The sequence below is a fragment of the Dendrobium catenatum genome, unplaced genomic scaffold (genome assembly GCF_001605985.2).
Source record: "Dendrobium catenatum unplaced genomic scaffold, ASM160598v2 fragScaff_scaffold_133, whole genome shotgun sequence".
Classification (NCBI taxonomy): domain Eukaryota; kingdom Viridiplantae; phylum Streptophyta; class Magnoliopsida; order Asparagales; family Orchidaceae; genus Dendrobium; species Dendrobium catenatum.
Window position 1 is genome coordinate 11,794,793 of NW_021318595.1, and position 72,089 is coordinate 11,866,881.

The 72,089-nt window shown below is 33.5% G+C and overlaps 1 protein-coding gene and 1 long non-coding RNA gene across 3 annotated transcripts; both read right to left on the reverse strand.

The window, feature by feature from the left end:
- Window positions 1-4,721: 4,721 nt before the first annotated feature.
- On the reverse strand, window positions 4,722-36,155 carry LOC110109656. 2 transcript variants are annotated; one of them, XM_020840840.2, is made up of 8 exons: window positions 35,909-36,154; window positions 25,215-25,288; window positions 24,372-24,413; window positions 23,554-23,595; window positions 17,302-17,385; window positions 6,466-6,553; window positions 5,322-5,419; window positions 4,722-5,039 (listed from the first exon to the last, which is right to left on the reverse strand). In XM_020840840.2, the coding sequence occupies exons 1-8, from the start codon at window positions 36,081-36,083 to the stop codon at window positions 5,019-5,021; spliced, it is 624 nt and encodes a 207-aa protein (XP_020696499.1). In that variant the 5' UTR covers window positions 36,084-36,154; the 3' UTR covers window positions 4,722-5,018. The 2 variants fall into 2 exon arrangements, with proteins under 2 accessions (XP_020696499.1, XP_020696500.1); XM_020840841.2 differs by lacking the exon at window positions 24,372-24,413 and having other exon boundaries at window positions 35,909-36,155.
- LOC110109657 lies at window positions 11,112-14,301 on the reverse strand. Its single transcript, XR_002304604.2, has 3 exons — window positions 14,143-14,301; window positions 13,838-13,956; window positions 11,112-11,249 (listed from the first exon to the last, which is right to left on the reverse strand). It is a non-coding gene; the product is annotated as an uncharacterized LOC110109657 (long non-coding RNA).
- Window positions 36,156-72,089: the final 35,934 nt, after the last annotated feature.

The following is a 72,089-nucleotide window of genomic DNA, read 5'->3' on the forward strand; positions in this document are numbered from 1 at the left end:
CTTCAACACAAATTAACCATTCGGCCTCCGAATGCTCAATTTGAGGGGGTCTCTTAAAGCACCGTGACATGTCAGCTCATTTATGATTTCTTTGTAATTATGGGAACTTCTTTCTATAGCTTAGTCTATAAATATGTATCTCTGTAACTCATCTAATAATATATACATTTTCCTTTTCTTTCCTTTTCTGTGTCACGTCTGCATCGGCTCTTTTCTTCCTTCAATTCTTTCAATAGGTAGCTATGTTGCAAAAATTCTATAATTAAAACAATAATTAGAAGGTTATGAAATTAAGTTAAAATATATGCCAATTAAATGTAATAACACTAGTACAATTAGTTTAACTAAAAATCCAATAAAACACCTATGAACTAAGAACATAGAGATTATACACTATTTTATTAGAAATCGTGTTAGTAAGGGTGATGTAGATATAGATTTTGTAAACAGGAATTTATTAATAGCAGATATTTTTATAAAATCATTAGCATAAAAGAGATTTTGCACATTAATACATATTTGGGAGGTTAGAGCCTAATATTTAAACTTATAATAGAATTCTATTTTGTTTTTTGACATTGTTAAATGGGGACGAAGAATTATATATTGATCATAAGTTAAGGAAAGAATTACTATTTATTTTATGCACTAATTATATTTGAAAAGCGTATGATACTTTTTAAATTATCATATATATACCCTTATGAATGTGTAAAATTATGATGAAAAGTTAATTTGTGCATTTATTATAGTTATACCCAACATAAGTTATCATCTTAAAAAAAGACAGATTATTGACATTATGATCTTCATGACCTATTCTATTGATTTTGATGATAGCAAATATATGCATGAATCTTCTAATTTATATGCTAAGTATTTCAAGTGCTCTGATTTGATTGATGTGCTAGATAACTACTTATATGGGATATACATTGTATAACACAAATTCGATCAAAATGTAATCATAAAAGAACCCAATATTGATCAAAATGAATAGCTTGGAGTTTTAGCAATAATATTTCATGTTAAAATTGTTTTAAAATATCTTAGACGTCCATTGAAGTTTATTTGCATGGTTTTATTTGCTCAAAATGTTAATTTGCTTTATATTTATTATTAATTAAGGATGATAAACTCAAATTGGATATTAATAGGATTTCTTAATTAATTAAATTTTAAGTTAATTATAATATTTTTAGATGCTTTATATATAGCATAAAATTTACCAAAATTATATAAATATAATTAATTAGGGTAATTAAAAATATATGCCTATATGCTTAGAATTTTAGTATATTTAATGTATCCATTCTAAATTAAAATTCTTATAAATAGTTACTAATATAACTGATTTTATCTAAAATAAATCATATTTTTCTATCAAAATAGATTTAAATATATATAAATTTTCATATTAATTAATATTATATAATAATCACTCAATTTTAGCATATTTTTTATTTCATTGGATTCAATAGTTTTTGTAGATGCAAGTTGATAGGTTATATGACCAAACTTTGATTTAAATTAAATTTATAATGATTTTTCAAGCATTACCTAATTTAATATTGCAAGTTTTAACTAGCCGTTTTTTTTATCATTTTTTTAGATGTATTTGGAGACTTTTGACTTACCCATATAACTAGCTATTTGAATCATTATTTATTTAATATAAATTAATTTTTAGTTAAATATTATATTATTAGTTAATAAAATATTATTAGATTGATAATTTTTTAAAATTAGCTTAACTTATACTTTCGCTATAAATACCCTCATTCTCTTGATGTTGATTTGAGGACTACTCTTAACTTAAAATATTCAAAATTTTATTTCCTTTATTAATTTTTTTTTTTTCATGTTAAATTTTAAGAGAACTTTATATTTTCATTCTAAATGCTCTATATCCTTGCAAAATCAAAGCCTTTATTCGAAGCTTCAGCGCACTCAATCTAGCAATTTCTCTTAAAATTTCTGAGTTCTTTCTTTCACTAATTTTTTTTGCTGATATTTTATTTATCATCTTGATATTTTCTTAAAAATCTTTATTTTAAGGTGAAAACTATTCCAAAATTTTATATTAAGTTTTCTATGTGCTAAATGTCATCTATATAATTACCAAGAAAAACTTTTTTCTTTTGCTATAGTTTTTATATTATAAATCTAATGCACATTTGAGAGTACTATATGTCAATATTTTAATTTAATATATTCATTTTATATAAATAAGTTTTACTTATTAAAACAAAGAAAAAAAGTATTATTTTTAATCATAATAACAATATTATTCATATAAATCAAAATATACTTTATTGTGAGCAAATTTTATATTCCATTTACAAATGATGAGGTAATTAATAATATTTTATAAAATCATTTCAAATATTTATCCTTTTATTGCAACCTTATTTGAGCTTATATTATTTATAACAACTTATATTTTTCTTTTTCTTAATATAAATAATTTGACTTAGTGAAGTTCATATTATAATTAAATCTTTTCTTTTTCTTAATATAAATAATTTGACTTAGTGAAGTTCATATTATAATTAAATCCGATTGTACTTTCTCATATAGAAGAATACTTAGGTTATATGTATCTTTTGGGATTTACAGAAGTGAGGCTTACAAGACAAACCTATAATTTGATGGATTATTGCCCAAGAGTTGACAAGCATAAACGTAGACCAAATTGGTATCGAAGCCAAACCACAAAAATATTATGTATGTTACATGCACTTGTGTTACTTTATCATTTACTTTACATCAAAAGTTTTTAAAATTATGCGTTTGTTTTTACTTTTCTCAATTAACATTAAAATTAAATTAATTATTTTATTTAATAAAAAAATTTTAAGATCCTAATTCACCCATCTCTTGGGGTATTATAGTCATCCAATAAAGTTTCCTAATTCAACCATATGACATGAGCCCAACATGATAAATTAAACCAATTTTTGAAGTCAGAAGCAGAAGACTTTAAGCGTAGCAAAAAATTGTGCACCAAGCTGTGATCTTGGGCTCATCATATGTCTCATCAAGACACTTGTTTAAATAGCAATCACACAAAAATTTGAGATTGTTTGGTTCCTCAAGCCATATTATAAAATTTCTAATTATAACTTCGATTGTCAGATTTAGGTTCAATTGGAATTTGATTAATGTGTTCTTGATATAATTGGATTCATCTCAACGAGACACTCATTTTGATAATAAATTTGCTAGAAATGGAATTCGGATAATCTCTATGTTAATTCCGCAATTTTTTTTAGTTTTAAGATTTAAAATTTTGATTCAGAATTTGTGCTTAATCACATGATTTTTATGAATGACGCATCAAAGAGAATTTTAAATTTTACTATAAACACAAGAATTCTTTTTTTTTTTTTCCTTTTTGTTACAAGGATGTTGATTTGTTCTATAAATTCATTCATATTTCATTTAAATAAATGATCAAGATGACGCAAAATTCTTTACATGTTAATTTTAGAAAATATTAAAAACAATATTTCTTTATTAGACTTAAACGAAAATTTAATTTTTAATAGAACATAATAGAGAAAACTGATTCATGTAACTTACCCCACCTAATGGGACAAAGGTTTAATGTTATTGTTGTTAATTTAATAATTGACTTTTCCAAGTGTTTAATTTTTGTCAAGACATCAAATATAAATCAATTTTATTCCTCCTGTAAACGATTGTTTCTTTAGACGGAAGCTTTAAAGTTAATCTCACTAGTTAATACCATCTCAAATTAAAGAAATTGAATGATCATTAAAAACATCCCTCAGTACAAAGAAATGATAAAGTTGGTGACAGGACTAAGGCTTCGTTTGGGACGACTTTCTTACTATTTTTTAAAGCAGCTTTCTAGTGCAACAGATAAAATTTTTATACATAAAAACTGCTTTAAGAAGCAGTAAGAAAGCCGTCCCAAGTGAAGCCTAAGACTTCATTTGAGATGGCTTTCATACTACTTCTTAAAACAACTTTTTAGTTAAAAATTTTAATTTATGTGCTAAAAATTTACTTTTAAAAAAAGATAAGAAAGCTGTCCCAAACAAAATCTAAATTGGTTTAAATTTAGTGTGTTGTGAGATTAACTGGTCACTAAAAAAAATTGGGACTAAAATGAATACACCTAAGAAATCCAACCACCATTTTGATCATACTCCTTTCTTAATAAATGCCTAATACTTACGATTCCATCAGCGGCATTTCAAGCTAATTTGGTTCATACTTTCGTTCACTTTCACTCCTACTGATACACCATTAGCTAATTAAATGTTGCTATTTAATTTAAGTAATATAAAATATATTTTTGCAGCTGTGCTAATTTACTGTTATTACATAACAAAATTTGCTGATCTGTTGAATCATTCTGAACTTTTAGACATATTATGGCCGATTTTAATATAGTTTAGTTAATTAGATGTAATTAATAATTGCTATGAAATTCATTAACATTAAAAATTCCCTAACAATTAGCATCCAATCAACAATAAGAATCTAATAACTATATCTAACCAAGAAGTAAATCAACAAAAAAGTAATTAGTCATTCAGTCGAATAACATAAAATAATTAAGTTCGAATTAACTTCTATGACAATCGACTCAGATTGCAAAAATTTCTAGTTACTGCAATTAGACTCTATGATGGTAGAACTTATTTTCTTTTAATTCGATCCTTTTTTTTTTTTTTTTGGAAAGCAAAGATTCTAAAGGATACTTGCATTGCAGGCAAATCACCTTCATAAACTTATATAAGGAAGAGTCACATAATGCCCAGGCTAGGACTATAGATAAATCATGAAGGACGGTAAATCTCTGGGTAATTTAATATGAATCCATATTTTTTGTATTATATTATCTGCATCCTAATAGTGAAAGAAAGAAAATTCATTAAAGAAGTTGTACCCTGATAATGTCATCTTCGTAGTCCTTTTCGTGGCTATGCAGATTAATCTGAGGTTAAGCTTGTTGCCACTTCAAATTGTTTCATGATAGGAGATCAGCTTATCTGCTTTGCTGACTGCAAATATAAGAGGAAAAAAGAGTGTTACAAGAAATGAACTAAGAATACATCAAAGAGAAAAATTGGGTATGGATCTCTTAATTCAAATTCGATGAGGATGAATCTTCTAGCCATTAGAATAAGTGCTATACGTATAGCTATTCAATCAAAACTAATTATATAACACTCATCTCAGAGCAAATTTAACTGTTTTAAAGATTTATTGATCAAATTTGTATTAGAATATCCTCACTCAAATTTGTTTTCTGACATCAAGCTTTAATAGAAATAGAAATATACCAGCATTTCATGATCTCCCATAATCTCTTCAGCAACATCCTTCAAAAGCTTATTTGCACTGTTGGGTACCAAAGCAGCGAAAACAGCTGGCCGTAGTCCTGCATAAAGTCTCAAGAGTGTCATTCATGGGAAATGAACAACAATGGAAGGCAAATAATTGAAGTGATAAAATTAGTTTTATAAAGATACAAATAACTAGTACGAATAATGATAATCAAACGTGCTTTATAACCGAAAAGTAGCTAACTTTCAACTATAAGCATTCCTGTGAAAGAAAAAGTTACTTATGTATACTTTGGTCATAAGTTGATTAAACTTTGGCCTAATTTATGAACAAGAAACCCTACAAATGTGATGTTTTCATGCCTAATAAATTAGATGTTATAATCCACAAAATATATGTATTCTAATTTCTAAATAGATGTTAATACTTCCATCTATTTGTAATTTATTTAATTTTCATGGTTTTTCATCAATGTACACAAGGCGTACTTCTCAAAAACAGGAAAGAACTTTTCTTGGACTTCGAATTAATTTGCTTCATTATAACAGACTTGGTGCGTTTATTCACCAAAATCTTTCAGAATTAATGATAAAATATATGCATCAAGAATGAAAAATATATCAGTGGATCTTGGACAACATGGATTCACTGGCATTAAATTTGAATGCCATTATTATACCTAATTAGCATTATTTATTAATCAGAATAGAGTAATATTTAGTCTTGAATATCAGGTAACTTGGAAGGTTCTCAACATTCAACAATAAATGAATATTTATAACTAAGGATATCTACTTTATTCTAAACCAAATTATGATTTTTTGTCATTTTTGTGCCATATATATCTCACGACCTATACCAACCGGCATTTTACTTAATTCCTAAAAATATAAATAAAACTAATTTATATATGACTAACAGTCATGCTTAACATATGAACTTGGGGTTCTTCCCCTAGTTGATAGTTTGTTTTACAGGCTATGGAACTAGTATTACAGTCACAATATAAGATTAAGCTCTGCTTTCTGATGATTTCAAATTAAGTAAGAAAATTTGAAATACAAATCACTAAATCACACAAATATTAAAAATTAAGACGGTAAACTAAGCAACAGAGGGGTAGGTGCTGCAAATTTGTACCAATTTCTGGAAATGCATCAATAAACATCATCATCTCTTCCCCAGTTAAACCAGACATAAAGCAAATTCTTGGCAAAGATTTTGCAATCTGCGAATTCCGAAGAAGCCTATTATTGATAAGAAAACGTAACTATTTCCAACTGGATATTAAAGTAAAATGAAAAAGACTTTAGAGCTTGATGCGCAGATTTTATCCATGCAATAGTTTGTTATAATACTAAAACTAAATTTAGAAAAGATTTTTTGAAAAAAAGCACATAACATGTATTATCCTAACCATGAGAAACTCAAACTCAAACTCATAACATGTTACAAAACCATGAACCAAGCTCAGATTAAAACAATGATATTAAAGATAAATAGATTGACAAACGAACATAGAGATGCAAAGGATATGTTAACATAGGTTAATTTGATGACTTTGAACACTTGAGACTTAAGTAGAATAATCTAATTCATACGTGAAATTGTGCGTAGGGATAAGCAAGCAAAGTAATAAAGGAAAATAGGGATTCATAAAACTTGAATAAAGAAGATAAGTTGGAAAAATATATATATCAAGATAGATCAATAAAATTTCCACAAGCCTAAAGAGGCAAATAAAAGCATCATCAAGCACTTGGGCCATTATGTAAACGGTCAAAGGTCTTGCCAAATTCACTCTAGAAGCAGTGGAATATGCAGAACCTTTTACATGAAAATCCACCAAGCCTCAAGCTTTATATTCCATTTTGATGGTTTTTTTCTTTTTAAATATTAGTAAGTTTTTAGGAATGAAAAGAGGCATTGGCAAAATTTATCAGCAACCAACCATATTTGCCGAATAAGATAGGCCACCATCCATACAACTGATTGCGTTTTGTTCTTAGGTGGGCTAGACAAATTCCCTGCTGTGGAGACATAACAGAACTTTTCCCAGTCATGCGAGGCCTGATTCAAACAGATTGGTGGTTTTTATATGAACCAAAATAATCAAAATATAAGTGGTTAGGCTATGAGACCGGATCTAGGGCAGAAATGGATTGTTCAAGCACCACGTGGAATTGGCCAACAAATTGCTTAAGTATAATTAGACAACTCCACTTACTTTATCAATTTTCTGGAAACTTTGTTAGAGGGGATGAGTTCAATTAATATCTAACATGGTGGAATCAACCGCAATGTCAAAATCATAAGAACCAAGTTAAACTTCAATTTTTAACGCACCTAGCCTAACTCTGTATATTCAGAATCCTTCCTCGTTTATCAAAAAGAGCAGTGGCCAAGCAAAGTGTCACAAGTCTTTCCAAAGCTTTCACAAGGCTCCCTAGAATCCAAATCAGGCTGGAGCTACATGAAATGGGTTTTCATTCCAACTTCTGAATTTTCCATTTTTTTATTTATTTCATTGCCGTTGCCAGGTCCCAAGTCCTGGATGAGAAAAGTGGAGGGTTGCGTTAGGTAGTCGACAGCCAGCGTAAAACTTGTCGAACAAAAATGACATGAATCCTTTAAGAAATTGTGTTAATGCTAGGGCGTCCCCTGGAAGCGACGCGCTGTATGGCCTGAATACAGTGACAAGTGTGCAAGGGCCGCTGCACCGACGCCCGGGTGCAGTGTTAAATAGGCAAGGGTTCCCACATCAAGGACGGATGTGGGCAAAGAAGCTAGTCCATAATACTAAAATTAGGATAGGAACTTGGAATATAGGTTCCCTTACTGGTAAATTAATGGAGTTAATAGATATTATGATTCATAGGAAATTAAATATTTTGTGCATTCAGGAAACTAAGTGGGTTGGAGAGAAGGCTAAGGAAATCGATAGTTTAGGTTTTAAACTTTGGTATTCGGGTAGGAGTCGTACTAGAAATGGTGTAGGTGTCATTATAGATAATAGTTTAAAGGATAATGTTATAAAAATTAATAGGATTGGTGATAGAATTATAGCTTTAAAGATTGTTATTGAGGATAAGATTGTTAATATTATAAGTGCTTATGCTCCTCAGGTAGGTTTGGATATAAGTTCTAAATTAAATTTTTGGAATGACTTAGAAGAATTAATACAAAAGATACCTCTTGAAGAAAGAGTTTTTATTGGAGGAGATTTAAATGGACATGTTGGTAGAGAGGTAGATGATTTTAAAAGCATTCATGGTGGCCATGGATTTGGAACGACGAATGAAGGTGGCAAGACCATATTAGATTTTTGTTTAGCTTATGATTTTTCAATTGCTAATACCTTATTTAAGAAAAGGAATGAGCATCTCATCACTTATAAAAATGGATGTAGTACAACCCAGATTGACTATTTTCTTATTAGAAAATTAAACCGTTTAGATTGCAAAGATTGTAAAGTTATTCCGAGTGAAAGTTTATGTACCCAACATCGATTATTAGTTTTGGACTTTAAGATAAAGGGGCATAAAATAAAAAATAAAGTAAAACGTTTTTCGAGGATTAGATGGGGGCATTTAAAGAATATTAACCAAAATATTTTTGTGAGTAAGATTTTAGATCTTAAGATTTTGTCTGTGCATGAGGATGCTAATGTTATGTGGGAAAAAGTGGCTAGTGATATTAAGAATACTGCAAAAGATGTGCTTGGAGTATCAAAGGGAAAAGCTCCCAATAGTAAAAATAGTTGGTGGTGAAATCCAATTGTGCAAGAAAAGATTAAAAATAAGAAGATTTGTTATAAAAATTGGTTTAATTTTAAAAATTCTGATAATTGGGAATTATATAAAGTGGCTCGTAAGGATTCTAAGAAAGCAATATGCGATGCAAAGACATTAGCTTTTAGCGATTTATATAATAGATTAAATACTAAGGAGGGAGAAAGATATATGTATAAGTTAGCCAAACAAAGAGATAGGAGTAGTAAGGATTTAGTTCAAGTGAAGTGTATTAAGGATGAAGATCAAAAAATACTTTTCTTAGAAGATGATATTCAACAAAGATGGATGAGATATTTTGCTAAACTTTTTAATGAAGAGTGTGAAAATAAGATTGACTATAGTGACCTTAGCACCCTAAATGAAAGTAAAGATTTCTGTTTTTATCGGCGTATTAGTAAAACTGAAGTTAGAGAGGCTTTAAATAGAATGAAGGGTGGAAAAGCTGTTGGACCTGATGATATCCCAATAGAGGTGTGGAAATGCTTAGGAGATGAAGGGATTTCTTGGCTTACTAAACTTTTTAATACTATTTTGAAGACTAAAAAGATGCCAGATGAGTGGAGAATGAGTGTATTAATTCCTATTTTTAAGAATAAAGGCGATGCACAGGATTGCACGAATTATAGAGGTATTAAGTTAATGTGTCATACTTTAAAATTATGGGAGCGAGTTATAGAGCATAGGTTGCGGCGTGATACTAATGTTTCTCAAAATCAATTTGGATTCATGCCGGGTAGGTCGACTATGGAAGCCATACATTTATTAAGAGGTTTGATGGAGAAATATAGAGAAAATAAGGAGGATCTACATATGATATTTATTGATTTAGAAAAAGCATATGATAAAGTTCCAAGAGAAGTGCTATGGAGAGTTCTTGAAAAGAAAGGAGTCAATAATGCTTATATTCAAATCATTAAAGATATGTATGCAGGAGCTATTACTTGTGTTCAAACACAAGGTGGATTGACCAAGTATTTCCCTATTTCGGTTGGGTTACATCAAGGATCAGCCTTAAGCCCATATCTATTTGCTTTAGTCATGGATGTTCTCACTAGACATTTGCAAGATGATGTACCTTGGTGTATGCTTTTTGCTGATGATATTCTTCTTGTTGATAAGACTAGAGAGGGAGTTGAAGGTAAACTTGAATTATGGAGGTCAACCTTAGAGTCTAAAGATTTTCGCTTGAGTAGATCTAAAACGGAATATATGGAGTGTAATTTTAGCAGTAATAGTCCTAGTGAGGGGATTGTGACTTTGGGCGATCAAGTCATTAATAAGAGTACACGTTTTAGATATCTTGGATCTATTGTTCAGAGTGATGGTGAAATAGATGGGGATATTATCAGCAGAATTCAAGTTGGATGGTTGAAGTGGAGGAATGCATCGGGCTTGTTATGTGATAGAAATGTACCCCTCAAACTTAAGGGAAAATTCTATAAGATGATAGTGAGGCCTGCAATGCTTTATGGTGCCGAATGTTGGCCATTAAAAGAGAAGCATAATACTAAGTTAAGTGTGACAGAGATGAGGATGCTCAGGTGGATGAGTGGCTTTACCCTTAGAGATAAGATACGAAATGAACATATACATGAAAAGGTTGGAGTAGCTCCAGTAGAAGATAAAATTAGAGAGAGTCGCCTTAGATGGTTTGGCCACATAAAACGACGGCCTTTCGATGACCCGGTTAGGAGAGTAGAGGTATTAGATTTGACTTATATTAAGAAAGGTAGGGGTAGACCTAAAAAGACTTGGTTAGAAAATATTAGGAATGACCTTTCTTTATTAGATTTAAACGAAAATTTGACTTTTAATAGGACACAATGAAGAAAAAGGATTCATGTAGCCGACCCCACATAGTGGGATAAAGACTTGATGTTGTTGTTGTATTTTTCCAGTCCTTAATTTAAGAAGAAATAAAAACAACGAGGATTTGACTATCAATTCTTAAAAGTAATGCCCTTTTATTATAAAGAGGGTAATTTATAAGGATAGAAATTTCTCTAATATTCTTCTTGACAGGAAATGGCATGAGCTCACAAACCTTGTAGTGGATCTGCTCTAGAGGATGGTATCTGGCTGCAGCTTGAACCATCGGAGCTCAAAACCTCAATGATCTTTGGTGTATTCCTTCAAGATGCCAAAATAATAACTTTTATTAATGATTTGTACCTCTAAATACAAATATTTCGATAAAGAAAGCAACTGAACTCCTCAACAGAGAATAAGGACTATACTGAGAACACCATTCCTCCGTGCAACAAGCCTTTTCCCAGCACCGAAGGGATTCACCATAATATTATGCATCCCATGTACTATGCACTTTACATACCTTCTGAACATCTTAAAGAAGATTTTCAGGCATGCAAGAAAAGATATATAAGAAAAGCGAATATTATATATATATATAGAGAGAGAGAGAGAGAGAGAGACTTTTCTCCTCCTAGAAGGAGAATCATTGTTCTCCGCCCAATTGGATTTCCATATTTAGATCATCAAATGCAAGATCAAAACTAGAAATTATATTTAACATCATTAAAACAAGTATGAGAAAAAGATTGAATTAGTCATAATATAGTTGAGGATTATTTTATTCCTTCATAAAGAGTCAAGGAATCATTTTGATCTTTTTCTCAAACAAATCTCAATGGATAATTCTGCATGTATTACATTATTTAATGAACCATTGACTTGAACGGATCAGTGGCCAGATAGTTTGAGGAGATTGTTGCTTTTCAAGGTCATTGATTAAAACTTTGATCTTCATCCTTAATACACTTCACTTGAATTAAATTCTTACTACTCATATCTCTTTGTTTAGCTAACTTATACATATATCTTTCGCCCTCCTTAGTATCTAATCTATTTTATAAATCATTAAAAGCTAAAATCTTTGCATTACAAATTGTTTTCTTAGACTCCTTACGAGCCACTTTATATATTTTATAATTATCAGAATTTTTACAACTAAACCAATTCATATAACAAATCTTCTTATTTTTTATCTTTTCTTACATATTTTGATTCCACCACCAACTATTTTTACTATTAATTATTTTTTCCTTTGATACTTCAAATATATCTTTTGCAATATTCTTAATATCACTAGCTACTTTTTCCTACATAACATTAGCTTTCTCATGCACAAACAAAATCTTAAGATTTAGAATCTTACTCTCAAAAATATTTTTGTTAATATTCTTTAAATGCCCCCATCTAATCCTAGAATAATGATTTACTTTATTTTTTATTTTCTACCCCTTCATTTTAAAGTCCAAAACTAACAAGCGATGTTGGACATATAAAAAGTAAACTTCTAGATATTGTATACATGTTGATGGAAATAATGTGAGGTAGAGAGGAAAGAAGCAAATAGTCGTAGCTAGATCTAAAGTTTAAGAATATTACAAGGTATAGCTCACACCGACTATGAAATGATATAAGCAAAAGCTCTTCTTCAGGATTTTGGTTTACAATTACACAACATATAATTTTATACTATAATGATTATGTCACCATCAATATCGCTAGCAATCTAATATTGTACTCATTCTCCTATTATATATAAGGGGTTCTCTACTGAAAAAACACCAAAATATCCTTTTTCCTCTAACAATTATATAAGAATAATGGATGTAGTGATATTTATATAAGATAATTGAAAATAGATATGATTTGGATAAGAATAAAGAAGAATTAAAAATGCATCAACTAAATGATACATAAAATTATCTTTTAAGGGCCAAGAACGAGAATAATTAGAACTAAAATTGCATGGATTGAAGTTATTCAAAATGTTAAACTAAAAAAAGATCAAAATGATCCATGACTCTTTATGAAAGACTAAAATGATCTCCAATTATATTAAATAACCATTTTGGTCTCTCAATTCCTCAAAAAAGAACAAAAAAAAAAGTCCTACCATAAGACAATTCGGATTCCTTTTTAAAGCCTTAAGGGACCAAAAAAATATTTTAATATAGTTGGGAACCATTTTGGTCCTTCATAAAGAGTCAAATGGCCATTTTGATCCTTTTGTTAAAAAATAAATAAAATTAACACCTAGTGCACCAATTAACATGGATGAATGAAAAATAAGGATTCATAACCTACAGAACTTAACAGATGTTCTACACAATTCAGAAACTAGGAAAATAAACAATGTTATTGAAAGTTTCGTACTTTTATATGCCATTTAACTCTTGTTGACAACAGTCAGTTAATTATCTTCTTCTAATTTTATGGATCAATCTACCCATGGATACGAAAGAACGCAAAAGAATTTGGATTAGTAAAGAATAAGTACTACACCTCGAACATCAATAAACAGAGTTGAATAGAAAATAAGGATTTGTAACAAATATATCCTTAAAAATTTTCTACAGAATTCAAAATAAACAATTTTACCGAACATAATCAACCAAAATTTCCTATTTCATATACAGTTAGACATCTTTCATTTTTCAAACTGAAGGTTGTCGCATTGGATACAAAACAGATTAGAAAATTAGCTACTCTATAGGCTGAAAAAATTACGCAAATAAAATTGAGTTTCGGATGTCCATTTCTTTTAATTGTTTTTTAATAAGGTAAGGTTATATGGTTAGATATATAACCTGAACCATATTGGAAAAAAAAAAAAAAAAAACAGATATGGACATCTAAAACTCAGTTCTAAGATTGTATTGAACCATTAAAATAGCTCTTAATTAAAGTACCTGTCAAGAGTATCCCCATGTCCAAGCTGACCATTAGTACCTCTGCCCCATGAAAACACATTTTTACTCTCTGTCAAAGCAAGAGTATGCCTCCATCCACAAGACGTCTGGATAACCTTCTGTAAAATGTAAAAGAAAAAAATGAACCAAGATAACAGATTTAACTAATAGAAAAAATGCTTAAAGAGCTATCGGGACTGCATCAAACTCTCCAACCTCTAATTTCTAAGGGTAATAACGACACTATGTCACAATCAAATATTTCTCTGCAACAGAAGAATGAATTTAAAGTAATAAGATCATACCTGGTCCTGAGGGAATTTTACTTGAACTGGAGAGCAGTGATCAACATTATCACCAACGCCAAGTTGTCCAAACTATTCAAGAAAGATTACCAAGTGACAATTAGCACATCAAGCAAAATTCAAAATCTGTGCAAGTGAGGGTCAAGCTGTTCGAACAATTCTACCTAACGGGTCTAATTGCATCATTATAAAATTTACCTTAAGGTTTGAATAATAACTTACTAGAAGTTAAAATCTCATCCTTTAAATAATTCTTCTATATGAAAGATCCACGAGGAATCAAATTTTTGTATCATTTCTTTTCTAATTATTAATTATTAATATCGCATTTATTAAATTATAGATATGGTAAATGTATTAGCATTTATAACTGAATCAATTAATACTTATAAGGTATGGCAAGAAATATGTATAATTAATCAGTATAACTGTAAATATCAATATATTAGGAAAAGAAATATTTTGTCTTATTACGAAAAATCAAAAAGTAAATCACTCGATCACAGCCATATATTTCTCCTATTTTCTTCTATATAATGAGAAGAACGCTCTAGAGGATGGAAAGTAATTTGTGCATAGCTTTATTTGTTTTGGTTTTCGAGTCAACATTCAAACTTCTATCTTGTCTTTCACTCGTAAGCCTTGTGAAGATCCCTTTGAGGATCTTGTGTAAGGATCCATCAGGATCCTGTTGTTTGTCAACCTCCAATTCTATGAAGATCACTTAGGGATCCCAGTAAAGATTTTAGAGTAACCGACTTGTCGAAGCCTTGCTTACCTTGTGGCCTATCGTTCACTCACTAACATACCACATTGCCTCATCAAACCCCTGATCGTGCACGAGTTAAAGGCGTGTATAGGCGGTTTTCCGGTGCGCCACGAACACCGAAGTAGAGTTTAGGCGATTGCTCGCTTCGTCGTAAGCATCAGACCGGCGTCCCATCCTACCACGCGCAAGAAAGGCATGCATAGGAGTTTTTCCGGTCTGCTGCAAACAACTACGCAAGAATCTGAGTTTAGAGAATTCGTACCTTCGCGGGCTTCGAATGTGGCGGTTTAAAGATGCACAGTTTGCTTTCCCCCGCTCGAGGGTACTTATGAGTGACCCGGCCTCGCTGTAGGTGCCGCACCGGGGTCTCTTCCCACCACGCGCAATAAAGTCGTGTATAGGCGGTTTTCCGGTGCGCCACGAACACCGAAGTAGAGTTTAGGCGATTGCTCGCCTTATCGTAGGCGTCGGACCGGGGTCCCATCCCACCACGCGCAATAAAGGCGTGTATAGGCGGTTTTCCAGTTCGCCGCATACAACAAAACGACAATCTGAGTTTAGAAAATTCATACCTTCGTGAGGAATGTCGGTGTCGGCCCGAGGATCGAGAGAGAGAGATATCATTTTTTTTGTTTAGTAATAATCATAACATATAATCATTAATAATTAATAGTAATTATAATTATTTAATGATTAGGAGTGATTATGATTATTACTAATTACAATTAACATATATATTATAATTATCAAATATTATAAATATTAATAATTATAATTATTAACAAGTATAATCAATAATAATTATAATATCATAATTATTGTAATTAAGAATCAAATAAACAGGATTTATATAGGGTTTGAACAAGATTTTATGTCGGATTTGAGCAAGGTTCTATGCTAAAACTTGCCAAACCCGTAAATCTCATAAAGGAATAAATCCTCCATTCCCTCTCTTTACTGTAAATCCTAGAGTTTGGCGGATTTACAGGTTTCGGCCGAAGAAGCTCGTTCAAAGGGGATAAGTTACCTTCACAGGGAGCTCCAGTCGCTACTCCCGATCGGAGGAGATGGAGTCGGCTTCGGGTAGGAGAAGACCTCCCTCTTTCTCTATCTCTCTCTCTCTGTGGATCGGAGGAGGCAGGAAGGAGGAAGCTTGGCTCGGGGAGGAGATTGGAGCTCGGACAAAGAGGAAGGGAGATCAGGATTTGGTCGGAGCAGTGGGGTTCGTCAGAAGAAGCCGTGAAAGGGAGAAGGTTGTCTCCGCAGCAAGCGAGCTCCGGTTCTTTGCTTCCGATCGGAGGGGAAGATTGTCGGATAGGGAGGAGAGGGAGCTCGGTCGATTGGAGCGGAAGCAGTGAGTGTGGAGTCGGACAGAGAGCGGGAGAGCGAATGGAAGAAGTAGCGAATGGGAGTGGTTGTCGAAGCAGAGATCTCGTCTCTTATAGGCGCAAATGGGAGTGGGATCGAGTCCCTCGTCGCTGGTTTTACGCAAAAATCCCGGGATGAGACGCGAGCACAGCGGGATTTGCGGGATTTGATCGTAGATCAGAGCAGCTCGCAGGATTTCATGCATGATTTCGGGGATCCTTCGACAGTCCGAGGAATGCAGATTTTTTTGTTCTTTTGGTTATTACATATAGGTCAACAGTCTGTCATATTTCTAACACCATTCTCCAACATTATTACGAGTATGTTATACTTTCCAAAGTCTAGAAAAAAATCTCAAAGCGTTATAATCCATCGTTCAATTTAAAAAATCATTGATTGACTGAAGTAAAAATGGTCGGACAACTACTTGTCTTATTTAGTGAAAAGAAAAGTGTACGTTCTTGAGCCTCACTAGATCTAGATAAGCCTAAATCATGAAGAAGTTTCAAAGAAACATGGCGTTTGAAGGGAATATTGAGCAACCATAACAAGATAACTATTGTGCACTTATCTCTTTCTCGATCCATTCTCTACCTCACTCTATTCTCATCATAATATCTAAACGTCGTGCACTGCAGGTTCCATTCTACTCCCATATAATTGACCTTTTGAAAGAGTTATATTGGTTCACTAAAGTGGGAATTCTTATGTTGTTTTTTTACTTTTATTCAGTGAAAACACTCAATGTGCCATCCCACATAATTTCAAGGGCAAATATGGCAGAGTATCAAAAAGGTGTGATTGTTGTTGATAATAATAAAAACTTCTTTGGAGGAGGCACCATAAAGGGACTTCTTTATAATTAAAATAAGTTGTGGCACAACCAAGATGATCCCAAGGTAAATGAAAACAAGAATAGTAAAAAAAACAGCAATTAGAAATCAAGACGCAAATATTTGTTTATCATCATGCAAGAATAAATTGAGCATGGAGTAAATATAAAGCTAAGTATCTTGGTATACCTCTACATCTTTTAAATTCGGCTGTTCACTATGTACTGCATCCCAGATTGACTGATTCAGCATATCCTCAGTGCAAAGAATAATCTGACAAACTTAGAACAAAAAGAGGTCAGCATAGATATAATTTTCGATAAATGTGCATAAATGCATAGTTACATTCTAGCGCAATCATAGATGCATAGACAAGCACCTTCACATGCACTGTGCGTACACAACACAGGTGTTCTCTTTCATAATTTTGAATAAATTATTTGAACATCAGTGCTCTTAGATATTTGATTCATTTGAACATCGTGGATAAATTATTTGAACATCAGTGCTCTTAGGTGTAAAATCACACCTACCCCAAGTTGGGCCTGTAAAGTCATCATGGATAGTTGGGCTTGTCTGTTGTTCCTTACTATCCACGATGACTTTACAGTTCTTATCCTTGATTTTGGTATAGTTGTGAAAAATTGCAATCCTATGCCAGTTATCGGTGGTAGTAGGGTGTGACAGCGCACTTCTCACCACGCAGATGGGAGAAGTGTCCAGTTTCTAAAGACAATGGAGAACAGCAATGTCATCATCCTTCTCGAAGAATTCACCCTCATCTTCCACTTGGTAGATTTGATTGACCTCGGGCTCAAAATCTTCCTCAGCTATTTCCTCGATAATCAAGACTTTATAGGGACTGGAGCACTGAGAAGCGATATGCCCATATCCCTGGCATGGAAAGCACTTAGTATCAGGACTGGACCGAGGGGTATCCGGGGTGGGGTGGGAGGCTTACTCCTGAAATCAGATTGGGGTGTAGGAGGACCAGTGGGTGGTCGGGTAGTGCTCCCTGGGGTAGGTCAGGAAGTGGAGGTGTAAGGAGTGGAACTACCGGAAAGTATGTAGGAAGGCCTAGAGTCATGGTGTCGGCTAGGGTGCTGGGAACGGATTTCCTCCGGATCTAACACTAAGCTGTAGGCGTTTTCAAGTGTAGTAACATTCCGGGAAAACAGTTCGTTGCGAAGGTCCTCTCGCAACCCAGTACGAAACATAAACATGATCTACACGGGGGTGGTAGAGGTCTCCCCTTTGCAGTGAATCAGATAGTCATCAAAAGATGCAATGTACTCCTTGACTAGTTTTTTGCCCTAAGTTAACCTATTCCACCTATCTAACAACCTAGGGAAGTAAGAGGGATGTTAGTACTTTTGCTTAAGTTCACGCTTCATGGAAGGCCAATCAGTGATGGGATACTCATTTTGGGCTTCTCTAAGGCTTTCTAAATTGGACCAAAATTGACTCGCACTGCCTGTGAGTTTCATCTTGTCAAAACTAACCTTCCTAGCCTCGGAGATATTGTACCACTTGAAGAAGCTATCCTTACCTTTGATCCAGTCTAAGAAGAGCTGGGGATCGAGGGTCCCATCAAAGGTTGGAGCATCGACTTTAATGCTCTTCATCAGTGGTATGTCAGGGTCGTGGTTATGGTTGTGTCCATACTGGAGAGCTCGATGAGTGGCACGATGTAACCTCTCATCTTGAAAGGTATCATCCCCATACAAGGAAAGAGGTCTAGATGGGGTGTAGGGGGTCAGATGATCCCTAGAGCGCTCAAGTGTATCGAATAATTCAGTTGTGTCTCTACAAAGTTCGGCTAGGTTGGCTTGATTTTCTTTGAGTTGCTGATTGATTGTATTCATTTGACCTACTATTAAGTCTAGAGTCCTGCCAAGTTGTTCCGGGTCCATTGGGATACACTACAGGATACTTACGATGACTATGATGTAAAGGACAATAATTAACTTGAATGATAACACACCTATGGCTTGCAAAATGATGTAGGAAATGTATGTACAGCAAACAAATAATGTGTTAAATGAAATAAATGTAATGTTGGAACAACTAGCTAAGCTTAACGATGGTAATTAAAACTCTACGATGGATCCTAGCACATACAATAAGAGCAAACCATGCTCTAATACCAGATGATGCAGGACATATGAGATTGCAATTAAGATAAGTATTTCACACGCTTAATGATTAAGAGCATGTTAATTAAATCGTTATGGTGACTTAAACAATGAAAAAAAATACTAAGAAAGGTAAACACAAGCTTAGGCCAAGTTACTTGCAAGAAGAAAAATCACAAAATAACCAATTACTCTTAACATTGCATACGAGATAGGTTTCAACAAGAAATCTCTAATCTAACAATAAGAATAGTTACTATGAAGCAAGCCCACTCACTCACTCTTTAAAATACTAGGCTCTAGCGGATAGGACTAATAGGATCTCAGTGAATCAATTAATTCTACAATTGAAAGTGATTAGAAAAATAAAAGAATGAGGGGAAGAGTTCACCGAATCCTGGGTTTGAGACTTGGGATAGCAATCAGGTCTTCCCGGGCAGTACAGTCGCCCCCTTTTACTGAATTTTCTCTAGACAATAATCTTGATCCTGTTTGGAGAATTGGGGCGGCAGCTGGAGGACTTCTGATCAGCAGAACAGTTGTTTCTATTGCTGAAATTCTTCTGGACAGCAACCATATAACTTAGAAAATCTGAAAAGCAGCAATAGGAAGGCTTTAGACAGCAGTCTGCGAAACTGTTGATTTCCCTTTGTTGGAGTTGATGGACAGCAAGCTGAAAATCTGGAAGTTCCTAGACAGCTTACAAATTGTGCCTAGAAATCAGGACAACACTTAGAAATCCAGGAGAGGAAGAAAACCAAGAGGTGGGAGGCTTGGGGAAGACGGCTAGGGATGCGGGGAATTATGGGATTGATTGGGGAATTAATTTTAGGGAAATTAATGGGATAGGAGAGAGGTAGAGGCTGGCCATGTAAGGGGATTAATTGGGGTTTGATTGAGGGAGCTTTAGTGGAAGGATTTTATTAAGGGAGAGAGAGAGGATGGGGCGGCCAAAGAAGGAGAGGAGAGAGGGTGTTTAGTTCGATGTATGAGTAATTGGAATTAGATCCAATTAAATTCAGATTGAGGTAGAACTGAAGGGTGTTTCCTAAAAGGGTTTATTAATTTGGAGAAGCTTTTGAATTTCAAATATTATTTGAATTCAAATTCAAAGACTTTCCAAATTAACAAGAAGTTATTTTAGGAAAATAATTAATGAAATTATGAATTTTGAAATTCAAATTCATGGAGCCAAATGGAGGGGAGGCTGGCGGCTAGGGAAGCCTAGGGGAAGCCGGCGGTTAGGGAGCTTTGAGTGGCCGACTGATTTTGGGTGGTGGAAGGATGGTGGGCGGCGGTATGGGGGTTGGAAAACTAGGTTTAGGAAGAGTGGGGGGAAGGGGGGGGAACAGGTGAGGTGGCAGCTTAAGGAGGAGAAGGGCAGAAAGAAAAGAAGACAACCACGAGCTCGGACTCCTCCGACGACTGGTGGGTATTGCGCAACCTTCTCCTAGGGATTTCACCAAAGAACTCTCAAGATCCACAAGAGAACAAGAAAAACTGAAATTTCATATCATTCATCATTAACCCTCAAAGGAGGCGAAGGCTTTAAATAGCCAAGACAAAGTGACAAATAAAAATTCCTAATATGCCCCTAGGGCTTACACATGTCTAAACCCTTAAGGCAAAAGTGAAAAAGACATAATAAAATTCATAAATAAAACTAATGCATCAATAATAAAAATGAACATCAAAAGTAGAGCGGCACGATCGTAGCCATAGATCGACGATCACGCCTCTGATAGACTTTCCAAGGCCGGATGTCCTCATCAAGATGTTGTTATATGTTGTAGTTCTTATTTGCTCGTAGATGACACTTTGAGTATATAACGGGTCACCTACGATGATTCCTAGGAGCTTGCATGATGCGAGCAAAAAATATAAAGGACCCTATATTTTTTTATCACAAAAACAACAACCTTTCTAGATACAAAATAAAGACATAAAATGCTTAAAACAAACTTTAATATTATAAAAATGAAAGACTTACAAACTTTGACTCAAACAAACTTGAACTCTTACAAGACACCCTAAAGTTGCTGCACTTGGAAGAAAAATACAGGTGGAGTGGCACTTGCGGAGAGACGAAAGAGGTTAGAAGCCAAGACGAAAGGTTGGAAAGAGCTCGCAAGATTTCCGGAGGGGATGAGAAGAAGAAGAATGAAACCCGCAGGTTTACATTTTCAAAAATCACATCACATAACATACTAAAACATAACATAACCCTTCATATTTATAGGTATGAAAGGGGGAATACAAATAACCATATAACATTAATTTAAGCTTATTTAAATAGGAAATATGAAAAGTCAACAGTCAACTCCAAGAAACGAAGCATCAAATCCATGGAAAAGCCCACCAAACAGCCATGGGAACCAGCCCAGCCAGGAACCGAAGAGGCAGCCGCGGAAACCCAAGAGACCCGCACGGAACCGAAGCACCAAGGCACGGGAAAGGCCACCCAGCACCGGAAACCGAAGAGGCAACCGCAAGAACCAAGTAGGTAGCCGTGGGAACCAAGGAGCCAAGGCACGGGAACCCAAGAGGCCAAGCACAGAATTTTAAAAGATAAAGCTACATAAATAAGTTAATAAATGAACTAAAACCTAGCTAATAATGAGATAACATTTAGTTCAATAAATGAACTAAAAACCAGCTCATAAATGAGTTAAATTCAAGCTCAAAATTTATTGAGCTTGTAGACTCAAGGGAGGCCAAAATTGATTTGTTTTAGACATGAGTTGACCCCCCCCCCCTTTGTCTACATCATTGCAGCTGTTACGCGTCGTATGTCTTCATTTGCATGGGTGTGGTGTATTTACTTGCCATTGTATAGTTGTTGACAGTGAAGGCCTCGCATCATTCACTTCTTATTATTGATCACCACCAGCATATGTATCATTATGGTTACGACACATCTCCTATCGTTGTTAGTAGACGCTAGTATTTACCACATGCTCTGTTGTATATGTTTACAAGGAGTTCTGTCGTGCTGGTTGCATACTACTAGCTACCGCTCGTAGTTAGTCTATTGTATGAAGGAGGAATATTCTACATCCATCTGTGGAGAAACTGTAGCGTCTTCTGTCATCTTCATATATCATTCATAGATGGGTTATTATGTGTACAACAAGTCTCTTACAATGTCTTGTGGGAGCTCACTATCGTTGCAGACTTCTTGGCCTTTCTCATAACATGCTGTGTGCACTCTCATGATTACAAAAGACTCATTATGTTTGCATCTTGTCTTTTGTCACTGCTTGCAAATCATGTTAATGTATTCGCCACAATCTTCATGAATGTTGGTTATGAAGACGTTGCAATGCTCAATTAATGTTGGTTATGAAGACGTTGCAATGTTCATTGCCTCTTACTATAAAAGCTTGTACATGCCTTATGTGTGTTGCAAATGAGTCACCTTTGCTCACCTATGGTACATTATGCATATATCTGTATTCATTGAGGACCAACCATTCTTGTAATATGTCTATTGTAGATGGTTGTAGGGGCTTCTATGTTTTCTCTGCATAACTCACATGAACATCACACGTTGATTGCCGGCATTTATGTGTGTTCTGTTTAGAGGGCTTTGTACATTTGTGTTCGTGGTTAAATTATACATCCCCTTTCCATTCCCTTGCTTGCACGTAGATTATAGCCAACTGTATGGATGTCACTACATTCAGTGTACATCAACTATTTGATCTTTGCTTGCTAGCAAGCAGTGTTTAGATTTAAATGATATTGATTGTGCGTAGGCTTCATTTACTTTGAATTTATTAATGGATAAATCAAAACTATTCAACCTGTCCCATAATAAGAATAGTGATATAATTCATAAAGTTTTTTTTTTTTTTTAATTTCCCATGCATTAAGTATGTTAAGTGAACACAATAATGGATGAGTTACCTATTAAGATAAATTATTCATATATTTCACATTGTAAAAGTAAAAAATACAAACTTTATTGGCATGTATCTTCTAACGCTCAATAATTGTTCAACGATTCTGATTCCCAAAATAGTGAATAAAAGTATGATTTTGGAAAGAGGCATAGAGGCCATCGGCATCTTCCATGTCTGCAATATTCAATCATAAATTATGATGAAATTAGATTCGGGAGTTTCTACTACATCTATGGTGAGGTAGATCAATATCATTGGACTTGAACTAACATATGAATGTATTATCAAGAAAATTAAGTTATTTGAAGATGAATGTGTGTGTGTGTGTGTGTGTGTATATATATATATATATATATAGTCTTTCTTACTTCCATAGAAAAGTTAGTAACTGACTGTGTTACCTTCAAAAATTCACCATCCAGCTCTTTTAAGAATTTTTGCATCTGTAATTGTAAGAAGTTCATAGTTAAAATCGATTTTTGTTAACCAGACAACAAGTCGTGCATCAAAACAGGAACACATTATTTTATTCTGTAACAAGGGAATGCTATTAAGTTAAGGATTGTACATTGACAATATAACAACTATGGTCTTATAATAGAAAATAAAGAGTGAAAAAATGTAATGAAGGAAAACTAATTAGGACAACAACAACAACGGCAACAATATCAAGCCTTTATTCAATTAAGTGAGGTCATCTACATGAATCCTTTTTCTCAATTATGTCTTGTTAAGAGTCAAATTCTCATTTAAATCTACCAAAAATGTCATTTCTGATATTTTCTAACTGTCTTTTTAGGTCTACCTCTACCACTCTTAACATAGGCCAAATTTAAACATCTACTCGCATAATCAGGTCATCAGAAAGCTAACATTTTATGTGAACAAACCATCTAAGATGACTCTCTCTAATCTTATCTACCACTGGAGCTACTCCAACCTTGTCACGTATATGCTTATTTCACAATCTGTTTCTAAGAGTAAAGCGACTCATCCAACTGAGCATCCTCATCTCTGCAACAACTTAATTGTATTTTTCTCATTTAATGGCCAACATTCTATTCCATAAAGTATTGCAGGTCTCACGACCATCTTATAGAATTTTCCCTTAAGTTTGAGAGGCACTTTTCTATCACACATCAGACCCATGGTTAAATAATGCTATGTAAATATAATAGATTTCAAGGTAACTGAAAAAAAAAATCAGAAGCATAAATACCTTACTTGTTTCAGCCGAGTCAAAACCCATCAGAAATAAGGCCTATCACAAGAAACGTTTGTTTAACAATTCAAGATGTAAGTTATCAAAAGTATAAAATGAGAAAATATGCCTAGGATGTATTACATATTCAAAGGAGGAACTCTCAGTAATACAATGATAATCAACATGCTAAATGCAGATAAAAAATAATCCAACCTTAATTTTGCTACAAGCTAAGTGTTACATTGTTTTTTTAAGACACAAGAAAAAGGGCTCACTTTTGATAGGGAAACAAAGCTAGCTCAGGATAAAAAAATTAAAACAACTAAAAAAAAGGACAATTTTGGGAATCCTTGATAACTGCGTAAATATAATATGTAATCTGTTTGTTTCTTTGTTTACAAACTGAATCTAAAGCAAGAATACCCCCTATCATCATGGTTGTTTGGACTGGACTGAGTTTTTAGAATTGACCCTACAAGCTACAAAAGTGCAAGGAAAATCTTCCTAGTCCTAATGTTTAGATTTTATTATTATTTTAAGTGAGATGAAAGAACTACCAGTCTCCTACAACTAGAGATACTAAGAGAACGCTTTCTTCCACTTTTTCAGGCATAATAGAACAAAGAAATCATGATTTATGCACCAAAAGGAAGTTATCCAACAAATCTTCCATTTTGCAACTGGCCCATAGTCATAAAAGGAACCACATTCTAAGAATTTGACTTCACAAGAAAGATTCTCCTTTAATAGAGTAATGTTCCCTAAGAATGAATTGCTAAATACCATTCATGCATAAAAGAGTATCATGTAGTTTGATGATCATAAAATTAAACCATAACAGCTACAGGTATAGCTTACCGGCGGACCAAATACTGGATCATCAGCATTTAATGGAACAAACTTTGGGTCTTCAACCAATTCAATTGGAGCCCCTAGAACAAGAAAAATACAATACTTCATATTAAAATAAACAACAAAAATAAAACGGACATAATATTTGGAACAAATCCTCTACAAGAAATTTAAAAAAGCTAAAATTATTTGTAGAATTCAATCATACATAATGCAATTTTATGTAACTCAAGCACTCGGATATGAAAAGATTTTAATACATCATATATTCCAATAGAGATGTAGAAATGCTTAGGAGATGAAGGAATTTTTTGGCTTACTAAACTTTTTAATACTGTTTTGAAGACTAAAAAGATATCAGATTAGTGGAGAACGAGTGTGCTAATTCTTATTTTTAAGAATAAAAGTGATGCACATTAGTGTGCAAATTATAAAGGAATTAAATTAATGTGTCATAATTTAAAACTATGGGAGCGAGCTATGGAGTGTAGATTGCGGCGTGTACTAATGTTTCTCAAAATCAATTTGGATTCATGCCTGGTAGGTCTACCATGGAAGTCATACATTTATTGAGAGGTTTGATGGAAAAATATAGAGAGAATAAGGAGAATCTACATATGATATTTATTGATTTAGAGAAAGTAAATGATAAAGTTTCAAGAGAAGTGCGGTGGAGAGTTCTTGAAAAGAAAGGAGTTAATAACACTTATATTCAAATCATTAAAGATATGTATGCAAGAGCTATTACTTTTATTCAAACAGAAGGTGGTTTGACCAAGTATTTTCCTATTTTGGTTGGATTACATCAAGGATCAGCCTTAAGTCCATATGTTTTTGCTTTAGTTATGGATGTTCTCACTAGACATTTGCAAGATGATGTACCTTGGTGTATGCTTTTTGCTGATGATATTCTTCTTATTGATAAAACTAGAGAGGGAGTTGAAGGTAAACTTGATCGTGGAGGTCAACCTTAGAGTCTAAAGGTTTTCGCTTGAGTAGATCTAAAACTGAATATATAGAGTATAATTTTAGTAGCAATAGATCTAGTGAGGGGATTGTGACTTTGAGCGATCAAGTCATTAATAAGAGTGCACATTTAGATATGTTGGATCTATTGTTCAAAGTGATGATGAAATAGATGGGGATATTATTAGCAAAATTCAAGTTGGATGGTTGAAGTGGATGAAAACATCGGGCTTGTTGTGCGATAGAAAAGACCCCCTCAAATTTAAGGAAAAATTCTATAAGATGGTGGTGAGACTTGCAATGCTTTATGGTGTCGAATGTTGGTCATTAAAAGAGAAGCATAATACTAAAATAAGTGTTGCAGAGATGAGGATGCTTAGGTGGATGAGTGGCTTTACCCTTAGAGATAGGATACAAAATGTCACGACCCGGCCCGGGGGCTCGAATTAATGAGAGAATAGACGATTGGACGATAAAATCATAATCTAAATATATTTTCAATTCATTGAAAGAGCCACTAAATATCAAAAATATAAACTGATATAAAAATAACTTAAATACCTTTCTTATGGTGCCTCACGCCTACGGTACACATTTTCGTCTCTTCTACTCATTAGATTATCTTAAACTTACATAAAATAAAAAGTTAGAACAACAACAACAATAAGTCAAAGCTTAGTGAGTAACACATGCTTCTAAACTACAATAATTCAAGGCAGTAGAAGTAATATATTTAATTTCACTTTTCATTACACATCTTAAATTTTATTTCCTATAAATATATCATTTAAACATATGCATAAATCATGAATACATATAATATCATATTCAGTTTATATTCATCATATATGTATTCGTAACTTTCTTATTTTCATATATAGTACAACTTTTACATGAGCCACCATCTAGTACCAATGAAGGTACTCATTTATCATATCCTTTTCCATAACCTTTACTATTTTAACATGCACGGGTATGGCATCCCCAACTAGCACCATAAGAGGATAAGCTACATCATTTCAATATACATATGTAGTCATTCTATATATCAATCATATCATACTCATATATTATAATACTATGCTTTATCTTATACGAGAGATGAATCATTGAAACATTTGGAATGCAGGAAAGTAAATAACTTGCAATAACAATTAAATGAAAATTTGAAACGATACAATTACCATAACATAGAAACATGTTTACTCACTTTGAAATTTGGATGTATGAAATTTGCCGCTTCCCCTTCTTCAATGCATTTCCTCTCCCATTATGAAATCCTAAGAAAGATAAAGTAACTATGATTGTCAAATTTTTTTTAAGTCTTACTCCAATCCTTACTAATCTAATCTTCATTGTCATTATCCTCTTTAACATTAGGATTCTTTTCCTTAATTAACATCCATATTATCTTAACCTAAATCTTTACTTTTCTATTTTACTACTCTCTTTCTTCCTATGAAAATTTAATTTTTATTTTCAAATTTAAGTATATTTTAATTTATAAATCCTAATTTTAGGAAAATCATAATTTTAGCCCTCATTAAACTTCATTAAAAGCTTAATAATCATAAAATACTTTTTATTTTCAAATTTATCTAAAAGCCCTAATTTTTAGAAATATGAATTCCATTAATCTCTTATTTTAGCATGTCAAATCTTCCCTATTATTTAATTACATAATTAGAACTTTCAAATTTTCGGATTTAAATTAATTAGAAATTAGGAAAAGTAATATTTTGAGAAAAATCCCAAAATTTCGCCATTAGAATTTTCTTAAGACCCTTAGGAATAAACTTTGTTAAGATATTTCATAAAAATCAACATTTGGATAAACCGTAATTTTAAAATCTCTAAGAAAAATTTGGAGAAAATTATGTTTTCATGATTAGGAATCATTCTTAAATATTTCCCAATATTTTCTTTGAAAGATTTTGAGTTTTGGACATAACCCTAAATTTTAATCATGAAAAATCTAAGTGAAAAGAGAGGGTTTTAGGGATAGAAACTTACCTTAAGCCTTTCTAAAACTCTCCCTACAATTTTCTCAAAGTTTGGCCGCCAGAAACCGCCGCCGGAGCTGCCCACGAAATCCCCCGTCGCCCCTTCTCCCTTCAGTTCGGCCGCGTGAAACAAATAGGGACCGAATAAGTTTCAGTCCCCTTAAGAGGGAATTGTTAAATTAATTTACTTAATGTTCTAAATATCCTCTCAAGACTTATTTTCGCTTTAATATTATTAAGGACATTTTAGTCATATTGAAACTTCTATGATTTTTAACTTCCAAATTAAGTGAAATTCACTATAAGTCATTTATATCGTTTTGCTCGAAATTTTATATACAATTTTATAAAATTAATTTCGTCGTAATCCGACGACTTTAAAAAATTCACTTAAATTTTGTCGCGAAGCATTGAAAAGCATGCAATGTCTAAAATTGACATTTTCAGGTTTTACACGAAATGAGCATATACGTGAGAAGGTTGAAGTAACTCCAATGGAAGATAAGATTAGAGAGAGTCGCCTTAGATGGTTTGGTCACATTAAACGGGGGTCTTCCGATGACTTGGTTACGAAAGTTGAGGTATTAGATTTGACTTATGTTAAGAAAGGTAGAGGTAGACCTAAAAAGACTTAGTTAGAAAATATTAGAAATGGTCTTTCTTTACAACAACAACAACAACAACATCAAGCCTTTATCCCACTACGTGGGGTCGGCTACATGAATCCTTTTTTTCCATTGTGTTCTATTAAAAGTCAAATTCTCATTTAAACCTAATAAAGAAAGGTCATTCCTAATATTTTCTAACCAAGTCTTTTTAGGTCTACCCCTACCTTTCTTAACATAAGTCAAATCTAATACCTCTACTCTCCTAACCGGGTCATCGAAAGGCCGTCGTTTTATGTGACCAAACCATCTAAGGCGACTCTCTCTAATTTTATCTTCTACTGGAGCTACTCCAACCTTTTCACGTATATGCTCATTTCGTATCCTATCTCTAAGGGTAAAGCCACTCATCCACCTGAGCATTCTCATCTCTGCCACACTTAACTTAGTATTATGCTTCTCTTTTAATGGCCAACATTCGGCACCATAAAGCATTGCAGGCCTCACTACCATCTTATAGAATTTTCCCTTAAGTTTGAGGGGTACATTTCTATCACATAACAAGCCCGATGCATTCCTCCACTTCAACCATCCAACTTGAATTCTGCTGATAATATCCCCATCTATTTCACCATCACTTTGAACAATTGATCCAAGATATCTAAAACGTGATTCATGTAGCCGACCCCAAGTAGTGGGACAAAGGCTTGATGTTGCTGTTATTGTTGTTGTTGTTGTATATAATAGCATCTCAATCAGCACTGGTATACAGTCAACCAAAGTTGTATTCCTAATAAACTTGAAAAAGTGGAATGATTCGCAACAATTGAATATGATTTAACTCATTTTACTTGTATGTGTTCCATGCCATTCACTAAAAAAATCAATATGAACTCCTATTTGGCAATTATTGGGAAAAAAACTAAGTGCCAATCATGTAGCATGCGGCTGAATCTGTCCAACAAATCTGCAGCATCCTTGTAGTAAATCCACCTATATAGAGTATGATGGCATAATTTAGTAACTCCCCAGCTTGCACACATAAAACCCTGTGACATCCTGGCTGTGCGCTCACATTTAATGAAGCACGGTACGAATGACAAAACATGTGACATATGGATAGAACAGCAGGTAAAAGTTAAAAAAATTGCATATCTAATTCATTCTATATGAACAACACATGGATATTATCATTGATAGTTCCTTTCTGCATATTCTATATGAACAACACATGGATATTATCATTGATAGTTCCTTTCTGAATAAATATATGCAAAGTCAGCCGGCTTTTCATGATGATCTGTAGATAGATTTGCCACCTCTGTTTTCCATGAAAAAGCAAAAAAGGGACTGATTTCCTTCTTGTAGTTTTGCAGCAGAAATGGAATCCAGAACAACAGAACAGCAAAGCAGCAGCAGCAGCAAACGACAACGGACATGGCACTAGCAACAAATGCATGTACGGAGGCCAAACAGTGACAGGACAATAAAAAGCAAAAAAAGGCAAGCTACAGGAAATCAACGACTGAGAAAATTTCTTAGGTCTTGACTTCTGCTGCGGTGCTCAGAAACCTTCATTTTCCTGCTTGCGGGCTGGAGTTTGGCTGGGGGAAGAAAGGGTAACAAGAGAAAGGAATTTTCTGAAAACTTTCAGATTGAATTCTCTCAAGAAATCAAGCCTTCAATAGACAATTACAACAGTAATAAGATTCAATCCACTTTTAAATAAACTACACAAAGAAGGAAATCCTCTCTACAATAACAAACTAGATAATTTCAGTTGGAATTATCATAATCCTGAATTACAAATTAAAAAAATAAGCTTAAACAAATAAAATTTAACTCATCGTTATCCTAGATTTTAATCCAATGGTTCAAATTCTAGAGTCTTAATCTCCCTCTCATCATATATGATTGATGATTCAATCATGCCAATGGACTCTTAGCTACATGCTCTTCTATCTTAAAATTGTGATTTGAGAATCACCACCGTTGATAATTTTCATAAAAAATTTGAATCGTTAAAACTTGAAAAAACATGATATATTTGACCTTCATAGAATATAATGCTCAAATCATGATCATAGACAATATTATTGATCATCTATTAAATCTAATTCCTAGATTATGGGTCCCCTATTTAAGAGGATTTTTCTCTTTTATAATTAAGAACTCCATATGAGGGATAATTTGTCACGACCTGGCCCAGAGGTTCGAATTAACGAGACAGAAACAGACGATCATATGGTTTATACACTTTCTACCATTACACATAACGGTAAAAACTAACATTCCTCAAATACTAAAGAGCCACTAACAGCACTTATACATTTGAATATAACACATTTTACCTGCTTTCATTTATTCGCCGTCTTCTGTAGACGTATTCCTCTCTTTCAGTCATTTCTACTTATTAGGAGACTTACATTGAAAATTAAATTGACAATTTGAGTTTACATGATAAACTAAATGGATAATTACAATTTCATATACAACAGTTAAGCATATAAAAAAAAATGCATATTCCTTTGTCTTTCTTTCACAGTTAATATATGTATAATTTATATATATAGTTATATAACTTATTTTTTATTATGTTTCATTTATCTATTTTTCATTTAACATTTATTCATTTTACAGTTTAGTTAGTACAGGAGTGTCGTCTACATATACTAATAAAGGTAAAACCATTTCCATTTAACATTCACGGGTAAGTAGCTTCCCTAGCTAGTACCATACAGGGATGAACTCCTATAATTTACATGCATATACATTTTACCTTTCATTTTTATTGTTCCATTTCAGTCATATATTTGTCTTTATATGACTTTGGCTTTATATAATTTTAAATGAATATATGTATACATTTTCAAATTTGCTTTTTTTTCATGTATTTAAATCCACTTACACACATTTCACATACCATATATATATATATATATACACACACACACTAATATTACTTTATCACTTTAATGGCTAACTTTCATCATTATAAACATAATAACTTTTAATCATAACATCCAATTAATTAAACAAAATACTGTATTTAAGATTTAAAATAAAATAAAATAATGTAAATAATAGTAATTACCCACTTTATTCTCTTTCGCGTTCAAATCCTTCCAAATCTTCAATTATCTGAAATATACCTCCAATACTCGTCTCAGTATGAAAATCTTTCACGATTCAAAAAAAATATAAATTACTTCAATCATTTCTAAAGAGGACTTTTGGCTATTGATAAATATTACATAATATTGAATGACTTAATTTCTTCCACCATGTCAATTACACTTTCTACCTTTATCTTCTAACATAATATGCAATTAAATTATTCTCAATTAAATAATTACCTTAATAAATCCTTCCTTCTTCGAGATAAAACTTTCCTTCCTACATTGATTGAATTAAGGCATGCCGCTTGAATTCTTCCTAACAACAATAATATATTATTCTTTCAATTAGAGAAATAAAGTTTTATATAAATTTCAATAAACTAAATTGCTTACTCCTTTATCTGTCGTTATATATAGAAGGAACTCCAAAACCCTCAATTTCCTTCTCTTCCTCTTCCAAACTTTCTTCCTCTGTGCTCAATTTAGATACCAACCCTTCCTTACGTTTAAATCATGGAAGAAATTTCCAAATAAAATAAATGAACTTACTTTCTTTCTCCTTCTCCTTCCTCTCAGTTAGGTTTTCTCTCGTCCACTGAATTCAGTCTGTTTCATTCCATTGGATTGAGTGAAATGGATATATCTCTCACGAGGAGTCGCTCTTATTCCTTCCCTCACGTGATTTCCCACTCAATAGCGTGATTCGACTCCATCTGAAGAGTTCACGCACGCAGTGGCTCCACTCGGTTTGTCCGTCTGGATCTGTTATTTGCTAATTGCCCACCCATTGAATTAATAGGCCGATTCACTTGAATCTAGGGCTGCAAGCGAACCAAACGTTCGACGAGCTACTCGTTGTTTGGTTTGATTAAAGCTCGTTTGTGATCATTTAATTAACTAAACAAACAAACTTGAACAATATTTTAAATACTCGATTCTTAAATAAACAAACTTGAACACTAATGCATTCAGCTCATTTATGTTCGCGAACAACATCATTTGAAGTTCGTGAACAAGCTCGACATTAAGCTCGATAAAAGCTCGATTCGTGTTCGATTTTGAACTCGTGAATAAGCTCGATAAAAATAATTAATATTTGACTATAAAATTAATAAATATAAATAATCATTGCCTTTGTTACACAGACAATTGCTTTTATTATAAATATATTTATTCATAGATATGTTCATGAACGTGTTTGTTTGATAGTTAAAAAAAATTCGTTAAATATGTTCGCGAACAAGCTCGATAAGCACTAAGCGAACGAACATGAACTGAACATGAACCGAACATGAACACTCATAAATTTAAATGAACCAAATATGAACACAAACAATAAAGCTCGAACAAAAATGAACCAAACTTGAACAAACTTATATTAAATGAACACAAACATGAACACTCACATACTCGGCTCGGCTCGGTTCGTTTGCAGCCCTAGTTGAATCGGCCATGTCCGATTCTCACATAGTTGGTGGCCCAGCTTCTCTGGTGTACCATTTAACTTTGCTTGATAACTAACATCACCCACTAGGTGGAATGTTTGACAAGATAGGTTTCTACTCCAATTGTAGATCATCGAAACAATGTAGGATCCTTGAGTTGCAAATTTGCAATCAATCACAGAAGTTTCAAAAGGCTATAAATTTTTGGTATTTATTATCGAAGACATTGTTGATGTACGCATATAATCCACAACCTGACCAAGATAAACACAATGATGACAATGACTGATAAACAAGATTTCACAAAAGCCAATCTCAAAACATCTTGAAAATGTATTGGACATGAATCCCGATTCCTGAAAGAAAATTTGAGAAAACAGAAGAATTCTAGATATTAGTTTTAAGTTTATTTTATAAAGTCAAATCATATATATTTAAAAATGAACTAATACCAAAATTTTTAGGAATTCTAGCCTATAAGTATTAATCCCAATGTATTTTAAGATTTTACATGATCACGATCTCATAGGAATCAATTTCTTCAAGATTCCTATAAAAATTTTTTAGGGTTTAAATAAACCATTACTTTATCACCTGCTTTGAATCTGTATCTCTGATTCATATTTGTAATATACTTATAGTTTCCACAATTAAAAGCCTATTTTTTATAATTATTTTCAAGTAATTCATGTGTATGCTATACAAATAATTATATGAATTCATTAATTCAACAGTAAGTTTGATGAGATATATAAGTTTTCTAGTTTGATGTCAAATGACCATTTCAAATGGGCACATGCTTATAAATTTATTAATAGATGAATTGTATTCAAACTCAGTCATAAATAATATCAAACCTTAATAGATGCGTGATCTTTCATTATTCATCATATAATAGATCAACTAAAATTTATTAACCCTTTAAGTTTGTGGGAGACAAGATGTTGAAAATTTTAATCGATCACCCTTTTTTCACAAGATTTTTAAGAAATAACTTAAGAAATTTCACATCCCTATCAAACACAATATTTTTAGGTAAATCATGCAATTATGAACACATCATTAATGTTCAAATTGACTACAGAAAAGTGATTCACCACAACTAAGTAAAAATCATGTTTACAACATGTTTGCGGTAGTATTAACATAGAATATATAAAAACAACTTCTCAAAGCTTATGAGGAATAGGCAAAGAAGTGCATAACCCATTATTATTTCATGTTTCCTTTGCCGTTCGACAAGTTTTGCATTGTGAAAATATCTGTGCTGCATAGCTTTTTGAATTGGGCCATAAATCTATATCCTCAATTATAACTATAATATTATCTTGACCAAAATGAATTGCAACACCACCAATAGTGTTACTTCCCTTAAATGCGATAGGTGCAATAGTTTGAGATAAATTATATAAAAAAATTAACCTAGACAAGTATTATGAGAAGATGAATGGGCCTTCAACATTGCAGTTTTTAAAGTCATCTTTACGCTTCATGGTCATGCTGCAACAAACTCTTTAAATTCATGATTGCGTCATTGCCTGTCTTCTTTGCTTCCATCACCATTGTAGACTTAGGGCATCTCCAACCGAAAACTTCATTTTTCACGGCAAAGTAACGCAAAAACTCCAAAATGGCGCGGGATGCTCCAATCGAACGCCATTTTAGGTGTTTTTGAGAAGGTAACGATCGCTCTCCCTTTCGCGCGTTTTTCGGGTTGAGAGAAAAAATGGCGTGAGTGAACAGTGCGACGCCAATATTGGCGTCGCACTGTTCACCTGCGATTAAATGGCGAAAATTTTGGAGTTTGGTTGGAGCGAGGGAACGACTCCATACAGTCGTTTAGCGTTCGGTTGGAGATGCCCTTAGCAGCCAAACCACCAATTTGTTATTATAAATGTTGAGCTACAAATTTTTGAAATATGTGGCTCAAACAGATAAACACCAATTTTGCACATCACGAAGAAAACCCTCATGTTAGAGCCCATATCCTATCTAAAAGGCTTGCTTATTCCCAGGGTTTATTCTCTCAAGAAGTGAACTTTATTATCAAGCAATATTTAGTGAATTAGTCCACCAGCTTAATTAGCTTACTTGCCTACCAATTAACAGTCAACTGAATTAACTCATCTAACTAACAACATATAAGGACGAAACCACAATTAAAACTTCAAGGAAACGATCATGCAAAAATGTGAGCTAAAAATTAGTTCCTATCAAGGAGAACTATGATTGTAAGTTAGAGAACCAACTTTGATACAGAGCAAACATATTCCTTGAAAGTCAAACCATGCTTCACGAAGGAAGTTAAATCAACTAGAAGATAAAACCAGAAACAATCATTTTTAACACTTCAATTGCAAAACAACACTTCACTAAAATTTTAGGTCGAGCAGAAACCATACAGGACTAAAATAAACTGAACAGCTAAACCACGACAAGAACCAATAGCATCAGGAACAAAGGGATTCTTCTGAACCCTACAATCTAAACCACTGAAGATAAACCAAATTACGAAATGATATAATTAGACATAAACATAGGACTTGGTTAGGATATGAACACCTTCAGACGATGCTCTTGGTCTGTCTTGCAAGAGAGCTCCTCTACTATTCAGCCAGACAGGGTGAATGCGAAGCTTCGAAGAGGGGGCGGAGACAAGGGAAATTCGGAGCTCTCGGGGTGAAAAAATCATGGAAGGGAAGCAAGTCCTGAAAAACCGTAACGGATGGAGAGCCATCGAACCCACGATCGCTCTGCTCCGATGACTATCGACTTGGTGGGTAAAGGTTGGGGATAGCGAGTTCGTTTTAAGGAATTGCTATTTATAAATTTTAAAAATATTAATCGTAATGGGTTTAACTTTCTAAAGCCTCTAAAATTTTTATTATACTAATTTGATCAAAATTAATAAAAATAAAAAATAATTTATATTCAATTTTGACGGCTCATAAAAAATCTGATGATTGAATTGCTGGTTGGAAGTGATTTTTGTGCTTAAAGCACTTGGTTGAACCAATTAGTTTTTGTCGGGCGAAACTTTTTTCGCTCTGTTGGGGTTTGCTCGAGTCGCACCGCCTACTTCATCTCCTTCGCCTCCCACTGGAGGATCGATCCCTCCCTCTCCACTGCCTTTTTTCCGCCTCTCCCCACTGCTAATCACTCTTCCCCTTGCATGCAACCCGCTCCGCCGCAGCCTCCACCAACAAACCCTCTTCCATGGACTCGTGTTCTGGCTGATAACCATAGACCTAATAAGTTTACTATCTCAGATCTTCCGACGCCGGAGGAAATTATTCCTTTTCCACATGTTGACATGGTTGAAGATTCTCTGGAATGGAATCAAGCTTTGGTAGGTTACTCTCTTAGTAAGAGGCCATATTATGGCTCATTACTAGCTGCTGTTAACAAGGTATGGAAGATCAAAGGAAGTCTTAAAATGATCTCTCTCAGCGAAGGTTTATTTCTCTTTAAATTTTCTTCTGCTGAGGATTTTGATTATGTTTGGAATAAAGGGGCCTGGTTTTTACTGGGAAAACCTTTTATATTGCAAAAATGGTCTCCTCTCATTAGTCCAAAGAAGGAGGAGTTCACCTCTGTCCCGATTTGGTGTAAAATTCATGATCTCCCCTTATGTTGTTGGGCTCCTACTGGAATACCTAAAATAACTACCAAAATAGGCACTCCGGTGGCGGTGGAAGATCTTACTACTGCAAAATCGCGTTTAACGTATGCAAGGGTATGTGTGCAAGTGGATTCATCTGCTACATACTCGGATTTTGTACCTATCCTGGTAGAAGGAAAAAATTTCAATCTAAAAATTCAATATGAGTGGAAGCATATTCCTTGCGAATGCTGCTCTTCGTTGATTCACTCGACTTCTGATTGTCCCACTAACCCAAATTCCATAGCCCAGCCAGAAATTCTGTATAATCATCAGCGGGGGCGCAGCACAAGTCGCAAACCAAGGAAAGCACCAATAGTCCAAAAGGGGATTCTTCCTAGTTCTGGTGTGGCTATTGGTATTTATGGAACACCACAAGTTGAATCTCAGTTGGAAGCTCAAATCAAGCCCAAAATCCCCAATCTTAACTCCCCCAATGAAGAGCTGTCGTCCACTAAATCTTCTAAACCATCCCCACAACCTCCTCAATCTAAACCCAAATCCCCAACGGTGATGTCTACTAACAAATTTTTTGTGTTGCAAGACAACACAGAATTGGACATTGTTTCCAATCCCATAGATACGTCCCTCTCTGCTCAGAAAGTGGCAATGCCGTCACAACAGATGACTTCTGATCCCTCTCTATCTCTAGAAATTCCTACCATATCTAATACTTCATCTAAATCTCAAGGCCCTTTAGATAAGGGAGCTTCAAACCAAGTCAATACTAGAGGAAAAGGCTCCAAAAGGAGCAACAACTCTAAATCTTGATGATTTTTCCACCTTTTGCAGTGTGGAATATCAAAGGCTTTAACAGCCCTAATAAAGTTTCCCGTGTTAAAAAAATAGTAAAAGACCATATGCTTGACATGGTCTGTCTTTTGGAGAATAGAATCCTCCTACACAACTTAGATGACCCCGGGTTTTGCTCTCAGCATGTGATTTTTTCTAGAGAGCAAGGCTGTAACAATTTTCATCTAGCTAATCCGGGTAGAATCTGGATTAAGTGGAATTCTGACAAATTAAGTTTTGATCCCAATTTCTTCTCCAATCAAGTGATTTCTGGCAAGCTTGTTATTGCTTCACAACATACTGTTACCCTCACTATTGTCTATGCCTCTAACTCTCATGAGGAGAAAAATAGATTATGGGATGAGATTAAATGTCTTAACCCTTACAATCAACACCCGTGGATTGTAACAGGCGATTTTAATTGCTGCTGATTTACCTCAGAAAAAGCAGGTGGAAATTCGATTCCTGAAGCCAGATTGGGGCAATTCAATTCTATGATTTTTGATACAGGACTCTCAGACCTTACCTCTTCAGGTTTATTTTACACCTGGCATAACCAAAGATGTGATAGCCCTATTAGTATTAAGCTTGATAGAGCTTTAATCAATGAGAATTGGATTTCTTTTTTTCCCAACTCATCTTACAAAGTTCTTAATGCCTCTATCTCTGACCACTCACCACTTATCTTCTCTTCTGGTGAACATAGAAAAAATTCTCACCGGTTCATGTACAAGAACCACTGGATTCACTACAAGGATTTCTGGGACATTCTTATCGATGTTTTTGCAGCACCAATTGACGACAATCCCATCTGTAGCTTTTACACTAAACTCAGAACACTTAAACTAAAGATCAAGAACTATAATTGGAATTCCTCCAATAATATCATGTCTGCAATTGATTCTCTCTCTAAACAGCAAATGGACTTCCAAATGCTTATTGACATGGGTCCGCTTAATTTAGAGCATCACAATAACCTCAAAAGCATTAGTAGTAATCTCATTCAATACAATTCTATTTGGTCCACTTGGGCCATCCAAAGAGGTAAAGTCAAATAGTTGTTAAAGGGGGAGGAAGATCTTAATTTCCTTTTCTCTAGGATTCATAGGAGAAAAGTAGCAAACAATAGTGCCATTGAGAATGCTATTTTGGGCTCTCATAACGATTATGACTCCAAAATTCAAGAGCTTATTCAGCACTTCGAGGAGCTTCTTAATCATCCTAATTCTGACAATTCAGATATGAGTCATTTTCCGAAAGGCTCCTGCCTGTCCACACACATAGCTAATAGCCTGATCCTTCCTAACACTTTTGAAGAAGTTAGGAAAGCTGTTTTCTCTTGTCATTCGGACTCGGCTCCTGGACTAGACGGATTCATTTTTGATTTTTATAAGAAATGTTGGTCTGTCATTGGCACTCATGTCTTCAAAGCTTTCCAATCTTTCTTTGCTAAAAGATATTTGCCCAAAGGGGCTAAGGCCACTGCCCTTGTTCTTATTCCTAAAAAATCACATGCCAGTAACATTGGAGACTTCAGACCTATTACTTTTTGCAATGTTTTTTATAAAATCATAGCAAAAGTCCTTGCTAAACATATGAAATTAATTATGCCCCTTATTATACATAAAAGTCAAGTAACTTTTATTCCTAATCATCTGGCTACGAATAATCCCCTTTTGGTTGGGGAAATTATGAAGCTCTTCATAAATTCTAATAGAAGGAATTTTTTTTGTGCAAAATATGACATCAGGAAGGCATTTGACACTGTTTCTAGAGATTTTCTCATTGCTAGAATGCTTCAAAAGGGTTTTCCTATTATTTTCACTGATTGGGTTAAGGCCTGTATCTTCAACATCAATTACTCTATTTGTGTAAATGGAGCTCTAGAGGGTTTTTTCTTGTCTAATACTGGACTAAGGCAGGGCTGTCCACTCAATCCGCATCTTTTTTGCATTATAATGGACAGTTTCTCTTATTTACTTGATAATCAAACCACGGCTGAAGGCTTTAAAGGAATTTCTGTGAATGAGTTCCACCTCTCTCACTTACTCTATGTGGACGATCTTATTGTTTTTGGGGAAGCTAATGACTCTAATTGCATTAAGCTTAATAATGTTATGAAGTCTTTTACTTATAGTACTGGTCTTCAGCTTAATAGTCAAAAGAGCCAAGTTATGTTTTCCCCCCACACTGCTAATGTCACTAGGATTACCCATCATCTTAATGTCTCCAATATTACTTATAATTTTACTTAACTGGGCATCCCCATTTCAGTAGGGAGATTAAAAATTGTTGATTTTAGCCCATTACTTGACAAGATTATCAGTCTCCTTGCGGGATGGAAAGCCAACTCCCTCTCTTTAGCAGGTAGAATGCAATATATCAAGTATACTATTAGCAACACGGTGGCTTATTGGGTAAGAGCTTCTTATATCCCTAAAACTATTATTAAAAGCATCAATAAACTATGTGCTAGATTTCTGTTTTCTGGAGACATCAAAGACAATCATATTCACCTAATTTCTTGGGTGAACACTTGTAAACCTTACAGCAAAGGTGGTATTCGTATTCCTTATATCCCAGCTATGAGATTTGCCTTTAACTATGGCATAATTAGTAGAATGTACAACATGGGAAATCCTCTTTCTGAATTTCTGTTGGCAAGGTATATTTCTCCTTGGAAAAAATACACTTCCCAACCCTCAAAATTCTGGAAAAGTGTTAGAGAAACGGCTGCTATGGTGAGAAATAATTTTAGTTTTATTCCACAAAGTTCTAGAAAGGCTTCTATATTATGGGATCACTGGTGCTCTGGAGACAATTTAACTAATAAATTCCCTATTTCTATCTCACAAATTCTAGATATGGATAATTTTACTATTGGTAAGTGGATAAAAAATGGTATCTGGTGCATTCCAATGGCAATTAGTGAGGATATTAGGAAATTCATTTTGAACATCCCTATAGAATCGGGTCAGTTAAATTGTATTACATGGGATGACAAATCTAATGCAACTTATAAAGACTTCTATATGGAGTTTTTTATGAATGAAAACTCAGTGAACTGGTCTAATCTTATTTGGCACAAGAAGCACTCTCCGAAATACTCTATATATACTTGGATGGCCATTTTAGATAGGCTCAAAACTGCTGAAGTTCTTATCTATAGAGGAATTAATATAGTAAATCCTTCTTGTTACTTCTGTCATAATAACACTGAGACTATAAACCATATATTTTTTTTAATGTGAATACTCGTTCAAAGTCTTAGTGAGATTGATTCCCAAAATGCAAGATTTTCTCTTAAGGCCAAATGTCTCACAGGCTATTGATTTCATTGGAGGATTACCGGGGGAAAAGAAAGAAAAATTTAGCAATCTCTTAATGTTTAACGCCACTATTTATCATTTATGGGGTGAAAGGAATAACCTAAGGTTTTCTCACTCATCTAAATGTTATCTCACATTATGTGCTGTCATTTTAAAAGCTGTGAAAATAAAGACCTCTACATGGAAATAAGGGCTTTTCCTATTTTAGTCCCCTCCATGCTTATTGTTTGGTTGGAAACATTTTTGAGCATTTTTTAGTACAGATATGATCTATGCAGCTTTCGAGCTTTTTCTACTGACAGTTTCACAAAGCTTGCCGGTAATTCAATTGCTCAAATTATTTGTCAGGCCAATGTTGGAGGGTTTGCTATTGCCTGAACGATGATGATAGCCTGACCTCGAATCCTCTTGGATGTTCTTCGGGCAACCAAAGTATATGTGTTATCAGATTCTCTTCCGGACTTCCTAAGTTCAGATCTTATTAATATCTTTGTGATGCTGCTACGTGGTCAAATAATGTTCTTTTTATTTATTTGATTGTATCTCTTTGGATTCTTTGCATTTTTATTTTCTCTAGTATTCTAGCTACTTTGTTTTATTTTTCAATCATCTGTAACCAAGTTTTCTTTTTCTTTGCTTTGATTTAATAAAATGGCATAATCCAAATTTTCCCCAAAAAAACCAATTAGTTTGAGGGTTCAACCGCATACTCTAAGCCTAAAAATTATTTCTAAATGTCAGTTCAACAATCATATGCTTTTTATGAGTCGGCCATTTTGAATATAAATTATTATTTTTTATTTTTTTCTTTTAATCAAATTAGTATAATAAGTTAATCCCTTTTTTATTTACATTTTTAAATTAATAAATAAAATTTTATTATTATTTATAATTAATATTTTATAAATAATTAAAATATCATATCTTAATTTTTTTTAATCATATTCAATAATTGAATGTCTCGATTTAAAATATTATATTAAATTTGTGAAAATATTATTATTATTATTATATCTAATACGTCATAAAAAATCACTTTGATCAAGTACTAATCTCGAGACATATTTGAATATGAAACTTTTAAGATTAATTTTGGGACCAAACTCTGATCTCAACAACCTTATAGACAAACTAAACGTCTTGACAAAATGAACACAATGACAGCAAAATCGGCCAAAACTTAGTCTAAATGGGCTCAAACCAGGGGATTAAAACATATTTTGAAACTTAAAAGCATTATTCGGTAATCAAATCATCTCGAAATATGACATGCTTATAGTCGAATTGAGCGGCTCGATGAGATGAATCTAACAAGCCTGAGATCACTAAATTCTAGCATCATTAAGGCATTTAAATGTTATGAAATCTCTATGATTGAAGGAATCAATACAAAATGTTTAATGAAGCACTCCGACTTAGTTGTAGATTTTTTTTTATATTTACAGAGCATGCTACTCACAAAAACATATAAATAGGCCTTCTTTTTTCACATAAGAGGGGGAAGAAGGAGGAGAAAGAGAGTTATAGAGAGAACTCTCTTGCATTTTTAAACCATCATCATTGACGATTTCCACCAGCTATCGCTACAGGCCCCACCATCGTCACGGACAACCGACATCAGAAATCATCAGCATCTATATAATACTAACAAGTTTTGACCCTATTATTGGGTATATTTGTCCGTAATCCCTACTGAAAAATTAAGCCTTCTTGTTGGGTGTATATTATCCCTATGCGGATGCATAATATTAATACTCTCTCTCTCTCTCTATCTCTCTCTCTCTCTCTCTCTCTCTCTCTCCTTCTTCTTCTTCTTCTTCTTCTTCAAAAGTGAGAAAGGAGGATCTTTGCATCACTTGCTACATAGTGAATTTTACAATTAGATGAGTTCACGTGATTTTTCTCTTTTTGAGTTTTTCATGTAAAAACTTCTCTAGTCGTACTACTATCATCTGTATGTATTGAATCTTTGTACAATATTGAGACATAAAACACCCATTATACCAACTCAAAATTTCTAGCATGAAATAAATTGGCACTGTCTATGGGAACATTCCCAACATATTTTTCAATGGCTAACAATCAATCCCTCAATCAAGAATAATAAAATATGGATAATTATGTCCCCCCATGCCTCACTTTAAAGGATCGTATATATAGGATGGAGGAGCTTCAAAGTCAAGTCCTTTAATTATTAGAGGAGGTTGGATAATAAAGGTCTTCATCACAATATGATGGAGTTCTCCCCCCATAATATCAAATGATCATCCTGTATGATATTGTGATCATTATGTATGATTAGTTCAAGAGATTGAACTAATCAGTCAGTACTATAGCTGGCGATTAAATATTATCCCATATAACGATCTGTATATACCATACAAAGTTTGAGGATTATCCTATACGATCAGTGAAAAATTATAGTTTTTAATCTTGGATGATGGGCGGCCTTTAATTATCATCCCATGTAAGAATTAATTTGTACAGTACGATTATCTCTAATCATCCTATACATAATGATTGAATAATTTTACCATAATTAAACACCCAATCACATGATCAATTTAGGCATGGTTGTCATCAATTGCACAATACGATAAAGATCCTACAATATGATTTGACATAGATTTTGAATATTAAAATATTACCTAAATTGTGGTTAGCAGCTGTTTTGCTGATTATAACATATCATCCTATTACGATCTAGATTGTATAATATGATAAGTTTAATCACTATTTTTTTAGGAATACCCACAGAGTGGCCTACGTATTAATTCAGGAAAAATATTACACAGTCCTTAAAGGGACCTCAAGCTCACTAATTCTCAAAAGAGCTACAAAAAGAAAGCCAAAAAAACCTAAGAGCTTGAGGTCCCTACTAAGCAAAAATATAATATATCCTAGATACAATCTATGGTGCACAAGAATGAGCACCCATAAAGTAGGAATGAAATAAAAAGCAGCAACTAGATCCAGCTTCCCTTCCAGAATGATACCATAATGAACACCTGCACTAAGAAAATTATGTAAAAAAAGGTGATGCCCAAGATAGAAATAGCATAAATAAAAATAAAGGCTAGCAAGTAGATGATCCCAGCAGTTATCAGCAAAATAAATTTTAAGAAGGCACGACCAGTATTACCAAACACCAAAAAATTATCCACTAAACGACAAGGACAACCAACATCATCCCCAAAACCCACAATGACATAATCACATGACATGATGGACAGAATAATTAACCCGTGAATCCTCAACATAGGATACAAAGCTAAATCATCAAGATAAAACATGGACCACATATATAATCCCCAACCACACCAACAACAGGCATATATTATTAAAATAAGTAAAATAACAAGTATACCATAGCATGTACTGGAATAGAGGAGGCCAAACCATAAAAAATATATAGAAGTGCAATAAAAAGTTAAAGAACTCCCCAACTAGTAAGGATACCACCTATCCAAAGAACTAGAAAACACAACCAGATGATAAAACACAACACCATGGAATAAACAAAACCCCCAAAAACATGGAGGCCGGAGCTACAAAAATTATAGCCACCACACCCAGCATAATCAAAAATAGAGAGGCTCTAGGAAACACCCACCAATAAAAATCCAAAACCATACAGGACAAGCCTATTGAGGATCACTGAGCAATACATAGGGGAACTGCCAAACCAAAAAATATAGATCGAAAAATAATTGATATTTATAGAATCCCCCAAGTGGAAAACACCAACAACAAAAATACCACAACTCAAAAGATCCAGATTATACAGCCCAACAACAAAGCATAAAACCAAGTAAAAAATAAGACCCCCAAACACATGGAGGCCAAGGCTAATAAAATTAGAGCCACAAATCCCCACAAAATTAGTAACAAAAAGGCTCCAGTAAATATCCACTAGCAAAACCCCAAAAATAACTATTCTGGGGCACACCAAGCAACACGTAGGGAAATGCTGAGACCTAAATAGAAACAAAGTAGCATAAGGAAATGACTTGACAGGCAAAACCTCAAGAACACCAAATAAGAGTCAACCTCAAGCTAAAAAAGAAAAAGAATCTCAAGCTCTAGCCACCCAACCACATTAATTTCTAGGGATTTTTACATACATAACACTTGAAACTATTAAAAATACATATTCAACACCCAAATTATCATATTTACTGATATACCATCTAAAACAATATTTTCCTTCAATTCTACCACTCCGTTTAAGCACCCGTACCGCCTCACGTCGTCTTTGTAAGGAGGAGCAGAGGTTTGCGTGAGTTGCAGTGTATATAGTTCAGATGGAGAAGGAGAGAAGAAGAGGGAAAGTAGAAGTCTAATGGCTTGTTTTGGCTTGGATTTAAAACACAAGAGGGTACTCACTCAAGCACCTGCAACCTCCCCTTTTCTCTCATTCCACCTATGGCCATGATTTTTTGCTTGTTATACTCTACTTGAAATCTATTGGAAGATAGACAAAGTCATAAGCAGAAAAGGGTTCCTCTCTCTCTCTCTCTCTCTCTCTCTCTCTCTCTCTCCATATACTTGTTTGGGATGTTTTTAATCATGAAAGTTGTTCTTGAATACATAATACAAGTTGGAGAAGATCCTTCCTCCATCGTCATTGTCTCCTTGAATTGAAACCTCAAATCCCTACCATTCCTTGAATGATAATCAAGACGATGAACATGATGCTGCTATGGCTGTTAATGTTGTTTGTTCCTACCTTACCTTTCCCCTTTTATCCTCTTGCCCGCTACACAGGAGAATTTAACAACTAGTCCAGTTAAGCTCATTCCCAACTTGGATGCGATCAAGGAGATGTTCCAATAGCCTGCTCCAAATCGATTATCTGAGACATCTCCATGGCCGCGGAAGACATCTCCAAGACCCCAGACGGGACTGCTCCAAATCGATTATCGGAGGCATCTCCATGGCCGCGGAAGACATCTCCAAGACCCTAGACGGGATTTATGATGGAGCTTAAACGGAGTGGTTGAATTGATGGAAAGAAATGTTTTAGGTGGTATATCAGTAAATACAATAACTTGGGTGTTGAATATGTATTTTTAATAGTTTCAAGTGTTATGTATGTAAAAATCCCTTAATTTCTAATATAGGGAAGACCAATTTTATCTAATCTTAAAAGCCCTTTTAAGGGGATAGGTAAGTTAGGAGTAGAAATATCAGTGAAACAATCCAAATCACACCCCAAATTTTCCAGTCACTCGGCACAAGCATTCCCCTCCCTATATACATGAGAGGAGTAGTTAATAAAGATTAACAACTGTTTAATATCCCTCATAAGATAAAATAGAGCAGGACTGCACACAAAATCATCAATATTATTTAAACATTGGATACTATAAGTAGAATCAACTTAAATCCCAATGGTAGAACTATCAAAAGAAATGCATAATCTAATCCCATAAAGAATGACCGAGGGCTCACCAAAATTCTATAAGGGACCTACAAAAGCCATAACAAAACTCCCTTGACTGTCCCTGATAATCCCACCACACCTCAAGGTGGAACCTTTAACAGAATCATCCAAATTTACCTTATACGATTTATATAGGGGTTTGATTTAGTAAATAAACCTAGGTTCAGAAGGAAGATGCTCATCCTCCAACATGAGACCTAAATCAGAATCCACAAAATAATAATTTTTAAAGTTCTTGACAGATAGCAGATTAACAGAAAAAAGTCTCTGAACCTTGTCTTTCACATTTTTAATAATCCTATGATGATTCATACCAACATCATAAAAATGATATTTTTTCTATACAACCATAAATACCACAAAATGAGAGAAGGAATAACATTTATGATATGGCCCTTAAACTTGATAAAATAAGAGTTAAGCATAGCATTAATAGACAATGCAGCACTAAAATAATTTAATTTGAAAATATCATCAAAATAAGTCCAAGTTTTAACAACTAAAGGACCAAAGAGAAAAACATAATGCATATTATCCACATGATAACAACATTAGCATACAACATTAGCATTTGGATGATAAAATAAAATCTCTTTTAATTAAGTTATGATAAGTAGGAATGAACTTATGCAAAATTCTACAGATGAAAATAGCCACAGTGGAAGGAATACTTTTATGTCAAATCATAGAAAATATATTAGTAACATCATTCTTGGTTCTAAAAGCATGCAAAGCATCCTTTAATCTCATCTTTGGAAAAATTGCATAATAATAAATCATTCGAGTCAGTGTTTAGGGGGAGGTTCAAAATTTGTTGGATTATAGAGTCAGGATTCACATTAGCAAGTTTATTATAATTTCAACAATTATCAGTAATGAAATAGTTCACCTTAACCGTAATAGTGGAAGAGCTATTAGTAATGGAATCAATAGAATGAGCACCCAACTAATGATTTTACAAAGGAAAATGTTCCCACTACCCAACCCCTAAGAAATATGGGGCTCCATAACCCATTTAACCTTGTAAAGTCTCTGCCAAACTTTAGAATCACCTTTTTTAAAAAAAGAAAATAGTTTGGTGCTTACCCACATAATACTTAACAAATATAAACTTAGTCCATACGCTCACTTTAGCATGAAGGGTGCACCACAACTTAAAAGAAAAAGCATAGGCCAAATCGAACATACTCTTACACTCCAAAGCACCCTCATCCAACACTCCATAACACTTATCCCAAGAGGACCAAAAATTTTAGAATTGATATTAGTCCCTTTCCAAAAAAATTTATTGAAAAGTTTGTCAATTCTGGTTCAAATCATATGAGTAGGTTGAAGAGTTTGGAAAATATAAACATGGAGAGAACAAAGAACACTTTTGTGAGAACAAGCCTACCCCTAGAACTCAAAAAATTAGAATCCCAGGATAAAAGCTTATTCTGCACCGAAGTATTCAAATCATTAAAAAGAAAAGTTATCTTTCTATCTGTAAAAAGAGGAACCCCAAGGTACTTAATAGGCAAGTGAGCATGCATAAAACCATTGAGCATTTTGACAGCCAAAACACGATCATTAGGCACTTTGTTGGAGGCAATAAAATAACACTTATACTTATTCAGAGAAAGTCCACTAACCATTTCAAACTTATGAAAGAAAACCCAAAATCTACTTATCATATTAAAGAAGCATTCATGAAAATAATAAAGTTATTGGGAAAACATAAATGAGAAATAAGAAATCCACCCAAGGTTTTAAATTCGAGACTAGGGTGATTCTCAAAGAGGTTGGCAACGCCTCTAGATAAATACTCAATAGAAATAATGAAAAGGGCAGGGGAGATAGAATCACCTTATCTTAGGCCATGAGAGGATTTAAAACAACTAGTGTTTTTGTCATTAACAATAATAGAAAAATAGGATCCTTCAATGCAGTTTCTAATTAGACTAATAAAAATTGAATTAAAACTAAATAAATGCATAATATTAAAAAAAGTTCCAATCAATATTGCCATAAGCCTTAGAAATACCAAGTTTCAAGATAATGATGCAACCTTTAAGCACCCTAACATCTATGTCATGACAAAATTCTTGGGCCAAAAGAATATTATCAGCAATAGCCCGCCCCTTAACAAAACCCATTTGATAGGGAGAGATAATTTTAGGAAGAATAAAGTCAAATGACTCATAAGAATTTTATAAATCAACTTACTAAAAAAGGTAAAAAGACTAATAGATCTAAAATCATTCCAATTACTAATAGAGTTGCTTTTGGGGATGAGAAATATAGAAGTAGAGGTAAAAAATTTAGGCATAATACGACAAACAAAAAATCTATAATAGCAGAATAAAGATCAGTACTAATAATATGCCAAGCTTTCTGGAAAAACATAGTGGTAAAACCATCTGGCCCAGCCGTAGAGTCACCATTCCTGCTATGAACAATCTCTTTAATTTCCTCTAAGGAAGGGGGTTTAGAGAGGAACTCACATCATCTTGAGAGACGAGATTAGGGATAATTGAGGGGTTATCAATATGTCCAGGAGTAAAATCCTTATTGAGACTATTTTGAAAATGCTGAACTGTCAAATTAGTAATTTCCTCAACATCCTTAATAATAGAACCATCATCACGATTGATTTTATTAATAGAGTTTTTAGCATGTTTCCTCTTAACCAAAGCGTGAAAATATTTGGTGTTATTGTCACCTTCAACAAGATGCTTTGTAACCGCTTTTTGTTTCCAAAAAGCTTCCTCCTTAGATTGTAATTTAAAGAGACAATCTTTAGCATCCCTAAGCAAACTGAAATTCTCATCAGAAGGAACCAATTGATAGTTAAGCTCAATTGAATTCACTTTGTCTTTAGCATTCAAGAAAATGATGAAAATATTTTTAAAAACATTGCATTTAATAATTTGTTTACGTCTTTCCATTTTAAACCAAAGTCTCTTCATGCCAAGGATAGAGTTATCAGGATACAAGGGGGCATGCCAATTTTCCTAAACCACATCCAAAAAAGAATCATGAAGTAACCACATATTTTGAAATCTAAATTGAGGCAACGAATTCATATGCCTAGTCTTAAGGCTAATTAACATAGGAGAGTGGTCAGAAAGAGTTCTACTAAGATGCTCAAAAGAAATATAATTAAAAGAATTAAATCAAATATTATTAAACAAAACCCAATCTAGCCGTTGCCACAAATGACTATGGTTCCAAGTGAATTTATTACCAGAGAAGCCAATGTCAACTAAATTACAATCCATAATCATATTATTAAAATCCTCCATAGAGTGATAGATAGTTATAGAGCCCCTAATACACTTAGAGGAATTAGAAATAATGTTAAAATCACCACCCACAAGCTAGGGCAAGTTACAAATACTATGAAATTTAGTGAGTTGCTCCCATAAAACTTTTTTAGTATTACGAGAAGAGGATACATAGATAAAAGAACCATAATAGTTCAAATTAACAAATTTAATATTGTAATGCAGAACTTAAGTAAAATCACCAATAATATCAATCCGAACAGGATCCTTCCATAACACCCAAATCTTATTGGCAAAATTCGAAATAGAATGCTTAAAGCCCAAAATTCTAGCAATGTAACTTAGTAGAAGTAATGAGAGGTTCAAGCAAAAAAAGAATATAAATATTACAAATACAACATAAGTTCTTAACCCTCAACCTAGAGGAGGGGCATCTAATTCCCCTAACATTTCAAATAATAGATTTAAACATAAAAAATATGATAATGACTAGTTTGCAAACAGGTAGTCCTAGGAGATTATAAAATGTTCTTGTTTTTCCTACCTCTCATATTTTGAAACTTGGTGTAGTTAGTGCCATTATCATATTTGAAAAACATTTAGCAATAATATCCATATCCTCTATCTATGTAAAAGCATCACTATGATAATGAGAATTAGAGGGAAGCTTACTATCATTTTGCATGCCCATCTGCCTTACTTCCTGAGGTAATTCACCCTCCTTAAAGGTATAACCATCCTCCATACTCTCTTTACTACTCATGACAATACCAGCATTACCTTCCATAACCATGAGCTGGCCATCCTCCCAATCATTCACAATAGATTGAGAAGTTATAGTATTAGTACAAGTATTATTGATCATAAAAAATCCATATCAGGCAAAATTTTCTTAAGCACACAAGGACTAGTAGAAGTTGATGTAACATTATTAGTAGTGATAAACAACATTTTCTCATCCACATTTTCATAACCAAAAGATAATAAAGAGGTAGAGTTAATATTATATCCCTGAACACGATTAGGGTCAATGATATTGGTGGAAGACAGTTCCTTATGATCAATGGAAAAATATATTGGTTCCTCAATATTATCCTATGGTTTAGGAACGTTTCCCTCAACCACTCCAAGATTAGGAATCTCATTATCATGAGAAGCCAGAGGAACAACATTTCCTTGCAATTGTTTGGAAGAATCCTTCTCCATATGAAGATGAGGTTGTAACCTATAACACTTATTTAAACCATGTCCATGCATTTTACAGTGAGAACAATAAATGGGCAGGTTTTCAAAATCAACTTTTTTTTGAAATAGCCATTTAACTATGAGCTGATCAAAATATCATTAGGATGTTTCTTAGATATATCCAACTCAGTTAAAACCTGAGCCACAGATGGACGAGAGATAGACGCAGTAGCTTGGTCTGTCTGCAAGGCCTACCAAAAATTGATGCCAAACCAAATAAAATATATGAATTAAAGAAATGAAGTCTTATATTCATGAAGGAAATTCACACATGAGTGATAGGGGATTCCTCACAAACATCAAAATTTGGGGTCCATTTAAGCAAGCGCATCTAACAAGCTTGAATATAGTAAGATCTCCTTGAGAAATATGGCTATAATAAAGATCATTAGAGAGTTGAATTGCAATGTGTCTCTGATCAAGAAAACTTATATGAAACGAACTTGAAAGTTTTAGATTAACAAAAAAATTTATATAGCATCCAGATTTGGTCGCCATCAAAGAAACTTGCCAACCAAGGTTAAAGCAAAAGGAGCAGCCAACTGAGAAACCACAGAGTCATCGAATATCAAATCAGGGCTACCCTTAAATGAGGAATAAACAAAATGGAGCTTAGATGCCAAAGAAGAAGAGTCGACCAAACATCTTTAAAAGAGCGAGATTTGCCATCAGGAAACAAATTAGTTAAAGGGATTGATGATGACGAAGTTGTCATCTCCCGGAGCAAAAAAAACCAAAAGAAAGCTCAAAATAATCCATAAAATGAGAAGAGGAGAAAGATAGGAAACAAATTACAAAGAAAAAATCGACAAAACCAAGCAAAGAGATGGGAACAAAGAGCACGTGCAAGGAAGCCCTAAATCTCCAGAGAGCATGCACATGACTTTTCTTAATAAGTTTTGATGAGTTTAATCACTCTTAATTAATTGAGGTGCCATAATTAGGATTTTCTATTTTAACGAATCATCCAATATGATTCAAATCATATTGTATGATTAGTTCAAAAAATAGAAAGTTTTCTAACTTACCAACTTACTCCCTTGAGTGTGTGTTGAAATTACTAAACGACAAGAGGGGGGTGAATTGTAAAAGTCTTTTTAATAATAAAATTAACCCTAAATAAGAGTTCTAATTTTTTTGTTGTTTTTGAAACTTTAAAACAAAGATTTATGCAATTTTTCTTTCACAAAATTTCACATGCAATAGATATGACAAATTTAAAATGCAAGCAAAAAGTAAACAACGATAAGGAAAGAACACACCAAGAATTTTATAGTGGTTCGGTCAAAATATGACCTACGTCCACTCCTCGGAGTCCTCCACTCCGGGATTTTCACTATCGAAATAGTTCTCCTTTTGCCCCCCTCGGCAAGGCGGAGAAGCCTGTACAAACCTCCCTTTCACCAACCCGACGTGGCGGAATACCAAACTCTATTTTCGCCCTCCTGGCGACGGCAGAGAACCTTCTCATTTTTCTCCCTCCTGGAGAAGGCAGAGAACCTCGAGGTAACAGATGTAGACGAGCCTTTCCCTTGGAGATCCTTCTCAAATCCTTCCGGGCGCCACAGGAGGAAAGATGCAGCAAAGCTTGGAGTACGCGATAGATACGTCGTAATCTACCCTCGACACCTGCTTCCTCCTCACAACGCTCACACTCCTCTTCCTCTCTCAACCCTCAAGAATTTCTCTAATGTTTCTCCTTGGAATCCCTCTCTAACCCACGTTCCCCCCCTCTGTAAATCTTACCTCCAAAGACTTGATTGATTCTAAAAAAGGCTCCAAAACCTCTGAATTCAAAAAGTAGCCTATTATTTTTTTTTTTTTTTTCCACCACAATTTTTTTTATTACTTTTTTTTTTTTTTTTTTTATAATTATTTTTTTTTCCTATATAACACAATTTTATATTTTATTTTTTTCATATATTATTTTTTTTTTTTTTTCATTAAATTTTTTTTTTTTTATTTTTTTTTTTTTTTTTTTTTATTATTTTTTTTTTTTTTTTTTTTTATTTGTTAATGTTACGTACAGTAAGATTCAACAATCGACAGTACATCTATCATAAACAGCATCGTCCTGGTACGAGAATGTACGAACAGTACAAAAAACAATTTCGTACTGTACGATATAATGTAGGTACGATCAACAAGATCTATTCGTACAGGACGATGGTCTGGACGATCGAAGTCGTCTTGTTCATCGTTGGATACGTTAACTATCGTAGCAGTACGATTGACAAAATACCAAGAGATCATTCCAGACGATATCCGGACGATTCATAGCTTCATCTTGTTCATCGTATGGTACGATCGAGTTCGATACAGTACGATGTTCAAATTTTCATTAGGCCTGGATTACATGCACTAATCACGGTTAATTTAAGTAATATTAAACGGATCGGTACAGTACGACATCTGTTCTACAGTACAAATGGCGCAAAAATCACTTACTTAACTAAAGTCACGGCTAGGGTTTTATGATCTAAACAATATCGTACCGTACGAAAGAACTTCGTACAGTACATTATTCACGAATATGTCACATAGCTTGGATCGTAGGGTCGAATAAAACGCGTATGCAAGTACGATCTCCAGAAAAAATTTTAGTTATATTTTGTAGTTAAAAAAGAACTCTCCCCCTGTGTGTGTGCATGGTTGCTCTTACTCTTACGCATTTTATGGTCAGACTCAATAAAGTAAAAATACAATAAATGAAAAATACAATGTTTGACTCATACTCCTAATCTACCCGGTCTTGAGTCTTCCTTTCTTCCTGAGTCACTTGTGATCTTCCTGAAATGTTAGTGCTCAAGGAAAATAACAAATAAAATAATAATCAATGAAAAGCGGTTCCAAAACACTCATTATTTGGCATCATCAAAATATCAAACTCGGGGTCATGGGTTGCAACATGTGTGTGCAAGATTACTTAGCTTAGTATCCACCATATACATGACTTTACTAAAAAAGGTAAAAGTACATTGAAGTTGAAATTACAAACATACTCAATCATAGTCTATCCAATCTTGAGCTGATTGAAGTTGCAAGTGAATGGTGGACCTGAAATGTTAGTAAACAGGGCAAAATAAATATGTAATAAATTGAAATAACATAGTTAAAAGTCCAATAATGTTTGTTATCATCAAAATTACAATACTTAGATCTAGATTTGCAAAAATCTCCCTCTTAATTATGACAAATTTGTTGGTTATGATTTAACAATATTTTGCTATTCCCTAAACTCTCCCTTACTAAGTGAATTTTTCAAAAATGGGGAATTGTCAAAAATATATTTTTTTATTTTAAAAGGAAAAATAAAAATAATAACACATAATAGGAGAACACAAAATATGAAAAGATAAACATGGAATTGAATATTTCAAAGGAAAATACAAACTTCCAATACATGCTACTCTCCCTTTTAGTATCACAAAAAAGAGGTGAAAATAATATCAAAAAATAAGAAATTGCAATAAAAGTACACAGATAACAAATACAAAAGTAAAGAACAATACAAATATAAGAACAAAAACTTAGAACAAACTAGAAAAAAGAAGAATCCTTATCAGGGGAAGGTGGCGGTGGTGGTTGAAACAAGCAAAAAATGGAAGAAAATTTCTCCCCAAATGAAACCATATCATTGTCGTGTTGTTGTTGCTGCTGTGTTGTGTAGCTTTTAAAATGAGCTAAATCATTTTCATGTTGTTGTTGTTGCTCAGCTACATAGTTTTCAAATCTGGCCTCCCACTGATCAAACATTTGAACCAGCTAATTAATCTTAGACTACTGGCATATAAGGATGGTGCTTAAGGTTGTTCTCTGACTACCTCCTATGAATCAGGGTCAACATATTGAATGTGGTGATGAAGAGCACTGTGAAGGATGTGGAAGGAACTATTGAAATAGAATACTATGAGGTGATAAGGTGGTGTAGGATACTGGAGGTTGTATTTGCTTTCTAGGATGTAGGAAATGAGATGTCCTAAGGTAAGGTTAGGATTCCTTTTATGTTTAGAATATCTAATATTGGTTAGATTATCATGATATTTAATTAAAAGGTCAACTGTATTAAAGTCCATTTGAGCCATGATATAATAGGTAGCAAGTGAGAGAATATGTATAATGTTAATACTATATTGAGCTTTAGGAATTATAGACTTTCTAAGTATGTGCTGGATGATGCGGGCATCCTAGACTAGTAAATTAACTTGTGCAATATGAAAGTTAACATTGGACTCCCTAAGGATGGTGTTAACAGGGCTTTAATTGTAGTCAGGATCTGAGGCTAAAATATAAATTTTGTCCCCAATAATGTAAAGATGAAGAAAGTCCTAGTAAGTGATTTTGACATGCCTTATTTTTAATATAGGATTATAAGGTAGTGACCTCATTATCAATGCAAAGGCTTTCAAATAATTCAAATAAAAGCTCAAAATTAAATGGAAAGACAAGGGTGAGGATGAAGCCAAGAGTGATGTGGGCAAATAAATTGAGTACCTGGAAATTCAAAATTTCTTAGTTTATAATTTTGGAAGGTATGATCTCTGCCATTTTGTATCACTGATAGGCTTCTTTATCAGTAGCCTCAGTGAACCTAGGATCAATAGTTTGTCTAGAAGAACTACCTAGTAATGCTCAGGACTATTTACCATAAGCCATTGCAAGGAAGAAGAGTTCAAGAGGGAAGTAAAGGATTAAAAAATTGGAATGGTGTGAAGAAATTGAAAGAATCCTTGTTGTTTATATAGAATTACCTGAATCATACTAGACAATATAGCTTAATCAATTTATTTAGATGATCGGTAAAAAAATGTGGTCTTATCGTATAGTATGATCAGACATTATACTACATGATTATATACAAGGTGATCGTCCTGAGGAGTCAGTTTGTACGATCATTGATTATTGAGCTCGTGTTGTATGAACATGTGGATTGTACTGTATGATATGGTATTAAAGTTCATACCTATTGAATTTAATTCGTTTAACAGTTCCTGCCATGTGGATTGTACAATATAAAAACAAAATCATATAGTATGATCACCAATAATTGATTGATTTTGGCCTTTAAATGTGTTATGATTAGAGATTTTATATTTTGTTCAGATCGTACAATATGATATGAATCGTACAAGATAATGTGAACAAAAATTAGAAAAGTTATGGTGTGGAGTGTGATGATTAGGTAGAATTTAAAAACAAATCATGAATAACATAAAATAAATCAAAAGATGAGATACAAACATCCATAAAATAAAATAAAATAAAAAATAATGTTTTTTTTTAAGAATTGATAAATAGTATCAAATAAAAGTTTTATATGATGATTATACCAATAAGAAGTGCATTGAAAATGCTAAAATTAAAAGAGTTTAGAAAATTTAATTTTGTAAACCATAGCTCAGCTTCTTACAAGTTAAAAATCCTTTTTAAACAAAAATTTAATTCAAAAAATATATTGGAAAAGAAATGTTATCCTTTCAGACTTTTTTTAGAAATATATCTAAGAGAATAGATTGCAAAGTGATGAATAAGAAATCATGATTTTCAAATTTAGGTGTAGATGATGTCAATTATCATATAGATTTGTCTAAGATTTAAAGATTTGAAAGAAAGGGAAGCTAACTCATTGTGGACTTATTTTTTGCCTCATTTATCCTTATTTTAGCACACTTTATGCATCTTTTAATTTTTGATACAGTTTTTGAATCTTTCAATTTTTGGTATTTATTATGCATCTTTGTTAGCTTTTGGGCTCATTTTATGCATCTTTTCTCTTTAAAAAACTTGCTTCCTTTTGTAAGCCTTTAAAAACTCTCAGTTGTGAGATTATCTTCCAAATATGAGAGAAAAGAACTCACTTTCTCATATAAGGAACAGTAAACTACAAACCAAAACTTGATCTATCTGATATAGTCATACAATTTGATTAAAAATTTTTGAAATAGATTCATTGATTTGCAAAAATATTCAAATGAGATATGTAACTGTAGGAAGATGAAATAAATTTCTATGTCTTGGTCCATTTTTTTTTAATTTGAAATAGATTTTATTTTTAAAAGAAATTATACCTCTAAAGGAGTTAGAGGAAGAGAGACAATCTTCAATTTCTTCGCTTAATTATTTTTAGAGGAGTCAAACACTGCTTACAAATATAGGTAAGTTTTTCATTTAAAGAAGAGTTTAACTATTGAAGTGAGTGGAGATCAAATTCTTAAAATTTTAAAAGAAATAAATAACAAATGCATAAAAAATCATAAAAACTGAAAAACAAAATAGTTAAAATAAAATATAAAATATAAAACCAACAAAAAAAGAAAACATCAATCAGATTTCAGAATTTCAAATCATTCAATTTTAAGCATGAATATCTATGACACCAAATATGGTTCTTTAGGTGTTGAAGATTTCAAAAGTCAGTGGTTTTGTAAAGATATCTGCAAGCTAATTTTTAATTGCTATATGATGTAGCTCTATATCTCACTTGGTGACATGGTCCCTAATGAATTGGTGTCTTATGCTATGTGTTTTATCTTTGAGTGTTGGATTGGATTCTTTGAAATACAAATGACACTAATGTTATCACATATGATTGGAATGGTGCATATAGGTAGTCCAAAATTTAGGATTTGTTGCTTTAACCAAAGGACTTATGCCATATAACTTCATAAGGCTATGTATTCAACTTCTGTAGTGGATAGGGCTACTGTGTTCTATTTTCTACTAAACTATGAGACTAAAAATTATCCTATGATTTTATAGGTTTTGGAAGTACTTTTTCTATCAACCCTACATCCAACAAAGTCTAAATTAGAATATCCTACAATTTAAAAGGAAGTATTATGCCTAGGATACCAGATTCCTATGTTTTGTGTTCTTAAGAGATATCTAAGGATTTTCTTAATAGTAATTAGGTGTGAATCTTTTGGATCAACTTGAGATTTTGCACAAAGGTAAACATAAAACATAATATTAGGTTTACTAGCAGTCAAGTAAATTTGAGTCCAATATATTTTTTATCAACTCATTTTCTATTTGAGTCCTTATCTAACTGAATATTAGAATTCATGGGAGTGTTTATTATCTTGTCCTTATTCATTTCATACTTCTTAAGGATGTCCTTAATATATTTTGATTGACTAAAAAAAATTCTATCATCATTCTGCCTCATACTAAATCTAAGAAAGTAGGTCAGTTCTCCCATCATACTCATCTCAAACTCCTTATTATTTTAAAAAATTTATCAGATAGCTTTTTTCAAAAGATCCAAATAAAATATAATCAATATAGATCTAGATAATGAATAGTTCTTCTCCTTTTTTTTTTAAGAAAAAAGGGTGGTGTTTATGCTCCCCTTAACAAAGGCTCTATACAGTAGGAATGTACTTAGCATTTTATACCTTGAGGTGCTTATTTTGATCAATATAATGCATTTTTTAATTTGAATACATGATTGGACAATTATAAATTTTTAAAGCCTGGGGTTTATTCAACATACACATCTTCTTTTATTACCCCACTTAGACATCCATTTGGTACAATTTGAATCCTTTAAATCAGGAAAAAGCTAGTAGCACTCGTATGACTTCCAATCTAGCTATAGGGGTAAAGGTCTCTTAAAAATCATTTCCTTCTATTTGGTAGTACCATTTAGCCACTAATATTACTTTATTTCTCACCACTACACTAGAATCATTCATTTTGTTTTTGAAAACACAATTAATACCAACAACACTCTGGTCTTTGGGTTTTTCAACTAATTCCCAAACATCATTTCTCACAAATTGATTTGATTCTTCTTACATAGCTAGGATCTAGAATTCATCAAATTGTGCTTAATATATGTTTGTGGGTTCAATCATTGAGATAAAGTTAGAGTGGTTCAATTCTTTCATAAGTCTGCCTAGTTCTAACATCTTTAGATGGGTCTCCTAAGATCAATTCCTTAGAAAGACTTGAAGAATATGTTTATTATCTAGGCAATGTATTTTCAAGATTTACCTTTCTTCCAATTTATAGATTTTACATAATGGGTAATCTTAACTATTGTTTCTTCTTTTTCTATCTTAAACCCTCCAAAATTATCAAATTCATTAAAAACTATATGAGTGGTCTCCTCTACCACCAGTATCCTTTTTATTAAAAACTCTAAAGGATTTTCAAACATTTGAGTATCCTAGGAAGAATCCATCAGATTTTGGGCCAAACTTTCATAGCAGAGATTTCTCATTATTTAGAATGAATAATTTACATCCAAAGATATAAAGGTGAGAGAGGTTGGGTGTCCTATCCTTAAGGTTTTCATAGAGTGTCTTATTTAGCTTGGATCTATGATTAACCCTATTCAAAACATAACAGGCTGAGTTTACTTCTTATGCTCAGAAGTATTTAGGAGGTGAATATTTAATTGATATGGCTCTATCATCTTCTACAAAGGTCCTATTCTCAGCTACCCCATTTTACTGTGGGATTCTAGGAGCTAAAAAGTTATGATATATCCCTTGCTCTTTATAATAAGATCCAAATTTCTCATTCTCAAATTCTTCACCATGGTCAATATGAATGGTCAAAATTTCATAGCTTCTTCTGAATCTAAGTGGAGGATGACCTAAATTTCTTGAATGATTCACTTTTATGGGACAATAATCTAACCTATGTAAATCTCGAGTTATCATCAATAATCATATACCCAAAGACTTTCCCTCCTAAGCATGCACTACTAACGGGTCCAAAAAGATCCATGTGAAGGACTTATAAAGGTTTACTAGTACTAATATCCTTAATTGAGTGGAAGGAGAATTTGACTTTCTTTCCTAACTGGCAGGAATCACAAGGGGGTCTTTAGTAAATTCCAGTTTGGGTATAACTCTTACTAAGTTTTTTTGGGTGATTTTTCTAAGATTTTTTATACTTGTATGAAAAAATATTCTATGACACAATAATGATTCATCAGCAATAGTTTTTAGGCAAAGATAATTAGCAGGTTCAACATAGTTTAAATCAAGCATGTAAACATTATTGATTATTTTTCCTTGTAGTATAATATTTTCATTTAAGCTTATAATGCAGCTGGTAGATAAAAATTTAATATTGAAGCCTCTATCATAGAGTTGTCTTATGCTAAGCAGATTATGTTTTAATCCATTTACCAATAAAATATTTTCAATGAAGAAATTTTTTGAGTTGTTCCAATTATACCTGAGCCCACCACTCTCTTGGTGGTGTTATCTCTAAGTGTCACCTTGCCTCCTATCCTGACCTCCAATGAAATAAATTGATTTGCATCTCCAGTCATCTGCCTTAAATATCCATTGTCCATATATCACATGTTAGGAAAGTTGCTATTTGCATGTTTTACATTCTTGCAACTTGTATTATTTTGATGATTCCAAATATTATTGTTTTATGTGTAGTTATCTCCTAACACTTTTTGGAAGATTTGTTTTTGCTCTTGTGTGTACTAATATTTCAGGAAAATCAAACTCCAGACTACGAAGACTTCAAATCAAATTCAGCATGAGATACTTTATGAAATTGAAGCTTGTACTTTTTATTTGAATTAAATTTGAGAGGGAGTGATTGTAATTGAGTGAATAAATTTACACAAACTTAAAGGAGATCTTGAAAAAGTTTTTATACTGATCGTACGGGACGAACATTGTTCGTACGGGACGATCAGATCAGTTATCTCCTTGTAAGAGCAATGGAACGGACAAGAACTGAACTGGAAATATTTTCTAAGTCCTAATCGTCCAGACGAAATCATTTTCGTCCCAAGACGAGTTTCTTTCTGCAAAAATTTCGTCCAGACGAAGTACAGTTCGTCCAGGACGATGGGAACCGACTATGGCAGTTTCTGGCAGTTTTCGGAACCGACTTTTGATATAACTGTTCGTCCAGACGAAATATTTTTGTCCCGGGACGAACCAATTTCGTCCAGGACGAAATTGGTTCGTACAGATGAACAAAATTTCGTACGGGACGATCCAGTGCGCAGAAAAACTTGTTTTGGGCAGTTTTTTGGACGTTTTTTCTTCTCCTTTCTATATAAGGAGTCCTAGAAACTATTACAAATGCCTTTGGAGTTGTTTTCTCTTGAGAGGGATCATTGAGAGGGAGAAGATCCTTGGAGGGGATTTCAAGGGAGTGTGGAGGGGATATTCACACGGTTGCTCCGGCGAAGGCTCTCAAGTGAAGTTCAACAACATCGGTCCGGTTCTCTGCCGACACTTGGAGAAGTGTAAAAGGACGACAAAGTGTATCTTTGACAGTCATTGTGTCTTCGTTCTTGTGGAGAAAACTTGAAGAGAGAACTTGAAAGGGAGAGAGGAAAGGGTGGAGTTTGAGAGGGAGAAGATCCTTGAAGGGGATTTCAAGGGAGTGTGAAGGGGATATTCACACAGTTGCTCCGGCGAACTTGCACCTCATTACCATCGGATTCAAGGGTCGTCTTGAGGGAAGTTTTGGCAAGAAGAAGATCTCTTTGGTGTTAAAGAACCAGGCTACTCCGCCGCACCGGGGAAGGTGAAAGTGATTTTGTACAGGCTTCTCCGCCTTGCTGTGGGAGCAAAAGGAGAGTCACTTTGTGGTATTAGTGCAATACTCAGAGGGTGCCTCTGGGGAGTGGATGTAGGTCAAGGTTTGACCGAACCACTATAAATCTGGTGTGTTCTTTCTTATTTTTTATTCCGCATTTAATTTCATTGCAAGTTGTTTACTCTGGTTGAAAAGTTTATTTTAAACTTTAATTTTAACTTGCATCAATAATTCAAAAGGTTTTCTAAAATTCCAAGAGTTGAAGTTACATTTATTAAATTGCCAATTCACCCCCCCTCTTGGTTAGCCTTGGGACATTCACTTAGGCTTAACATCCTAATTACTAGACCCAACATCACATGCTCTCACAAGGCCTACTATGAGATCATCCCTATAAAATCATCAAAGGTTTGATTTAGGAACCCAAATAAATTTGGGTTCCACCTTATGAATTAAAGAATGAGATAACACACATGCTATGCTGTAGTATATGCAATTTATGTTTCTACACCAAATATGTTATACGATGGATTGTATAAGTGTGAGAAATATGTCCTAGCATGCCACAAGAAAAATATCTAATACCACAAAAAGGATTTACTAATCTTTGTTGGTTATGGTGCCTCTTCCTAGAGTTGAATGATGCATGCCGTGGTGATGGATTATGTAACTGTGTGAGTGTAGGTGATGTTTAATTTTCTTTGAAAAAATTTAATTTGAGTTGTAAAAATTTATTTTCACTTTCAAGAATTGAATTTTCAATTTTAAATACATGCTCCCTATCATCATCTTTATTTAGACATGCTTTTAATTTATTAAATGAACTTTCTATGTCAACATGAGATGCTTTCAAGATGTCATGTTCAAAAGTTAAATCAAGATGCTTCTTGTTTAAAGTATCAAATTTATCAAATAAAGCCATATGATTATCATAAAAAGTAGAATGATATTTCCTAAGACATTCATGCTTTTTTGCAAAATTGAGAAATCAGAATTGAGGCTTGCATACATTATCTTCAGCTTCCTATATGCATTATGAATTTTTTTCATAAACTTCAAATAGTTTATCATAGGAAATCTCATATACTTTCTCCTGATCAGAATGATTAAGTTGATTATCTCTCATTAAGCATAAGTTGATTATCTCCTCTTTTGATTCTATTTTAGAAGAGTCTGAAGTATAGTATACCTAGAAAGACTTTTGAGTCCTTTACTTGCCCTTCTTGAACTTATATTTTTCTTCAATGTTATCCTTGATTGGGTGCGTTTTTAGAATCAGGTAATCTGACCTCAAGTTCCCTGGCTTCCTGAATTAAAAAATAGATGACATTAGTAGAATCCTTAGAATTTTTTTTAGCTTTACCTTTACTCCATTGCTGACGATGCTTTTCTTTTTCTTTAGAAAGCTCTTAAATTGTCTTGTCATCATTGCTATTTCATCATAATCCTCAGGCGCAAAATAGTCACTATAAAAATTATTAGCCTTTAAGGCTACAATTTTTTCCTTTCTCTGTTCTTCTACATCAAATTATCATTGACTCCCTCCTTGCTTATAGGCAATGAGTGATCCAAATAAGTTATTAATGGAGCAAACATTCAAATCCTTAGATTCAGTAATAATAGTAAATTTTACATTATAGGAAGTAGGTAGATAACACAAGATTTTGTTAACTTTTTGATAGTTAGTAAGTTCTCTTCCTAAGGATGCATGTAAGTAACAATCTGAGTGAATTCTAGTATACATTTCAAAAAATTGATTCACTATGTTTCATGCAAAAAAGTTCTTAGTTATGGAGTATAATATTCAATCTAGATTATTTTACTTCATTTGTTTCTTTATAGGTTATACAGAGTTTGTCCTAAATTCCTTTAGTAGTTGTGCACGTAGAAATATGTATGCAATCTTCAAATTATAATGCAAAAAAAAAAAAGTTTTAAGATTTACCATTCCATTGGGCTAAATGTATCTTCTATGCTCTATTTAGAGAAAGGGAGTGAATGTATGAGATGCGCCAAGAGTGTGTGTGTGTGTGTGTGGGGGGGGGTTTCTCCCTTAATAAGGCAAAGAAGCCCTTATAAACTCTCTTTCACCATCCCGATGTGGTAGAGGATCGAAACTCCTTTCACATGTAGAGAAACTTGACTCCTTTTTATCCCTCCTAGAAAAGGCAGAGAACCTCAACTCTTTTTTTCCCTTCTGAAGAAGGAAGAGAACCTTAAGGACAGATTGAGAAGCCTCTCTCCCTAGAGAGCTCCCATAAGACTCACCAAGGCCAAAGGAAAGGGGGAGTGAATTGGTGCTTTTAAAAATAATCCTAATTTTGAGTAATTTTTTTTTTTAATTTCAAACTTTAAAAATAGACAAATTAATTTCACAATGCGGAAGTTACAACTTTAATAACTGTTTCAATAATGGTGATGAAATTTTAAATTGCATAACATAATATTGATCTCATAAATTTATCAAGCAGTTATAATAAGGATGAAGTGCAAAAAGTAAAATGTGGAAAATAAAATCAGAATGAATACACCAAATTTTATAGTGGTTCAATCAAACCTTGACCTACTTTCACTCCCCGGAGTCCTCCACTCCAAGTATTTCCCTAACACAAAGTGACTCTCCTTTTTCTCCCTTAATAAGGCAAAGAAGCCCTTATAAACTCTCTTTCACCATCCCGATGTGGTAGAGGACCGAAACTCCTTTCACATGTAGAGAAACTTGACTCCTTTTTATCCCTCCTAGAAAAGGCAGAGAACCTCAACTCTTTTTTTCCCTTCTGAAGAAGGAAGAGAATCTTAAGGACAGATTGAGAAGCCTCTCTCCCTAGAGAGCTCCCATAAGACTCACCAAGGCCAAAGGAAGAGCAAGCGTACAACTAGCCCAGAGAAACCGTGTGATAGACCTCACACTACTTCTCCCAAACACTCAAGCTCACCTTCTCCTTCCTCGCACAAATCCTAATTTTCTCTAAAAGCTCACTGTTAGAGTTTCTTCTTTAGCCACGTACCTCTCTTCACCTCACTTAGAAAATGGTTAAAAATATAAATATGATTTGGCTTCAAGAAACTCTAAAATTTCAAGTTGTCCATTTTATGTTCGTAAAGTACGATCAAAGTTCATATAGTATGATAAGTTTAAAACTAGTCCCATTTAGTATGATGTGAATAGTCATTCAAATAAACTATTCAATTTTTATGAATATATCGTACACTATGATCCATAGATCATCAAATACGATCTGCTTAATATTCTCTGTTCGTACAGGATGATTCTTGGGATGATGGAAATTCATCTCTAGTTTTTAGGTGAATCATTTAGTACTATAATACTATCATACAGTACAATTAGGTCAAAAATCATGGGTTCATTTAAGCAAACTCTTGGACGCCTAGAATTCTTCTCTGTCAATCATCTGGTATGATAGACATCATATAATACAATATGATATCATTAATTAAACCAGGATTTGATTGACTAATCACGAGGTTAATTTTAGTAAGATTTCAAATTTTCATATAGTATAATTTGCATCGTATAATATGATTTATTCAAATTTTCAAATTTAAAATCTCACTTAAATTAATCTTACAGCTAGGGTTTTGGTAATGAAAATTATCGTACAATATGATATATATATCATACAGTACAATTGGTTTACAGAACAAGAGATTATAAGTAGCAGTTAAACCATTTTCTGAAACAATTGATCATACAATATGAATTAAATTTATATAGAATGATTAGTTCTAAGAAAATTTTAATTTTAGAAAAAAAAAGTCTCCCCTTGTGTTGAGTGTGTGCATGGTCTCCCACAAGCATACACTCTCATATGGACTGACTCAAGAAAATATAAAATTAAAGAAAATGAAAATACATACTCCTTTTACTTGACATCCTAACCTACCCACTCTTGAGTCTTTTGGTCTTCTCGAGTATTGTACATGCTATTCATTAGTGCACAAAACACAAATAATATCCAATATATTTTTTGAGAATGTATAATTTAATCAATAGGTTTTTTATCAACAAATCACAAACTATGGATCCTAGATTTGCAATAATCTTCCAATTTTTTATAATTATAAACAAATTTCGTTGAAGTGTAGCTTGAAATTTTTTTCACCCTAAGCTCCCACTTACTATGTTAAAGTTAAATTTTAATGGGTGAATTGGTAATTTAAAAACATCTTTAAGCAAAAAGAAAATCTTTTATACCTTTTCAAACATTAAAATTAGAAGATTTCAACAATGGTTGTGAAAGCAAATAAATTCATAGTAAAAAAATAAATTAGAGTTTTCAACCACATACTAAATCACATATAAGTATGGAAATTAAAATGCATAAAATTAAAAGGGTGAACAGACTAGATTTTATAGTGGTTTGGTTAAATTTGACCTAAGTCCACTCCTCGGAGGCCTCCGCTCTAGGTATTATACTAAACCTTTTAGTGTCTCTCCTTTAGTCCCCAAAACCAAGTGAAGAAACCCTTACAAAATCTCTTTCACCAACTTGGCGTGGTAGAGTACCTTAAATCTTTTTCACCATCCTAGTGAAGGCAGATAACCCGAAATTCTTTTTGTCCTTGCTGGAGATGTCAGAGAACCAAGAATCATTTTACTCCCTCCTGGAGTTGGTAGAGAACCACAATTTAGTGTTGAAGAATGTTTGCCCGGAGCAACCTAAGAATCAAAGCAGAGACCTGAAGAAGATTGGAAGAAACTTTGCCTGGACTAACCTTGTAAAGCTCTTTCAACTCCCTCTCATAAGAATTATCATTCACTTCTCTACCAAAGCTTCCCTCAACTCTCTCTCTCTAAAGCCCCTCTCAAATAACTCAATAACAAAAGATTGTCATGACATAATATGAGAACTTAAATCGAGAGACTCCAAAAGAAGCCATAAATTTTAATCTAGTTCTTCTTATTATCCAGTACGATCCATGATCATCATGTACGATTAGTTCAAAATAATACTTTCATTCAGTACGAACTAAACTGGTCTAGATGATTAGTTCAATAGTTGTTCTAATCATCCTGTATGATCCTGCGATCATTCTGTACAATTAGTTCAAGAGATTGAACTAATCATCTAGAATTATAGCTGGCGATTAAATATCATCCCATGTAGTGATTAGTTCATACTCTACGAAGTTTGAGGATCGTCCTACATGATCAATAAAAAATTATGGTTATTTGTCTTGGCCGATAGGTGGCTTTTAATAACCATCCAATGCAAGAATCATTAGTATGGTACGATAATCTCCGATCGTCATGTACAATCTGATTGAACAATTTAACCATAATTAAACATTCAATCACATGATTAATTTAGGCATGATTGTTATCGATCGTATTGTATGATGAAGATTGTACATTATGATTAGGTATACATTTTAAATATTAAAATATTATCTAAGTTATAGTTGGTGGTTATTTTATTGATTATAACAGATTATCCTGTACAACATAGATCGTACAGTACGATGAGTTTAATCACTCTTAATTAATTGAGGATCTTTAATTAGGGTTTTCTATTTTAATGAATCATCTAGTATGATACAAATCGTACTATACGATTAATTCAAAAAATAAAAAAAAATTTCCAACTCACCAACTTACTCCCTTGAGTGTGTGTGTGTAAGGTTACTTAGCTTAGTATCCACTATATATATGACTTGACTCAAGAAAGGTAAAAGTACATTAAAGTTGAAATTACAAAAAGACTCAATCCTAGTCTACCCAATCTTGAGCTGATTGAAGTTGCAAGTGAACAGTGGATCTGAAATGTTAGTGATCAGGGCAAAATAAATATGCAATAAATTGAACTAGCATGGAAAGAAATCCAATAATATTTGTTATCATCAAAATCACAGACTTGGGTCCAAATTTGCAACACAATTTCCAATATCACAACATAACCAGCAAAACTCCCAAACTCCCCAAAATTCTCACAACCTTTTTTAGATTCCATTCTCAACACCACAATGACACTACCCAACCATAACTCTCCCTCAAAACCTTATTTTCTCCATTTTCATAAGAGCAAATTGCAAGAGCACCAAATCTAATACCTCAGCGCTTACAGAAGGAAAAAAAAAATCAAACTTCTAAATTTTACTTCCTCCACACAAATCTTTAATTATTCTAAGGTCTAAATAGCCCATAACACGTACAACTACTAAATTAATTAAAAATTATACTTTTAAGTAAATAATTACCAAAATTTCAAATGATGGATATTACATTCTCCCCTCCATAGAAAAAATATCATCATCAAATTTCAATATAAAAAGTTCCAAATTAAAGGCCTCATCTCAGATTCTTTCTCCCATGTTGTTTCCCTTTTTTTCATGTTCTTCCATCAAATTTTGACCATTGGGATTTTCTTGTTTTAATTACTTAACATCAAATGCCAAGGTACAATCAAGTTCTTCTTTATAAGTCAAATTGGGTTACACTTTTAATTCCACATTAGTATTTTTTTTTCTACATTAGATAACCATTTTCTTAATACCTACACATGAAATATATTGTGAATATCAGATATGTGATATGGTAAAAATAGTCTATGAGCTGACTCGCTAATTTATTTAATACTTCAAATGATCTAATGTATCAAGGGATTAGCTTACTTTCTTTCACCAATATGCTTATTTCTTTCGTATGACTGACCTTTAGGTAAACAAAAGTCTCAATTTAAAATTCAACAGTCTTATGCTTAGGGTCAAAAATACTTCCTTTACTTATCTTGAGTGTTGCAAATCTATTTTCATGACTTATGTTTTGATGATTAACAAACGCTATTGATTCTCTTGGACTGTCTGTTACTTCTAACTTTTCAGGAATAAAAAATCGGATGAACAAACGAAGCCAGTTCAAGTTTGCATAGGTTAGGGTTGAGTTAGTCGGTACTTTGCTTTTTCTCTTCTTGAGTCTATTTGTAATGTTCAAAGAGACTGATGCTAAGTAACCCTACACACACACACTTGAGAGACTTAGAATTTCTATTTTTTACCACAATCGAACCAGGAAGATATTTGTTAATCGGCCCTGGACGACTCTAGTTTAAATTAGAGATTCTATCCAGGATTCTTAATTAAGGCAGTGTCTTTAACAGATCGTTCTAGATGATGACCGTGTAATCGGCAGGACGATAAGCTCAAAATAGAAAGAAAATTGCTGCCATACAATTAAGGTATTCTATATTTTTGGAAATCCGCCAGGACGTCTTGGATCGGCCTGGACGATATTCATAATTATGCCTTAATTAATCAAACAAATCAGGAAGTAACTAAGCGATGATTGATATGATCATACTGGCCTAGACGATCTCAGGATCGGCCTAGACGATAATATTCAGAACCTTAAAGTTTACTTCTGGACGATAAATATCGGCCAACTTGAATTCAGGGTGTTGCCTGGGATGATTTTCCTCTGATTTGACTGATCGGCTGGACGAATCATCGAGATTGTCCTGGACGATCAAGCCAATTTTGAAATCCGTCCAGTTTTCAATCAGGGCGACTTGCTCTGACCCGATCTTCTATATTTATATGATCGCCAGGGACGATGTCCATATCGGCTGGACGATATAGTCGGCAACTTGCAATTAATGAGCTCTTTGAAGCTCTTCTATTTAAGAGCCTTGTTCAACTTTTTTAACAACTTTTACTGCTGCTTGACCTGAGAAGACCTTGAAGGAGAGAAAGAGAGAGAGAGAGAGAGGAGAGAGAAGAGAGAGAGAGAGAGAGAGAGAGAGAGGATCTTGTGAGGGGAGCTTGTTGAGGGATTCCACAAGGGTTGCTATTAAGGATCGGTCTGCTTCTTCTTTCAATGCTAAGTTTCTCGTCCGTGGAAGGGTCGGTAGAGGTAAGGATTCAGCATATGATTGTGGTTCTCTGCCAGCTTTAGGAGGAAGCAAAAGGAGATAGGTTCTCTGCCTTGTCGGGGTGGCAAAAAGAGGTTCTTTGTAAAGGTTTTTCCGCCTAGCTGTGGGGGCTAAAGGAGAGTCACGAGTGTAGTGCAATACTCGGAGGGCACCTCCGGGGAGTGGATGTAGGTCGAGTTGAAATCCTTTCTCCAAACTTTTACTAAGATAATAGTGTCCTACACCTTCTTCCATATAGGGCTTCATATGGAGCCATGCCAATGCTGGTTTGGAAACTACTATTATAGACAAATTCAATCAAAGGAATGTGATAAACTCAGCTTCCACTAAAATCTAAAATATAGAACCTGAATTACTCTTTCAAATTGTCTGTTTGTCTTAGGATGAAAGGTTATAGTAAAATTCAACTAAGTCCCTAATCCTTTGTGAATACTCTTCCATAACCTTAAAATGAACCCGCCATCATGATTAGAAATAATAAATTTAGGGATTTATTGCAACTTGATAATTTCTTTGACATAAAGCTATTCCAACTTATCTATATAGTTAGTTTATCTTATTGTCAAGAAATGTGCAGACTTCATCAATATATCCATAACTAACCAAACTTCATCATTATCCTTGATCTCGAAAAATCCATAGCAAAATTCATGATAATTTGTTCCCATTTCAATTAGGGATAAACAAAGGCTGCAATAAACAACAGGGCTTCTAATGTTTAGCTTTAATAGGTCTCATATTTAGAGATAAATTTGGCTGCCTCTCTTCAATCCCGGCCACAAAAACATGCACTCAAATCATGGTGCATGGAAAATCTCTTTCCACATATCGCCACAAGAGAAGCCCATAATCTCTTCCCAATGAAAATGACACCCAGCTCATCTTCCCTTAACTTAGGTTGCTTCCCAAATTGAATCTGATCTACCAGTTTCAAATATCCTTCTTCCACTTTTTGGGCTTCATTAATTCTATCTTGTAATGAAGACTAGAAGAACATATGGGAAAGAACCCCATCAGACAAATCTGCTAGAAACACCTCTCCATGTTTCAATTTTTTTTTTTTCATTTTTCATATCAAATCTAACTCAAAAGTCAATAAGTTAATTGAGATCCCTACCGACTTCCTACTTAGTGCATCCACAGTAACATTTACTTTAGACTCTAATGATCTGTGTAAATCTCGCATCAAACAACATAAAAGTAATGCTTCTAAATCTTGAATGCAAAAATAATGACTTGTAATTTTAGATCATGTGTCTGGTAATTCTTCTCATATGGCTTCAACTATATAAAAACATAATCCAACACCTTCCCATTCTATTGAAGCACCACCTCATTCCTCTCAAGGAAACCATACTATATACTTGAAATCCTTTTGTACTTGACAAAATAATATGTACAAAAGATGATACCAAACATTTTTCAACTTCAAGAAGCTCTCTTCACACTCTAGCATCTAATTACAACCTTCTGGGTTAATCTCATTAAAAGGAGTAGTAGTTGAAAATCCATTCCAAATTTTTGATAATATCCTACCAAACACATAAAATTATGAATTTTAGTTTGTGCTGTCGGCCTCAGTTAATCTACCACTTCCTGTACCTTTTAAAAATCCATAGTAATTCCCCTATTACTCATCACATTCCCTAGAAATGCTATATAAGTCATCAAAAACTCACATTTCAAAATTTTAGTGTATAATCTTTACTGCCTTAATTTCTCTAGAGTTAATCTCAAATAGATTTCTCTTTTGACATTAAATATACCAAAATATCATCAATAAATATAATAACTAGTCCAAATATTCCTTAAACACCCTCTACAACAGATTCATAAATATGGATGGTGTATTCATCACACCGAATGACATCATAAGAAATTCATATTGTTCACACTTAGAAATGAATATTGTCTTCATAATATCCTCATCCTTTACTCTTAATTGATGATAACCCAATCTTAAAATTATTTTTAAAAAATACAGCTACTCCTTCAAGTTGATCAAATAAATTATTTATTCTGGAAGCAGATAATTTTGTTGTAAACTTGGTTTCATGGATTGTGCTTTTGATGTTAGCAAACACTTTGACTGCCTTTTTCTACTGACAATTCAGGGCCAAGAGATCAGACGACAAACGGAGCCAGATCAAGATTGGGTAGACTAGGTCTGAGTCAGTCTGTATTTTTTCATTTTCCCTTTCTTGAGTCAATTGTAATCTTGTGAAGTGTCTGATTCTAAGTAACCCTACATACACACACTTGAGAGATTTAGAATTTCTGTTTTTACTCACATCATCCCGGACGATATTTATATCGTCCTGGATGATATGGTTTAAAACAGAAATCCTAATCAGGTTTCTTAATTAATGCAGTCATCATTAGTCTATTGGTCTTGACGATCGTGAGATCGGACATAGGCTCAAAATAGAAAAAAAATAGCCATCATAATCAATTTAGGTATTATGTATATTTAGAAATCAGCCAGGACGATCTTGGATCGGCCTGGACGATATTGCACAATTATACTTAAATTGATCCGGCAATCAAGGAAGAAATTAAGGATGAATTGATACGATCACATC

Bases quoted from the DNA above. Each gene is read 5' to 3' on its own strand.
- LOC110109656 (XM_020840840.2), bottom strand. From the start codon at position 36,083: ATGGCTCTCCATCCGTTACGGTTTTTCAGGACTTGCTTCCCTTCCATG. The intron at 17,386-23,553 runs GTAACACAGTCA...TAAGTTTGTCAG, and splicing joins TGGATGGTGAATTTTTGAAG to ATTATTCTTTGCACTGAGGA. The intron at 5,040-5,321 runs GTATATTTCTAT...TTATATTTGCAG, and splicing joins TGGGAGATCATGAAATGCTG to TCAGCAAAGCAGATAAGCTG.